This window comes from Carettochelys insculpta, chromosome 3 (genome assembly GCF_033958435.1).
Source record: "Carettochelys insculpta isolate YL-2023 chromosome 3, ASM3395843v1, whole genome shotgun sequence".
NCBI lineage: Eukaryota > Metazoa > Chordata > Testudines > Carettochelyidae > Carettochelys > Carettochelys insculpta.
The window spans coordinates 37,788,797-37,860,316 of record NC_134139.1 but is presented as its reverse complement, the minus strand read 5'-3'; the positions used below and the strand labels follow the sequence as shown (position 1 = coordinate 37,860,316).

Here is a 71,520-nt window from a genome sequence, read left to right as displayed (position 1 = left end):
TCACAAATAAGTTATTAATAGTTTATTATTGTAAGGTCAAATTCACATATGAAATAATGGAAAAATAAGTGAGTCTACATTTTTGATGGAGAAATGAAAGATCGGGAATGTAAAGGAATATCCCAAATAACCTAACTGTTGGATCTTTTGTGTCTTTTGTATAGAGCCATGATCATCCAATGGGTGATGTAGCCATCTTGTTTACAAATAAATATTTCAAGAGAAAGAGCACATTGTATGAACTAGATTGGGCAAATATGTTTACTGTTTCCCCTACTCCCACAGGAGGATAGAATGCCATCTGTTTTATATTCCCTATAGTACCTGTCACTGTAGTTTCTTAGTGCTGAAGGAATAATTACGTGAGAACAGCCATACTGGATCAAATCAAAGGTCCATCTAGCCCAGTATCCCGTCTTCCAGTAGTGGACAATGCCAAATGCCCCAGAGAATGAACAGAACAAGTAATCATTAGGTTATCAATCTCCTGTCACCCATTTCCAGCCTGACAGAGAGCCACAGTTTTCTTTTAGATCCACAAAGAGTTGCCCATAGGGTACTTTAAATTGCATTCTGCTCTTCATTTCTCCCATGCTCCAGGAGTTCTTCTAGGTTGATGTTCTCTCTCTCTCTCTAAGTTATGTGCACTGCCTTGCTTATATGCCCATAGTTGCCCTCTAACAGCTGAGCCAGCAGAATCATTTCATATGCACACTTATTATAAGAAGTGTGTGTATACATATACATATCTTTGAAATGATTTGTGCTCATTCTAGTTCTTAGTAGACATGTATTCATATCACAGTTAGCAACCTTCAGAAGGAAAGGATAAGGATGTCGAATCTTAAATACCTTCTGCTTCCAGAGGATCAAGTTAGAGAGGTGAGGTGAGGTGAGCAACATAACTCCACTGAAGCTCCCTAGGATGTACTTGCACTTTCGCTTGGCTAAATAAAGTGTATAGCTGTTGGTAATGTCAACAAATCCTACATGAAGTTTACAGCTTAATAAATGCAAAGACATAGGGTTCTAAATCTCAGTGAAACCCCATAGTCAAACCTCTGCCATCAACCTCTTTGGGACAAATTTGCCATTTGGTGTTTTTAAATATTGGATTACTATAAATACAGAACAATAGGCCTGTTCAGTTAATTTCTAATACTGATCATAAAAAAGAATTAAATGATATGGATAAAATAAAGAATATAAGCTGTTTCTTTTTGGCAGTTTAGAGCAATAGCTCTGGAGCCTTAAAATCCAGTCTAGCCTACTGGGAAAATTGCATTGAATGACATTGTATTGCTGTAAAAAATAAACATTCCCTTCCTGAAAGGACAACTGAAATTTTGTGATTCCAGGACAGTGATGGAAACAATGAAGTGGGGTCTTCCTGTTCATGGATAAGTTCTTGGATTGCAGGAATGTTCACTTTGCTGTTGTCCCTGATGTATTTATTTGTAATTTATTTATTATATAAATGAATTCAACAGTTTTGTTGGGAAAAGAAAATATTTATGGAACTCAGTGGATCTGGATGCAATTTGGACACACAATACATAGAAATGTAGGAAATACCTGATCAGACCTATAGTTCCAGCTAAGAAATCCCAGTGCTCCACTGAAGTATCATTCAGAGCAGCTTGCAGGATTGAGGCCCTAGTAAATTAATGATTGGTTTATGCAGGAAGGTTCATATTCTCATTTTTTTCATCTTGTCTGCCATAACTGTGAATGCTTTTATTATTCTCATGTAAATATCTAATCTTTTGTTAATTCTTCTAAGCTTTTGCTCATTCTTCTGCTCACCTAGAAAATTGATAAAATTGATAATTGTCATAGTTTGACTCTCTAATGAAACATTTCTCTCTAGTGAGACATTATTCCAATTATCACCGATATTTCAATTGTGTCATGGAAAATATGAATGTACCTGATACTAGACTACTCATTTATGAGTAAATTTGGCTAAGTGGAAATATTGTTATAAATAATAGCAATAATTAATAAGAAAATCAAGAACCATGGAAGTTAAGGTATACTGGGCAGCATATTACTAAAAGTTTAAAACAATTGCTTTAAAGATGTTGTGAATATCCTTACAATTCCTACATTATGGAACAAGAGCAAACTGAAAGAGTGCATTTTGTGTGTAGGCACTCCACGGGTCTTTTAGAAAAAGGTTCAGCTTTTCTGAAAACAACTTGCTCGAGTAGACACAGCTTAGCAGTCTAGCAATCTCCTCAGCCAGATCTTTTAAAACTCTTTGATAGTGAGTTATCTGGACCTGCTGGTTAAAAAGTGCCTAACTTTAGTAGCTGCTGTTTGACATCCTCTTAGGATACTAGTAGATTGGAAAGAGTGTCATTAGATGACATGACTACCTGGTCTGCTTTTTCCCAAATACAGAACAAAAATGTTAATGGAAGATTTCTGCCTTTTCAGCACCATTATTGATGATTCTGCCATTTCCAGTTAGTGATGGAACATTACCACTGTTAGGATTAATTTCTTTCTAATATACTTTAAAAAAAGTGTTATCCTGAACTCTTGTGATCATGAACTCTGCTAGTCACTGAGTTCTTTTTGGGTCTCTTTGCTTCCCTTATTGAGCTTCCGTATTTGATTTGTAGCATTTCATTTATATTAACTACGGCCAATTTCCCCTTTCCTCTACTTGATGTATATTAATTCTATGTTCTTTATACCGGCTTTCACTTCCCCTCTAAACCAGATAAATTTTAACCAATACGGCCTTTCACAAGTGTGGTGTTTGGGCATCTAGTAGTCTTAACATTTCCTCATAATTGTTCACATCTTTCTGATTAATATTTTCCTCACAGCTGATTTGTTTCAAAACGGTTCTCAGCTTTGTGAAAGTGGCCCTTTTAAAGCACCGATCTGGATTTTATTCTGTTTGCATATGACAAATGACCATGATCATCTGAACCCTACCATTATTGTTGAGTTCTGTGATCAGTTCCCCTTTATTTGTCCTGACAAGGTCTAATATAGAATTCCCCCTGGGCTGGGTGCAACACTTTGAGTTAGGAAATTGTCATCCATAATGTTTAGAAATTGCAATAATGTTCTAATATTTAGAAGTAGGAGACTTCCAGCATGTCACTCAAACAGATATCCCCTGATTTCTAGCTCTTTCCTGCTAAGCAGTATAAATAGGTGTACAAGTAGGTGGTCCTGTGTACTCTATTGTGATTTGGTAGTCTGTGGTGGATGCCAGCTAGTAACCTTTAGCTCTCAGCTCATCAGAGTAATCTGCAAGTGGGCTGAGACATTTTGCTGATATCGACTGTCCATACGCGGTTTCCTGACGCTCCCCGTGGCTGCAGCTCCCCATTCCTGGCAAATGAGAATTGTGGGAAGCGACAGCTAACACATCCCTGCAGGCTGCGCCGTGTCCCGCAGCTCCCATCGAACCCACACAGTGATTCAGAATGAAGGGAAATGTCTTTCAAAGCTGGTCTCCATGGAGTGAATGGTGGGACGATTTCAGGAGTATGATAAGTGAGTCCCTTCACTGCACAGGCTCACTGGGCCAACACCTTAATTGGGCTGGGAGCAGCAAGCCACATCTACTGCTGTCCATGTAGAATAGTGGCACCTGTTGTCTAGCTGTTAGTTGAGGTTGAAGATACCACACTGTGGTTTTCATGGAGCAATCCCAGTTTATCCAGGGTTTGCTCAGGTTCCCAGTGTTTGGTTCAGTGGGTCCTGTGTCTACTGAAGAGTGCAGAATTTGTACCAGTGGAAGTTTGATTTGAGTAAAGCATGCCAGCATGGCCCAGGAGGGTGCAATTTTTCAAAAGAGCTTGATATTTACTTTGGTCGGAACAGAGTTAAGCCACTGCTGAGTGCTTTTGACAATCTACCCTCTATGTGCTCCAGAGTAGTGGTGGAAGAATCTACAAGGCAGGCATTTTTATCAAGTATGGACATGACAGCTTAGCTTATAGACTACTTTGTCTAAACCAGGTTCAAGTCCATGCCTACAAAATTAGTAAGCACATTTTTGGCAAGTATTAAGTCATATTCTCTGCAGATTGCTCATCACTGTGTTAAGGCCTATGTGAAACATGTTCTTTGTTCTAGAGATCAGTTTTCACTTCTGTTTGGGCAGAGATTCAGTTTACATATTTGTCTGACAAATGTCACAGTATTTCTTCTGAATGAGTCTGTCCTTTCACCTAAGGGAGGAAACTCCCACAAAACTTAATCTGTGGACCCTAAAAGAGGAGTAAAATAACACCTCAGGCTGTTTTGGATAATAAGTGTGAGGAGTGCTTGTAAGATAACAAGTATTTATTATCACTCCTCTCAGCAGCCTCATTTGCTATTGTATTTTAAAGTGCCACTTATGCCTCATGATAAATATTGAAACGGCCCTTTCTGTTAATGTCTTTGAAGTCCAGCCAGTCTTTCATAAGCCCTCTACCGAGAGACAACAGACTAACTAAACCAGAGGATGGCAACCTTTGGCTTCGTCAGAGTAATCCATGGGTGGTCTGCAAGACGTTTTGCTGCTGTTGACCATCCACAGACACAGCTCCCAGTGGGTGAGCTTCAATGTTCGCGCCCAAAAGGAGCTGCAGGAAGTGATGCAGGCTGCAGGGATGTGGGCAGACTTTGCATTCCCTGGATTTGTGAGGAATCCGTTCCTCGGTTTGATGCCTGGCCAATGCTGAAGGCACTCAAGTGGGGCAACTGAAGGAGGAATGCTCCTTTCTCTCCTCCAGCTCCCTGGACTTCACACTTCCCACTGCAGCAGGCCAAGGGCCAGACACCATCTAGCATTCTATTATAGATCTTTTTTGTTACCATTGTCTGGATTACAATGAGTGATCAGTAACATCTTTGTTTTGCTTCTCAGAAAACACAGCCAGATATGTTAAACACCATGCCATGTTCTTAATAGTATTGTCTACTTGGTGCCACAGCTTAAATCAACAAGATAGGAACAGTATTTCTCTTGTCGTCACATTTAATTGTGTCATCACATTTGCTAATATTTTGTGGCTTAAAAATATATTGGCAGCTGTTGTGTAGCTCACATTGTAACTGAGCATGTTGAACTTGGAATCAGAGGCAGTTCCAAGGTTTAATTAAGCAAACAGAGCACTTCCTTATGGCTGCGTTTACACTAGGAACTAACTTCAAAGTTAACTCTGAAATCAATGAAGTTGCACCAGTGTAAAACCTTTATTCTGTCGCCTCCGCTCTCTCTGATCAGCAACATCTGCTTGGTGAAAATTGGGACTGCACACTGCAGACATCATTTAAAGTGGCAACAGATAGTAAAGAGGATAGTTGCTTTTTTAAATTAAACATCAGTACCTCAGTACTGAGGTAGATCAAGTTTACACTGTGCAGGTCACAGGAAGGAAAGGCAACAAATACATCCCCCAAACTTTGGCCTGATGGAGGAGGACGGGTGGCTGTGTGATTTGGTATGCTAAGTTGTGTTGGCCTGACTGGTTTCTTCAACTTCAGTATACAGGCCAAGGATCAGGAAGACCCTAATGCATTCTCTTCCCAACCCTTCTGCCCACACCCAGCATTCTCTCCCCTTGCCGGGTGTTCCATAAGCTGTGACTCTGAAGTAGCCTACAGAGTCTAGAGACGTTTTTCCTTACTTTGAAGTCCTTACTCCATTCCTGGGAACAGAGTAGTGCCCTACTTTGAAGTTTAAATTCCAAGTAGAGTGCGTAGACGCTCACCTTTGAAGTTATTTTTGCAGTGTAGACACGGCTGAAAAATAACATATTTATACCCTTTTTAAAAGATAGGTGTCCCTCTGGTTGGCAATGTTGCTGTCAGTGTACAGCAAATGTGATTAAAAGCAGGCAGATATGACTCTCTAAATATTATAGCTTATCATGGGAAAGCTAACTGATAGCAAAGCACAAGGATGACTTTGTAACAAAAGACAATGAAAAGGAATCTAAGATGTCACTATGATGATAGAAAAGGCACGTACATTTCTGTTCCCAAACATCTAGCCTGATGTATGGGAACCAGTTATCTTCAACTTGTGAGCAATATATAGGGAACATTTTAGACATTTATAAATTGGCTTAAGTAGACAATATAATAGAATACCTGTGTGAACAGAACTGAAAACAAGCTGACAGCCTGAGAGGTAGTGAAGTTGGTTTGCCTGAAGGCCTAATATCTCAGTCAGATGTAAATTGGGAGTAACTCTGAAATCCATGAAGTTGCATCAGTATAAAACCTTTATTCTGTAGCCTCCGCTGTCCCTGATAAGCAACATCTGCTTGGTGAAAATTGGGACTGCACACTGCAGACATTATTTAAAGTGGCAACAGATATTAAAGAGGATAGCTGCTTTTTTAAATTAAACATCAGTACCTCAGTACTGAGGCAGATCAAGTTTACACTCTGTGCAGGTCACAGGAAGGAAAGGCAACAAATACATCCCCCAGACTTTGGCCTGACAGAGGAGGAGGGGTGGCTGTGTGATTTGGTATGCTAAGTTGTGTTGGCCTGAGTTTTTTCTTAAACCTCAGTATACAGGCCAAAGATGAGGAAGACCCTAATGCATTCTCTTCCCGCCCCTCCTGCCCACACCCAGCATTCTCTCCCCTTGCAGGGTGTTCCATAAGCTGTGATTTTTAAAAAATAATGGATAGCGAGCTGAATATTTGACTATCCACTAGCAATTCCACATTGCTCCAGCATTTGTAACTGAAACCTCTATTGGACTGAGAATGTTTTGATTATAAAAGTCTCCCTTATATTTAAAATACTGTGATGCATTTTCATCTGTTTGCATTTTACTCTGCCCAGCATACATTTTGAAGGGTTGCAAGTGCAGGGTGAGTGAAACAGGGAGTGAAGAAGAACGTCAGCTTGATTTCATGAGATCGTGGTTGTGTGGCCACCATGTTTTCCTTCCTTTCCCTACAGGAAAGTGCACGGTATTGTGTCTCATTACCAAGGAAATTAAGTTCTTGTCTCCTCAGACATGCCCATTCTTCGGTCAAGCCCTTCTGTACTTTAAAATTGCACACTTGTGAGTAAAGTAACTGGATGAGACCTGCTACCATTCAGTAAAGGCCTCAGAGCATCCCCTTACTGGTTCTCATCTTCAGCCTCCACATGTGCTGAAAATCAACACCTTGTGCATTTTAGCACAAATCACATAAGCACTTGCAGATTCAGGGCCTACAAGTTCAGGATTTTTGCACCTTGTATTTCTTTCTTTATATAATAGCCTGTACTACAGAGATTTAGGAGACTTTCCCCATGCAAAGGAAAGATTTAGAACGAATACAGTATATGTTTATCTCCTTACAAAAGAAAGGCTGAAAAAATCCCTTCCTTGAAGAGATATGAGAGAACTGTTTACAGTAAGAAATGCACAATGGTTTTTCTGGATGATGTTCATCATCTTCACAGACATTAAAGCCTGTCTATGCACCTGCTGCAGCTAATATTGCAACTGAAAGGGCACAACAGATGGTATTAAATCCTCTGAATGTTATGATAACCCTGCTCCAACAATTCCGGAAGTTTAGACCACATTTCAGAGGCAATAGACCCCAGATTACCCTGAAAATGAGAATTTAAAGGACTCAGGGTACATGAAGGATTGCTGTCAGAGCCATGGTGTTCAGATAAGCTAGTAATTCAAAAACATCAGAGAAAAACAAACCAGAAGAGATTTGCTGTTACTGGCTTTTCAGTCACTAATGAGCTAATGTTGCAGTGTTTTGTGCAAGATATAACGTGCAACATTTAACTGATGCAACATTATGGCTGACATAAACACTATTTAAAACTGTGCCAACCATATTTCACTGCATGTACTTGTAAGAAATCATGAGAATTGATGGATAATGCCATTTACTTTTGCTCTGGTACTTTTCAATTCTCAACCTTGCTATGAAAAATTGGTTCCATAATTGAATGATGTTATACCAGAAGAAAAATGCATCTGGTAAACCACCTCTATTGTAATGATTTTCAAAAAAGACGCCATATTTGCATTCAAAAACCATTGCACCTGTTAAAAGTGCAGCTTGCTTCTTCATTTCAGTCAAATTTGCTGGCAAAGGATTCAAAGCTCTGGATTAGCAACTCTATTAGGCAGTGAATACAGTTTAAAGCTTCATTAGCTTTTGTTACTTAAAATATTTCAAAAGCTTTGGAGTGTAAGGTGCCACATACCAAGAGAGGTTCTTAATTTTGATCAGCATTTCGACAACCGTGTGGCTAGAGTTCTAAAATGTATTTACTTGTGTCTTCAATTGAATGTCTTCCCTCTACAGCGATGGGGGAAACGAGTGTTGCACGGGTAAGTGTAGTGGATTTTCACTGTCTGAGTGAGTGAGCATGATCATTTTGATCCCTTCTGGCCTGAACAGTTTATGAGTCTCTGAGCTCTAAAGGAGCTGATGAGAATTGTCCCAATGCGGGGAAATCCTCTTCAGCCTCTCTAGAGCTCAGAGACTCATGAACGTTAAACCCAGAAGGGACCATCATGTTCATATAGACTGAACTCCCGCACATTACAGGCCACAAAACCTCACGCGCCCTGCCCCTCCACCCCCAGCTCCTGTAATAGACCTGTAACTTCTGGCTGAGTGATTGAAGTCCTCAAATCATGATTGAAAGACTTCAAGTTACAAAGAATCCACCATTTACAGTTATTTTAACCTGCGAGTGATCTATGGCCATACTACAGAGAAAGCAAAAAATCTCTCTGGGTCTCTACCAGTCTGATCTGGTGAAAATTCCTTCTCAATTCCACATGAAGTGCTCAGTGAGGGCATGTCTACACAGCAGTCTTATTCTGGAATAAGCTATTCTGGAAAATCTATTTTGAAATAGGGTTGTTACATACAAAAATGCATTTTGAAATAGCACAACTATTCTGAAATACATTGTCTGCACACTTAAGCTATGTCTACACTAGAGGTCTCTTTCAACCTCTGTCAAAAGGGATCATCCACACACAAAAATGGTTTTCAAAAGAGAGCATCCACACATGCACAAACCACTCTTTTGAAAGAGCAGAGTGGGAAGTGGTACAGATGGGGTCACATGGCTGACAAGCCCATCTGGGGCTCAAAGCTAGCTGCTCCCTTAAAGGGCTTCTCTTAATTCCCACACCCTGCAGTCGCTCTGTCCCACAGACGTTTCACAAGCCCTGTAGAGGCTCTGCACAGACCTCACAGTGCTTTGCAGCCTGTCCCTGACAGATCCTCAGCAGCAGTTCCCTCTGTTGGGATTGGACATCCTCCACGCCTTGGTTGGCCACCTGTCCATGCTGGTGACTGCTGCCCTCCAAATCCTTCTGTGGTTGACCCCTAATGCCAGGGTCCTGGAGCTGCTCAACCTGGGACGGTGCTGATGTTCCCCCCAAATGCCCCAGTGACTCTGGAGCCACCGAAGCAGCAGTGACTGGTGGAAGCGGCTGGTGCTGAGGGACTGGGATGACACTCACTGGCTGCAGAATTTTCGAATAAGTGAACAGACTTTCCAGGAGCTCTGCCACTGGCTTGCCCCTGGCTTGACTCATGAGGACAGCAGTATGAGGCCCACCTTCCCCCTTGAAAAACGGGTAGCAATCACCATCTGGAAGCTGGCCACCCCAGACAGCTACCAGTCCGTGGGTCACCAGTTTGGAGTGGGCCAGGCCACCATCAAGGCTGTTGTCCTGGAGGCTAGTTATGCTCAGCTCAAGCAGTCACCACTGGGCGTGTGGAGTCATGACCCAGGAAAGGGTGAACCTTCGCAGAAGGGGGCAGGGGGGGCAGGGGCATGTGGGAGGGGTACGGTGAATGCCCCTGAAGCCCTCATCATACCATGCACCTTTCCGCCATGCAGGCTGTGCACACTACCAATGCAATGCTGCTACGCATGGCAGCTGGGACATTTGTCCCACGCAGGGAGATCAGGGTCGGGGACGCCAGCATGCCTGTCTGTATGGTAGCAGATGCTGCCTACCTGCCGCTGCTGTGCCTGATGCAGCCCTACACCAGCCACCCTGTAAAAGTGTGAGAGGGAGGCCAGGCAGGGCAGGGGTTAAACAGGGCCTGTTGGCCCAATCAGCCCCACCCCAGTTCACCTGTGGCTAGTGTCAGGCCTGGAGGGGTCTAAAGGGAGGGAAGCCAGCCCAGCTGGAGGCTGACCAGCCAAGAAGCAGGAGCTGACTCTGAAGCAGCAGGGCCCAGGCCAGAGCAGGGCCCAAGCCAGAGCTGCCACCTGGTCAGCGGCCAGAGGGCAGAGCCTCAGGACCCTCCCCCAGGCACAAAGGCAGGGAAGCCCCTCACAGGGAACCCCTCTCCTGCCAGAGGAGAAACTAGGTTCTTGGTGCCACGGCCCAAACTTATACAACAGATTCTCGGGTGGGGCTGAAGACCCACACCCCAGGTCCTGGCAAGGGGACTGAGCCACTAGGCCATCCTCTCACTGGTGGGAACCGCTCACACACCCCAAACCCTCCCAGGAAGCATTTAACACTTGTCTCGACTGGGCCCAAGATGTGGTGGAGCAGGCCTTTGGGAGCCTGAGGGGCCGATAGCAGTGCCTGCTAATGCACCTGGAGGTGGGGCTATGGAACATCCCCCAGGTGGTGGGTATCTGTTGCGTCCTCCACAACATTGTGGAGGGCAAGGGTGAGATGCTTCCCCCCTTGGGTGGGTGGGAGAGTACAGTCCTGCTCTCAAACAGCTGATCCCCACCCCAAGCCAACAGGGTCAATATAAGGGTGTCTGCATTTGGGCTGCTCTTTGGGAGATTTTTGCCCATGAACCCCAGTGACCCTCTCCTGTGGTCAACCTACAAGGCCTCCCCAAACATGCAACACTCTCCTTCCCCCCCCCACAATGACCACACCACACACCCACATCCACACACCCCCCACTGTCCCCCCAACAGCAATAAGGGACAATGCTTTGTTTGAAAAATAATGATTTATGTCTCAATCAAAACTGTTTGATTTACCAAAGTACCACCTTTTTTTAAGTTTGGAAAAAAAAACAGGGGAATAACTATATACAAGATTGACATGAGTAGGTGGGGTGGGTGGAAAGGTGGGAGAGGGAAATAAAGCCATACAGGAGAGTGGGGAACCAAACCTTGGAGGCAGGGCGCGATGCCAGTGGTAATGTTGAGGGGGGGAAACATCAACTGGGACACGGGCAAATTTGGGACCTTACCCAGGAGGGTGGAAGAGGGAACATTATGTGTGGGGTGGGGCAATTTAAGTGGGAGCAGAGAATGAGGGAATACGATGGGTGGGGAATGGGGGAATACAATGGGTTGGTAATGGGGACCTTAATCAGGGGGTGGAAAAGGGAACACTGGGTGTGGGTTGGGGTCAACTTAACTGGCGGGGGGGGAATGGGAGAATAAGATGGGTGGGAAACGGGGCCCTTAACCAAAGGTAGAGAGGGGTACGCTACTCCAGGGTGGGAGTGGATGGCCAAGAGCCATGTCGGCCCCATGTAACCCTGCCACCTCTGGTGCAGGGTCGATGGTGGGGCTCTGAAGGGGTGGGATGCACAGCGACGTAAGGCCTGGGAGGGGGTTGGGCAGCATCAGTGTGCACAGGGATTGTCAGGGCAGGGGGGGAGACGGGGGTCACTGCTTGGGTGGATGAGCAGTGCGGGGTCCCTGGGTGGGGGTGGTGTGGTTGGGAAGCCAGTATTTGTCTGAGGAGCCCAGTGTGCTCCCTCAGGACATTGGTGACACCCCTGAGGTGCCCCACGAGCTCTGCCAATGCCTCCCTCTGCAAGGTGTACTGGCCACAGTCCATTTGGAAGCTCTGCTGAACAATGTCCACAAGCTGGCGTGGTGCCTCTGTGGCATCTGCCTGTTGGCTTGCCCTCCAGCCACAAGCTCCTCTTCTGGGGGCAGCGGATGGTGACCGTTCGCCATCCTCCTCTTCCTGACTGTGGAGCAACACAGTGTTGGGGGTCTCCTGGCCCTCTTCCGCGCATCTGCAAGGATGGATAGGAAGATGCTCAGTCCATGGTTGGTGGCTGGGAGGGGTCCCCCTGCCCCTTGCAGGCACCAGCCACACCCCTCAGCAACAGGCATCATAGGTGTATGAAATATTCTGTAGGGGTTTCCAGACATCCTTTCATGGTCCAGCACCACACCCAACTCCATACACATGTGGCTTGTGGTGCTGTCCCGGGGGACCTATTCTGTATCTGGCACAGCACAGGTGCACTGGGTGTCGGGGTGGCCTCCTGGTAGCTGGCCTGCCACCGCACAATGCACTCGGGTGTGTGCCACATTGGGTACTTACCGGAGGGACCCTCTGCAGGTTCTGCTGATGCATGCCTGGCCATTGCCCTGCTGGAGGAGTGTGATGGGACGTCTATAATGAGGTCCCTCTAGTCACTGGAGACCTCTGTGTCTGGTTCTGTCCCAGTATCTGTTGGGCTGCTGTGTGCTCCAGACTCCTCCTCCTTCACAAGGTTCTTCAAATGCCATATCCAGGAAGGCTTCTGGTTGGGAACCTTTCCCTATAATAGGGACAGGTCACAGGACCTGCACCCGGTCACTCAGAGGTATCCCTGGCCTTGGTATACCCCAGCCATAGTTTAACTTTGCTTTGCACCTGGTCAGGGGTGTGATCAGGGTGGCCTTTGGTGGCCAGTTGTTTTGGCAGGTAGGCAAATGCACTCATGTTCCAAAACTTGCCCCCCATTTCTTTTGGTACCACCTCCTCCTTCCAGAGCCTGAGCAGATCCCATAGGTCCTGCTACACCCATGAGGGCACCCTTTTCTTTGACAGTTGGCCAGAGTCCTGGGAGCCTTCAGGTGGGCCAGAGGGTGGGCCCTTGGATTTCTCCAGAGGCTGGCTGCTGGCCACATTTTTTTTTAAATGTGCAGTGCACCTCAGGCTGCTGTCTGCAGCTCGTGCTTAAGCTGCTTCCAACCCACTCTCTGCTGCCTGCAAAGCGGTTTCTGGGAGAGTGGTGCTTTAAGTATGGCCAGATGCATACACCACAGACCCCCCACAGCAGCAGGGCAGGGTGTCTCTGCAGTCCTTCATGGCAGTAGCCATGGAGGACTCCTCTTTCAAAAGAAGAGAATGTGGAACATCCCCACACATTCTCTTTTGAAAAAAGTATTTTGAAAGGAGGCCTTCTTCCCATTTCAGGAATGGAGGACCAAACCAACGTTTGGCCCATGTTCCGTCAATTTAATTTCAAAAGTGCACATTATGTGTGTGGGCGATCCACACATTCTTTCGAAAATGTGCCAATAATTTCAATTTTCAATGCTAGTGTAGACATAGCTATACTTAGCTATAAATAGCTATTTCAAAATAGGCGCTATTCCTCATAGGCCATTTCTACACAGGCGACTTTCTTCGAAAGTGGCATGGTAATACATGGCCTGAAATATGCTAATGAGGCAGGGATCCAAATTCCCCACACCTCATTAGCATATGGTCACGTGATTTGGAGTCTGGAAGACCATTCTTCCAGACTCCAAAACGCCATTTAGAAGCGTGGCCCGTGGGGGGGGGAGGTGTCTTCTGGAAGGAAGTCCTTCTTCCGGAGGTCCCTTCTTCCCAAAAATTTTCAGGAAGAAGGGGCCTCCGGAAGAAGGCCTTCCTTCCGGAAGCTCCCCCAGGGCTGCACTTCTACATGGCATTTTGGAGTCCGGAAGAACGGTCTTCCAGACTCCAAATCACGTGACCGTATGCTAATGAGGTGCGGAGAATTTGCATCCATGCCTCATTAGCATATGTCAGGCCGTGTATTACCATGCCACTTTCGAAGAAAGTGGCCTGTATAGAAATGGCCATAGAATGAAGGTTACCAATATCCAAATAAGTCAACCACTATTTCAAAATTGTTTTGAAATAGCTGCTATGTTGTGTAGATGCAAGGATAGTTATTTCAAAATAACTATCCTGTGTAGACCTACCCTTAGATCTGAGCATGTTGGCAAAATCCAACAGTCAGTCATCTAGGAAAGTGTTCTCTGTTATAACTAGAGCCTTTACCATCTAGCGTCCCATCACTGGCCCCAGGAGATGTTTGCTACTAGTAGTTGCAGATCAATTTACATGCCAGGCAGCCTTGGGTACATTTCCTCTGTAATTTTATCAAGTTCAGTCTTGAAAAAAGTTAGGTTTTTTTGTCCCCACTGCTGTCCTTGGAAATTCCAGAACTTCACTCCCCTGTTAATTAGAACCCTTTGTGTAAGTACAAGCCTGAACTTGCTGATGGATAGTTTATATTCATTCATTCCTGTGTCCAGATTGGCATTAATTTATATAACTCCTCTCCCTCTTTCATATTTATCACTCCTATGTATTTACAGGCAGCAGTCATATTTCAAGTCAGCCTTGTTTTCATTAAATGAAACAAGCCAAAGTCTTTGAGTCTCCTCTTATGAGATAGGTTTTCCATTCTTCAGATCGTCCTGGTAGCCCTTCTGTGCAACTCTTCCAGTTTGAATTCATGTTGCTTAAACATAGGAGATCAGAATTGTACACATTATTCCAGATGGCTGTGTCTAGATTGCAGGGTTTTTCAGAAGATATCTTGCCACAAAACTTCTGATGACAGTGTGTGTCCAGACACCAAGGTGCACTGAAAGAGTGATCCACTCTCTTGACAGAGAGCAGCCAGGCAACCCGGCCACTGTCTCAGCAAAATGGCCACCCAGAAACACATCAGCCAGGGTTGCAGGTCATCAGCTCCTTCTGAGAGCTGGTGCCAGAGCCCTGTGGAGATGAGCGCTTAAAGGGACCCTTCCAGACAACTGCTCTCTGCCCCTGTTGTGGGCTTGCCTACCCCTGGGAGGGATAGTGAAGCTCTTGTAATGCCCACTGTGCTTTCCCTGCATTTGTGGACACCACAGCCGGTCCCAGGGTGCCATGCTGAAGTTGTGCTGAACTTTCTGGCAGCTGTCTTCCTGTTCCTCAGCAAGGTCAACCCCCAAGATCATCTTCAAGACCGTCATCCTGGCTGCAGAAGCTCCACACTTGCACCCACCTCCACGGTGCCCAGGCAGCTCTGGAGGCATCACAACAGTTTGAAGTGTTGGGACTGGCTGGTCGTGGAGCAGTGGGATAACCAGCAGTGTCTCCAAAACTTATGCATGTGGAAGGCCACCTTCGTGGAGCTCTATTCCTGGCTCACCCCTGCCCTGCAGAGATGCAACACCCAGCTGCAGCCCGCCATGCCCTGCAGATTTCCATGACCAGCATCTGATGAAGTGAGTCTGTGCTCACAAAAGCTCATGCTCAAAACTTTTCTGTTTGTCTATAAGGTGCCACAAGACCCTTCGTTGCTGTTACAGATCCAGACTAACACGGCTACCCCTCGGATACTCGACATCCTCATGAAGAAGTGGGTCACAATTGCTCTGTGGAAGTTCACCACACCCAACAGCTACCAGTTGGTGGGCAACAAGTTTGGCATGGGGAAGTCCACCATTGGGGGCCTCCTCACGGAGGTGACACATCCTTGGGTTGTAGTCCCCACCTGGGGCACTCATCAGAGGAATGCTTGTCCAGCTTGGACAAAGCCCAGGAGGCATTCTGGCTTTTGGGTACTGGGTCCAGCATGAAGACCAGGCTGCTGGCCTCAGAATCAGGCTACTGGTGTTGCCCCTCTGGTGGCTGGTCCTCCTCTTTGGGCTTCTGCTCCACAATGCAGGCCCTGGAGCCCTAAGTCCAGGGGGTTATGTGCTTCCCCCTCCTCCAGGATGCAGTGCAGCTCTTCATAGTAGGGTCAGGATGGGGGTTCTGACCCTGTGTATCCCAGGCCCGCACATACTCCTGACACAGCTCCTATACTTTGGTGTGTACCTGTTCAAGGGTGTGGCAGGGATGGCCCCATTCTGCCAGGGCCTCTGCCATCCAGTGGTAGATGTTAGCATTCCTGTGCCTGGCTCTGGGGTCCTGGAGGGTTTCCTCCTCTGCTCATAAATTCAGCAAGGTCTGGCTCTTGGACCCACTCTAAGAAGGGGCACGCATCTTGAATCCCTGGGGTGGATCCTGGGATCCTACAGGTTACTCCCTTGAGGGCATGGGGGAGGGTCTCAGGGTGCCCAGCATTCTGCCATGTCACAAGAAGATGTGGCCATGAGGGCGTGGGGGCATGCTGCATGGCTACTCCCACACTCAGCTGCCTGCTGTGGGCTTGGCTGGGCTCCCCGTGGCTTTAAGGAGGGCCAGAGGCGGGAACCATAGAATGATGATTGCTGTGGACAGGGTGTCCACCGGGGCACCTGTGTGGCATCCCAGAGGCCTTTTCTGTTGACAGAAAGCCCCTCTCCTACCCCTGAATGTCCAGACCCACCTTTTGTTGACAGATTTCTCCAGACAGAGCTGTTCTTCCTCTTGGCGAGCAGGGTATGGTTGAAAAAAAACACTCTTCTGATGGCTTACTGTCAACAGAACACGCTTTGCAGTCTGGCTGCTCCCTGGGTTTTGTTGACAAAATGGCCATTTTGTCGACAAAAGCCTGCAGTCTAGACGTAGCTGATGAGGTGTCACCAGTGCCTTACACAATGGTACTAACACAGCCCCTGTCTCTACTGGAAAAATCTTGCCTCAGGCATAGAATCAGAGAATCCTGTGGAAAGGCCCTCAGCTCAGAAGGTCATCTAGTCCAGCCCCCTTCCCAAAGCAGGATGCATCTTTGGACTGCATGAGCCTTTCTTCAGAGCCATATCACATTGCCATCTCATAGTCATCCTTTGATTCACAATACGCCCAGGTCTTTCTCTTCCTCTGTCACTTCCAGCTGATAAGTGACATCTTATAGGAAAAATTATTTTTCTTGGACTCTTAGGTGCATAACCTGGCACTTTGTACTATTAAATTTTATCCCATTTTTATTACACCAGGTTTCAAGGTTGTCCAAATACTCTTGCATGGTGTTCCAGTGTATTGACAAAACCCCCCAGCCTTGTCTCATCCACAATTTTATTAGTACATTCTCACTTTTTGTGCCAAGATCAGTAATAGAAATGTTAAATAAGATTTCTTCCAAAACTACTCCCTGAGGAATTTCACTAATAACCTCCTTCCAGCCTGACAGTTCATCTTTCAGTATGACCTGCTGTAGCTGCCTCTTATCCACCTCTCACTTGTCATAATAATCCCCCTCTTCTACAATTTAACTAATAATTTCCCATGTGCAACTGTATCAGATGCCTTATTGAAATCCAGGGCTCAAGGTATATTAGATCTACTGCATTTTCTTTGCCTAAAAAATGTAGCTGTCTTCTCAGAGAAGGAGTTCAAGTTGGTCTGGGACAATGTACCTTTTGTAAAAACATGTTGTATTTTATTACTGTTTACCTCTATGTCCTTAATTACTTTCTCTTTTGAAATTTGTTCCAAGACCTTACATACGATTGAGGTCAAACTAAGAGGCTTGTAGTTTCCCAGATCATTTTTCCTCTTCTTAAAAGTAGCAACTATATTAGCAATTCTCCAGTCGTAGAATATGACTCCCAAGTTTACAGATTCATTGAAAATCCTTGCTCTTGGGCTTGCAATTTCATGTGCCAGTTCCTTTAATATTCTTGGCTGGAGATTATTTGATGTTTATCTGATAAACCCATTAAACTGTTGGAGTTTGACATCCAACTCCGATGTACTAATTTCTACTTCGATATTCTCATTCCCATTAGCTACCCTGCCACTACCCCCTAAGCTTTTCTTTAGCTTTTTGTAAAAGGGAAGTATTTGTTCAGGTGTTAGGCCATTCTGACTTTATCTTCAATCTCCGCCCCATCCTCAGTGCTTCCACTTCTTTTCTCCTGGTTTTCTTTTTATTTATATATAACCTTTTACTATTTGTTATAATTGCCTTTGCAAGGACTAACTCTGCTTGGCTTCTGGCAATTGTTACTCACTCTCTGCCCAGTTTCTGATATCCAATGGGTGTTTTTCCTTGCTGATCCAGCCCATCTTCCATTCCTTGTAGGCTGTCTGCTGTCTCTTAATCACCTGTTTCAGATGCTTGTTCATCCAGCTTGGTCTGCCTCTCTCCCCTACAAACTTTTTCTTCTTGTTATGGGATGCAGGATTCAGATAGTTTCTGCAACTTTGACTTAAAGGAATCCCAACCATCCTCCTCATTCAGAGCCTTGCGTGCTTTGGTGCAGTCCACTTCCCTACCTAATTCCCCTTTTTTAAAAAAGTTTGCCCTTTTGAAGTCAAAGACTGTAGTTGCATGTCTATTTTTGTTTATCCTTCCATTTAGTTTAAACTGACTTAGCTTATGATCGCATGAACCAAGGTTGCCCCCTACAGCCAGTTCTTCTGTGAGGTCTGCCTTCTCACCGGCACCTTCTCTAAAATGGCATCATATTTTGTTGCTTCAGCAACTGTCTGGTGAAGAAATCACATTCAGGAAAATCTGGGTCCCACTGTTATATAAGTAGCACTTGTCCTCCAATCTGTATTTGGGACTTTAAAGTCTCCCATAAGCACACAATTTCCAAGAGTGTTTATTTCATTAAAGACATGAAAGAGGTCTCCATTCATATCCAAACTGGACCCTGGTGGGGGGGGGTCTGTAGCATACCCTACACACTTTCAAGAGTAATCTCTATTATGGGGTTTTCAAACTTTATTGCACCACGCCCCACTACTGACAACAAAAATACTACAGGACCACAGGAGGGGAAACCAAACCCTGACCCTGCCCAAGCCCAAAGCCCAAGGTCTTCAGCCACAGTGGGGGAGAGGGGCCTGTAACCTGAGTACGTCACTCAGAACTGAATTGCTTAGGCTTCAGTTTCATCCCAGACGGTAGAGCTTGGGCATGGATTTCAGGCGTGGGGCCTAACAAATCTAATACCCACATTGGTGACTGTGTTAAAATGGGGTCCTGACCCACAGTTTAAGAACCTCTGCTCTAGTGTTTTTCTTTTCCAACATGATTTTGGTCCAAACAGACTTGGTCTTATCCATTCCATCACTTCTAATGTCTTTACAACCTACCTCTTCATTAATATCCAATGATACCCCAATATCTTTGCCTTTATTTCTGTCTTTCCTTAATGTCTCATACCCTTCAATACCTGTACCCCAGTCATGACTACTATTCCACCATGCTGCTCTATTCCGTATAATATCTGGCTTCACTTCCTGCCCCAGTAGTTCTAGTTCCTTTATTTTGTTTCCCATACCTAGTTTTAAGTGCCTTAGTGTCACTTTGGCAATATGAAGGGAAAGTCCTTTTTGGGGTGAAAATCTGTTTCTGATGGGGTGGACTATGCCCAAAGTGCCCCTGCTGGAGTCCTCAGGGCTTTGTCACAACTATCCCAGGAAAGGACCAATGGAGAGTTTCTATAAGCAGGCTTGAGTGGCTTCAGGAGAGGTCTGCCAATCAGGGCCTAGGAGGGCCATATAAAAGGAGCTGCAGAATGGAGCAGCAGTTATTTGTTGCTTGGAGCTGGAGAAGAAAGGACTGCAGGGCTTAGCCACCTGGAAGGGTAGCAGGGCCATGAACAGCTCAGTGGGGACAGGGACTGAGTGATGAGACACTCCTGCCTCGCTGTTAGTACTGAAAGGGACTGAACCTGGGGAGGGCTGCAGATAGATAGTATCTCCAGGGAGGAAGCCTTGGGGATACAGCTTCATACCAGGCTGGACTACTTAAAGCCCAAAGCCCAAAGAAGACTAGAGAGAGACGTCACAAGAAGGATGCTGAAATAGGTCCAGGTGGGCTAAACATTCAAAAAGAGGTATATTCTGTTTAACATGCATATTTGGTGACTTGGCCAGAGAGCTTTGTCACTGAAATTATGGCCTGAGAATCACAGAAAGGGGTCACCAAAACTAAAGAATGCAGAAGCAAAATCAGAGGTGGGCTGTTGACCCTGTTACACTGTCTCATAGTATTTATGAAGTGCACATTGTATTTTATGCATGCTGTTAATGATAGTAAAAATATTATTTTTTAATTTTAAACTGCTGCTGTTATCTCCAGCTTAATTATTTCTAAAACCTTGCAAGTGGAGAGGTACCTGGGAAGGTGCAGAGATCTGGAACGTTTATTTTCATTTATGGTTTTTGGATTTTTTTAAATATACCTGTTGATTAATCTCACAGCTCTTGCAGCATCCGCTAAATAGCCACATGACTGCACTGTGTTTCAACAGTCTGGAAGTTCAATTTTTGGGCTTTCAGCAATTTGACAGCTTGAACAAACAACCTGGAACTGGTCTTTGAACACCCTTCTCCTTTAAATAAAGCTCAGCTAGTGTTTGGGGTATGGATTGTTTTGACTGTTAAACAATTCCAAATGCAAAAGCCACCCATCACAATTGTGTTGAAAGGATACGTTCCAGTAGTGCACCATGTACCCCTCTGAGTACACTAGAGCAGCAGTCTTCAATCAACTATGGTCTCTTCCAGAAACAGAAAATGAAAGCGTAAGTACCATATGCATTCCTGAATGATTTATCCACATACACAGAACCCAGTTTTTGTAACAGACTATAATCAAACATTTGTACAGCTACGGACAGCAGGGTTTTTTTTCATTTCAGTATGATATATAACAATGTTCCATGCTATGGCCTTCTATTTACACATCTGTTCAGCACTTGCCTACAATTACTTACTTAGTTTTTATTATTGCACTTGTCACCATATTAATGTAGCTGTACATTTAAATTGATGGTAATTGCAAATTTCCTGAAAAGCTTGGTTTCTGCAAGTATTTAATTAAACTAACTTCCTAAATTAAAAATAATTATGTAACTATATACCAGTAAAATAACACATGCATGTCTTTCTCTATGTAGAAATTGGGTGTTTTGCGTAATTCATACAACGTGTGGATTAATATTGCACAATTAAAGGTCAATTTCCACTAGAAAAGGAGGGATAATTAACTTCACTGTTTAGAAACCTGACATATTTCAATTAAGAAAGCAATTGGTCATAAACTACATAAATCAAGTTAGATCAAGAAACATCTTAATGCTTATACTATAGAGATAAAATGAAAGCTAAGTCTATTTTTTCATGTCATATGGTTCAGATTGTGTCTGTGGCTGCATTTCAGGTAGTAACAGTGGGTTTGGTAGGTCACCAGTTCAAATCTAGCCCAGATCAGTAGCAAGGCAAAGTTGCTGCCATCTGCAGCTATATCTACTCTAGAGAGTTTTGTTCACAAAACCCACAGAGCTTCCACAATTCTAAGGCATTCTGTCGACAGAACACGGCACTTTTGTTTACAGTGTTATCCTGCACCCTGCAAGGCAGATCAGCTCTGTCAGCAGAGATCTATCTGTTAACAGCAACCCAGTCTGGGCATTCCGGGGGGCCTCCTGTCAACAGAAAAGGCCTCCAGGGTGCCGTGTGGGTGCCCTGGGGGATGCCCCATGCACAGCAATCTGCTCTATGGTCCCTGTCTCCAGACATTTCTAAAGCCACAGGGAGCCTGGAAAACCCTGTGGCAGGAAGCTGAGAACTTGGAAGCAGCAAGGGCACCACTGCACTCCCCCATGCCCTCGCAGCTGCTCCATTCCTCAAAATCTGATCTGATGGCTGAAGGACAGGCACCCTGAGACTCTCCCAGGCCCTTGGGGGATCAGCCTTACTGGTCCCAGGACCCATCACAAGGCACCAAGAGGCAGGCCCCCTCCTGGACCAGGGCCAAGATCCAGGCCCTCCTGGACATGTGGGGTGAGGAAGAGACAAGGCAAAGTGTTGCCACCCTGCCCACACCATGGAGCAGGTACAGGCCAAAGTAAAAGATCATGGACAAGGCTACACCCGGGCCTCTGATGCTGGCCAAAGGTCTGGGGCAGGACCAGTGACCTGCCCCTACCATAGGGAGCTACACCAGCTCCTGCGGGGGTGGGGGGGAATGACAAAACATCCCCTTCACCCACCCCTTCAGCATGGCGCTGGAGTCCCCCCACCCCACAGCCGAAGCTGAAGCCTGAGGAGGAGCAGGAAGAATGATTCGCCGGAACCCAACCCCCTGCTAGAGACGGGGGGTGGAGGTGGGGTCCGAAGCCAGCAGCAGCGTGCTGATCTTCATGCTCAAGTCAGTCCCCATGAGCCAGGCCACCTCCAGGGCATCCTTGGAGCTGTTCAAGGGTCTCTCCAGTAAGTACCCTAAGTGTCACATACGCCAGGGCGTGGGAGGTGGGCGCAGACAGAGAGTGTTGCGAACGTCTCCCGACCGGCTCAGGCAGGACCTCATGCTGAGGTCCCAGCATGTGGATTCATGTGCAAGGTACCGCATCCCACCGCAACCCAGCAGACAGCCCCTGGGCACGGGTGCCAGATGGCTGCCAGCCTCGCGGGAAGCTGGATGAACCTCAGGCCACAGTGGGGGACCCTGCCAGCCCCTGTCACAGGTGGAAGTGGGCTAACCACATAGGCACTGGCCTGACCCCAGACGCACTGAGGAGTGTGGTTCCCTGCATGCAGGCATGCCCACAGGCGGGGGGCAGCACTCCCTGTCACAGACAGTGCTGCGAGCTGCACCTGTGTGTGGATGCCCTAAGGAGGGCCAGGGTGTACCCAGCTCACCTGCCACCCATGCGGGGACCCCTCTGTGGCTGCATACCCACCTCATTGGCTGTTAGCCTGTCGAGCAGGAAGAGGGGCCCACAATGGTCATCCCAGTCCCCAAGGCACTGCAGAGTCCCCATGTGTCAAGGCCTGCTGTGTGGGCCACACGTCTTTGCTCTCAGGACATCCCCATCCCTTGGCCTAGGGGGTGTTGGTTGCTGCTCACAGTGGGGGAACGAGGCAGGGCTCAGCAGGGTGAGCCAGCCCAACCCCAGCACTAGAGCAAAGCAGCCCCGAACCACTGGCAGGGTGAGCTGGCACACCCCCACCAAGAGGGCAGACCCATGGCTGGAGAGGTTGTTGCTGTGCTACCAAGGCCCTCCAAAGGGCTCACACTGCTGCCCTCTGTTGGCTAATGGAAAAACTGTGCCAGAAATTTATTAGAGCGCCTTTCCCTATCACTAACATCACTGTTTTTGCAGCTCAGAGAGGATATTATTATCTAGATTTTGAACCTATGTAGCAGGGGTCTCACACTCAGCCAGCAGGCCACCCTGGACAGAGCAATCCAGCCCAATAAGGGAACCAAAGAGACCAATGCTCTCTAGTTTCTAGCCACTTTAAGCCCTGTGTGTATGGCAGAGCAGCTCAGAATTTTTCATATTTCAACAAGAAGAAGCAGAAGAAGCCAATTTTTGAAAAGGAAAATGTTCACACATTTTGTGGGGTTTTTTTCAATTATTTTCTGGGTTTTTTCTTAATGGAAGACTGATAACTGAACATTTTTTCATGTTGTAGTAATCAAACTTTCCCTTTTCCTCCATTTTTTTCCAGTGGTTATAAAAAAGGAAGCAAGGGAAGAAAGAAAAAAAAGACAGCATTGGTTAAGGAAAAAAAGAGAGAAAAGGAAAAGACAAAAACCTGAAAAATCATAAACTGTAGGGTTTTTTTGGGGGAGGCTCAGTTTTCAATATTTTCAGCATAAAATAAACAAATTTCAACATTTTTCATGGCATATGTTTCCCATTTATCAAGCAGCACAGGAGTACGGCATGTTGCAGCTGAGGACACATGGTCTCAGCCCAGAAAAGTTCATAAGCTAAAGAGGAAAGACATATTGCAATTATATAATTAATTATTAATAATTATATAACTGGAATTGTTTGGGTAGGCACATATAACACACTGGCAAAGTTGCTGATGTTTCCATCCTAGTGGCTAGCCTTCTTTCTCCCTCATCTGTCTTTGGCATTTCTTCACATAACAGTGATGGCAAGGAGCAAACCAGTCGTCCTCTTAGCCTAACTTGAGTTTCCATTTAACGCTCTGATCGCCATTCACGTGTATTTTGCAAATCCATGTAGGGGTTCTAATCCTCTGACCACACAGCCAAAGCCCCCTAACTGTGCCCTGTCTTCCCTAAGGCTGCGTCTACGTTACAAGATAAATTTGAATTGCAGGCAGTTAGCTCGATATTACCAGCTGACTGTTGTCACTGAAAATACCATTAGCTTGATTTAGGGAGCACTAACCTTGAGATCACAAAATTGCAGTTACCTGATGGGCATAGCATCAAGCTCGAATTCAGAAGTTTGCTTAAAGGCCAGTGTGGCAGCACCATGTCCTAAAATCGAATTTATTAAACTCCAGAGGTGTCCCCTGTCCATCCCACAAGGCTGTGCATGCTGCACCTGGCTCCCAGCTCCCCACTACTCGTGGGAGCTGGGAAACTGACCTGGCTGCTGCACTCCTGTGGCAGGGGCCAGGCACCCTGCAGCCGGGCAGCTCCAGCTGCTGCGGGGCCAGGCCCCACATGGTCAGGCTGCTCTAGCCATGCATGGAGGAGCTAGGCCCCCCGTGGCCAGGCTGTTCCAGCCAGCGCAGAACCATGCACCCCACCGGCTGGGCTGCTGGAGCCGCACATGGAGCCAGCTGCCCATGGGCAGGCACTGACCCCACAGGTGCCGTTGGCCACCTGTGACCAGGCACCCCTCAGCCAGCAGGCTTCAGCAGTTTTTCCACCAGACCCAGTGAGTGTCAGGGGGCGTTTTTAGGGGGTTTTTTTTGGGTAGCAGGAATGTTTTTGGGCGTTTTGGGGGGTTGTTTTTGGAAGGTTGTTTTTTTGGAGGAAGTTGGGGTGAGACTGAGGTTAGGGGAGCCTGCTGGGGAGAGAGACTAAATCCTCACGTTTAAGGGACTAGGGGGAAGAACGGACAGCACTATTAGTCCAGTAAATAGAGGGTTTACTGTACTAGCAGAGCCAGGAAATTGACGAGGGCTGCTGCACTGTCAGTTTCTTGGAACCCCCAAGAGGCTGGACCCAGGAAACTGACAGCACTGCTGCTCTTGGCTCAGAACGCAGGGCTGAGGGAACTGCCGGATACGTTCCCACAATGCAACTGCTGCAACAGTCGATGTTGGGTGATTTCAGTGTGAAGCAATGTGTCGAATTTGTTCGGGGCCTGTGGGAAGTGAGGATACTCAAAATCGAATTCAGAAAAACCAGCACTGTAAAATCAATCTTAATAAATTCAGATTTGTTTTTGTAGTGTAGACATAGCCCGTGCGTACAGAAACATGCTGCAGTTACTTTTCTGAAAATCATTTAAGGGTACGTCTACTCAAAGAAAAACCCATAGAAATGAGTCTCAGAGTCCATGTTAATTAACTTGGGCTTACCAGGCTCAAGCTGCAGAGCTAAAAATAACAGTGTAGACTTTTGGGCTTGAGACCCTCCCTCCTCGCCAAGTTTCAGAGTTCAGGTTCCAACCAGTGTTCCCTGTAGGCTGTGCACTTGGGTGGCCACCCAGGAGAGATTCAGATGCCACCCAGTTGATTAGCAGAGTGTTCACAACTGCTCACAGCTGGCAACATATTTTTTTTACTGGTGATGCACCTCTGCACATGCCATGGTGCACACAATAAAATTTATTCTACCCATGGAGGCTAAAAATTAGAGGGAACACTGGTTTCTGCTTGAACCCAAAGATCCACACTATTTTTACTCCCTTGGCACAAGGCTCCTGAATCAAAGTCAGCTGATCTAGGCTTTGAGACTCAGTGCCACGGGTCTTCTATTGCAGTATAATTCTCCTTATGTGCCCCATCAGGCACATAACAGAGTGTTTACTCAACTGTCCAGATCTGAATAGCCAACGCCTAGTTGTTACAGTTGAAAAAAAAATCCTCACATTGCCTTTTATACAGCCAATAGCAAATATTTTTGATACACGTTGTTACCAAATAGTCAATTTAAGTCAGTTGACCAAATTTTCAGTTTGGCTGGGAATGCACTTCAAATATGCCTTGATATTAGGGGGGGATTTTCACATAGGCCTGATCATATTTTTTCTGGCATCCCAGAAAGTCCACATATTCAAACTGTGATAATTTTCCATATTTCTGTGCTGCCATATTCTTGGCAGATAACACAATGTAAACAGTGATGTCGTTAATCAATCCAATCCCACTGGCGAGAGAATGAAGGAAAACCTTTGTCATTGTAAAAAACTTGCAGTGATAAAGACCCCGTCTTTCACTTTCTGCTCTTGAGAACTGCTTGGAAACTGCGTGAATTCGGAAATTATTGTTATAGGTTGTCAAGCTGTCTGGAGCGGTTCATGAACTTGCCAACTTCATGAGCAGACTCTTACAAGTCAGGATGCAAATCCCAAACTGGTTGTGTAGTCCATAATTAGATTTCACCAATCAGGTATCAAGTATGGACACCTTAACGTGGAGTCACAGATAGTCCTCTGGGGCATTCTGGTCTATCTTGCTTATCCAGCAGGCCTGCCTTGATAATAGAGGTCCCTTGCACAAAAAAATCACAATATTTAGGTTACTCCTAGTCCCAAAGGACCAATTACTTACCCCCAGTCAACTGTATATTAGATTTCTCACCAAGGACAATGTTTGCAGACAATCCTGTTTTACTTTAGCTACAAGTTTATTAACTAGGAAAAAAAGAGATGAGAGTTATATGCAAGGTTAAAGCAGATTAGGTTTCATAAAATAATAGGAAATGCTGTCGTGTGCAAGTGCTACATGTTTTTAGAGCTAACCCAAGGTAAGAGGTTGGGGATCCCTGAATTATGTGTAGAAATACTGCCCTCTCCAAAATAGTGATACAAATCTACTTGTCGAAGGTTTTTGCTGCCTTCTCCCAGACTTCAAAATGTTATGGGTCCAAGGTCTATGCGCAGCCCCCTCTTCATGGCTATGGCCGGGAGAACCAATAAATTATTTTGTCCACCAACTTCCATAATGGTTTGTCTGTTGTCTATGGCCCTTCCTTTGTTGGGCTGGAGATTACACCTTTCGTAGTAAACTCGTATTGTGGCAATGCTTCTCTCCTGTCTGTGGGTGTCTCCCAGTTTCATAGCTAACACTTTTTTAGTTAATAAGCACACGCTATTATATTATATTATATTATATTATATTATATTATATTATATTATGAGGTGAAGATATTATAAGGAGCTTAATGCATGCAGCAATTTACAACCATTTTCGAAAGTCCAAACATCAAATACATTCTTATAAATTAACGTTCAGTTTAAAAATGCTAGCACACAGGTGAGCCAGACTGGTTTCCAGCTATGCATTTGTCAGTGTTCGGACAAGTGGAAGGGCCTGGGCATGAGCTGACAGTGATACAATCACACCTACAAACTGAAACCCGGATTCAGGAAAGCATTGTTATCCAGGACAGAACTTCCGCACCTATTTATTTGGATGCCTTTGTCCATTTCCGTGCCTTAACTTGTTTGGATTTCTTTTACATTTACCCTTTATCCTGAATTTCCTGGGTTTACAATGCTTGTTTTTGGAGATAACTGCAACTTCCCTGTAATGGTTTGACATTAAGCTGCTGATACACAAGGCCATCCTTACCCATATGCAGACTATGCAGCTGAGTAGGGAATATGAAAATGCCCAACACCAGCTTCCTGCTGTGGGAGGGGAAGAAGAGCAGTCACAGCCCAGCAGAACAGATCCATCTTGTGGGGTGGAAGAGGGGAAGAAGGGCAGCTCTGAGCACTGCTCTTCCCCCTCCCCCTCCTGGGGGAATGCAGCACTGGAAACCATTCATGGGAGGGTTTCCCCATTGCTCCTATTGGCCAGATTTCAGCCAATGGAAGCAGCAGAGGGTGATAACTGGAAGTCACGAGGACTCACGTAAATGCTCCCGCACTCTCCTCTTGGCCTTCCCCCTGATGCCCAGGCCCCGCCCATGCCCCCTCCCGCTCAGCTCTCCCATCCCCAGTCCATTCCTGCACCTTCCTCCAACCCAGTTCTCCCACCTAATCTGCTCCTGCACTCTCCCTTGCTCCTGCACCCTTCCTCCTGGCCAGAAACCCCACCCGCAACTCACACTTGTACCCTCCTACTCTTCCAGACATCCCACCCTTAGCCTGCCTGGCTTCCTGGCCAGACTGCTACTCCCAGTCTGTTCCAGTACCCTATCTCCCACTCTCACCACCATCCGACTCTCTGGCAGCCCCCTCCCAGTGAACCCTTCATTTTTGTCCTCCACCTCAGAGCCAGGGGGAGGCTCACAAATCTACAAACCACAGGACCCCAAAAGAGTTAATCTGGCCTTTGAGAAACCCTGAAGCTTGGTCCTCCCTGTCTCCTCCTCCCCCCACCATGGGGCTTGAGCATCAGGGGAGTGAGGTATCTCAGTTGCAGGTCCCATCAATGAGGGTTAAGAGGTTGTTTGTTTCAGGGAGGACTGCCTCTCACTTGTGTGGCCCCTGCCTTAATTTTCCGTAGATCAGTGGCTCCCAATCCCAAAAAGGCTCCTTACCCCTGCCATGGATAAACACAACATTGAAACCTCCTTTGGACATAAATTAATATTTTATTTTATTTTATTTTATTTTATTTAAAATGAATTTTGGTAAATGAACATGATAAAGCAAAGCAGCGGAAATGTAGCACTTTTTGTACTAACAAAATGATTTATTCAGTGATGAGCTTTCATGGGATAGACCCACTTCGTCAGATCAATCTCATTTCCAATACAGACTGATAAGTACAGAGGACCAAAAAAGAAAAAAAAGGGAATAAAAACTGACAAATCAAATAGGATTGAAGGAAGGGAGTGAGGAGTGGCGGGGTGTGGGGAAGTTAATTGACCTGTCTCGGATAATTACAAGCATCAAAGGAAGGGAAGCAGTCCTTGTAATGTGTCAGGTAACTGATGTCTCTGTTCATACCACGTGTTAATGTGCCCAATTTGAATATGTACTCTAACTCACAAATCTCGCTCTCTAATCTGTAGTTAAATTGTTTTTGTTCCAGGACACAAATTCTCTGGTCTTTAACGGAATGGCCCACTCCATTGAAGTGTTCACTGAACATGACAAAGTTGAAGAACTTAATCTATTTAATTATTTTGAATTTGATTATCATTACCTTTCTTACTGTTTATATACACCTCTTATGTTATAGCTCCAGTAGGCTAATATGAATAATTTAGTATTTAAGATATTTAGAGGTTAATGAAGGCATTTTGTTATCATGGAAGGTTGGCTAGTGGTCCACAGAAATGTTTGCATTGAGCAGGCTGGGCCACGTCCAAAAAGTTTAAGAACCACTGTTCTAGGGTATCCAGCTAGCAACCTGGCCACAAATAAGAGTAATCTACTGTTTTAGGGACACGCCCAGGTTCTCTCCAACAGCAGGCCCTGGAAAAGAGGCACATGCATCACTGGGGAGGAGCGGTGTGGGAGAAATGCATTGTGCTATGGCCTCCTGAGCCATGTCCTGGTAGGATAATTTCAATAGCCTCTCTCAGCATCTACTGCTCCACACCTCCCCACTCCCCGTATGGCTCAGTAAGGGCTGAATTTTGCCCTTGGTGGCAGCTTTTAGGCAAGGGCCCTACCTGTCTGTGGGTATTACATGCTGCCACAGTGTTTATTAATAGTATTATTAATGTTAATAATAATACTAAATCATAGCTTGCATGTTTGGATGAATACTGAGGTTATAGCTAATTATTTTCCTTACGCTGTGATTTTAGAGAAGTAATTGTCAAAACTCGCTTGCTACTGTATTTAACTTCAGGACATCCATTAACTACTTAGACACATTTCCAACTATACATGGAACAGTTTTAAATGAGTTACATTTGAATTCCTTCATGTTACCATATATGATCATTTATTATGGACATTCTCAAATTATTTTAACCTTCTTAGTCACTGCAACCATAATAAAAATCAGGATGCAGGGTTTGGGTTTGTTCTGGTGCATAATTGGAGATTTCAGAGCTCATTAAAGGTGCTAGGCTGACAGCTTTGTAACCTCAAGGCCTCTCTGTATACATAGACAGGTACATCGTCTGAGCCTGGACAGTGCAACCTTGCTTGCACACTTCAACTTGTGTGCCTCAGCCCTAAACTACAGGCAATACTTCTAATGGTGAGAAGATTACCTTTTTTCTATGCCCGTTTAGTGCCTGATTGTCTACCACTGAAGCCAATTGAAAATTGGGCATTTACTTCACAGGATCCAGTTCTTAGTCCTTGGCCTCCCTAGTGAGACTACCTTCAAAAACCAAAAGGTTTTTCCATGAGTTGTCTGAGGCCTCTTTTCCTATGGGTGAAATTCACTCTCTGCAGAGGTCCTGCATAAGAGCTATGCACCACTTAAATCCCACTTAAGCCCTCAAAATACATATGCCTAAACATTCTCTTTCAGGGTGACTTTTTATCCTAAAAACTGAAGCAATGCATGTAGGCTACTTCCCAGCCACCAATTATTAATAATTTCTGATCATTGTTAACGTCGTTTAATTCAAACCAGTAAGCTGATGTGAAAACTCCTGTTATCATTTGTTGTTCTTAGCGGGTATAACTACACGGCAAAGTTATTTCGAAATAACAGACGCTATTTCAAAATAACTTTGCGAGCATCTACACAATGCAACCTCTAGTTTGAAATAATTTCAAAATAGCAGGCACCTTATTTTGAATTTGGTAAACCTAATTGTACAAGGAATAGCATGTATTTCACAATCGGTATTTCGGAATAGGAACTGGATAGGGAACAGGAGCTATTTCAAAATAAGCTATCATGTATCCAAGGACTTTATTTCAAAATAGGCTTTATTGTGTTTGGACGCTCCATTCGAAATAGTTGAGCACTATTTCAAATGCATTGTGTGTGTAGATAAGCTATTTTGGAATAAGCTATTCCAGAATGCTGCTTCTGAAAGAGCTTATTCAGAAATAACGCTGCTGTGTAGATCTAGCCAGGGAGAGAGAACCCTTCCAGCAAAAGAAACCTTGTCACTCTTGAGGTTTTTTTTTGTGCAGGCAGTATACTTAACATAGTTTCTACTGCAATCCACAAGCCTTGTTAGTACTTAGAAACATTATTTGTATTATGAGCAATGCCAGACCTAGCAATGTGGTGATATAAAATACCAATAAAGCAGATTTTCTGAAATGTTCAATAGGAAAGAATTTTTATTTAATGTATTTTTCTTAAAGGCAAAGACACTGTATCACCCATAATAAATCATTCTTGACATTCATTAATGACTCTGTTATCCATTTCCACCATCTCTGTTTCTAAACTATGGAAACAAGCTTTGCAGATTAGTTTTAGGCAGCTGAACACTGCAGTTTTCAACCTGTGAGTCCAAAGGATTTTGTCCCATTTCCAAAATACTAAAAATTGTTTTCTAGCAACAAAATATGAGTCTGGATTTTTATAAGAAACATTAAACATACACACACACTTTCTTTCCTGGTTTTCTATGTGTGTCTCAAAGTTAATCATCAGTTTTGTAGCACTTAGTACTTTTTTGCTACAGAAATGACTGCCAAATGAATGGTTTATACTGGAATAGCTCGTTATTTATACAAGAATGCTACAATATGAACATTTAATTTAGTCCTCATTCCAAACTCATGACAAGTCATTTTGACACCTTTAAGAAATGTTTCTCATATGGTAAGATGCAGCATTTCTAAACTGTAAAAGAAAAATATGCAAGACAAATTAAAACAGATTTTAATTACTCGGAGAAAAGTTGAGTGTGTGATAAGTCATTAATGTGACCAGTTTCTTAAAAAGTGCAACAATTTAAATAATGGTTAACTGTTTTGGGAGAATAAGTGGTACAGAAGTTTTAGGTTTGGCTCTTTTTGGCTTTGGAAACCTGGGCTAAAATTTTGCATGCATTAGTAAAAATTACATTTTGAATCTACTAAGAGGAAGCTTTCATCCCAGCCCATAAGAGAGGTTAAAGTATGTCCCAAAGCTGTGGCAGAACTGGTCATGACTGAGTCCATGTGGAGAAGGGCTTTTGAACAGCAGCAGATGTTATATGGCAGGTGCCTGGGCACACCTGCTCTCCCTAAGCTCGGCTGTTGTTGTTTATAGCTTGCCATTTCATTAAGACAAACCTTTCCTTTTCTTCCAACATCCTGCAAAAAATTGAAGGTTTGGTTAATGTATATCAGTGTCAGAAGACATTTGATTTAAATGCTACTAGTTTTGAAACAGCTGCATGGTATGTAATGCCGCAGAGCTGATTTCGTAACTCCGCTAGGCATGTTTTAAGTATTTGGTTTTGAAGTAAACCAGATACTTTGAGCATTTTTATACTAAAGGCAGGTCTAAGCCATAAAGGGTGGACCTGGAAGAGTATCTGCACTTCCTGAAGTATTACATGGAGCTTGATTCTGCAGATCTTTATGCTGTGCACAGCAAGGAGTGTGAAGTAATGCTGATGGGCACAAAGAAGGTTAAGGTGAGGTGTGCCTAAGTCTAAAAACTTTTGCTTACCAACTTCTGTAATGCAAGAAGATGTGGAGTGTCAGTGAAGAACCAATGGGCTGAGAAATCCTCACCATGCAAAGGAAGCACTCAGTTACATGATCCTGTCTTTGGGCATATCTCTGCAACTAGCCCATCAATCATACAACGTAACTCTCATCAGTGCAGGATGGTGGTCCCCTGCACACCATATCCAGTGCATCACTTTTTACCTTTTGATTATGTAATGTGTGCAGCACTCTCCACTTGGACTGGGCAGGACTGGCCTACAGAGTGAGAGCTAAACCATGAAGTTTACATCCAAAGTTGGAGAGGTATTTCTCGAAAGGTGAGTATGGCAGCTGGAGTCCTGCTTCACATTCTTTTTTTCTATATGCAGGAAGGGGATTTAACTTACAAAGAACTGTATAGAAAAAGTACAGAGAAGAAAAATTGCAAACAAAATATGGATTTAAAAGCACCACTTTCATTCTATTATTAAAAATGTCTATTATTTTAATTATAAACAACCCTGGAAAATTTACTTGAAGACCATAGATCTAATTCAGTCAATGCATTAATATTATAAATTACAAGTTTAATTCATTTTTCATATGTGTGTTAAATATTGCTTCAATCTTAGAGCAACCATGAGGGCTTTATTGCACTAGATACTGTACATCTATCCAAAAGAGCTTGCAGTCCAAGTAAGTGGTGGCATAATCAGGTGCAACTCCACTAAGGTCAAGAGAGTTGCTTATACAAAGTCTGGTATTGTACGAACAGAAGAACGACCATAGTGGATCAGACCAATTGTCCATCTAACCCAGAATCTGGTCTTCCAACACTTGCCAATACCAGCTACCTCAAAGGAATGAGCAAACCAGTGCAATCGTTCAGTGAGCTCTATCATTCATTCCCAGCATGAGGAAGTCAGACAGTGGGGTTGCATTCCTGACCATTGATTAATAGCCATTGATGGACTTATCTTCCATTAATGTATCTAATTCTTTTTTTTTAAATCCTGTTATACTTTTTGCCTTCACAAAATCCTCTAGCAGTGAGTTCCACAGGTTGACTATATATTGTATAAAGAAATACTTCCTTTTGTTTGTTTTAAATCTTCTGCTTATTAATTTTATTAGGGCTACATCTACACTTAGTAAAAACTTCGAAATGACCATGCTAATGGCCAGATCAAAGAATACTAATGAGGCACTGAAATGCATATTCAAGGACTCATTAGCATGCCAGCGGACGCAGCACTTTGAAAGTGATGTGGTTCACTCCTGCATGGATCGTCTACATGGGGGTCATTTTGAAAGGACCTCACCAGCAACGAAATCCCTTTATTCCTATGAGCTCTTAAGTCCTATAAGCTCACAAATCCCCTTATTCCTATGAGCTCATAGGAATAAGGATATTTTGATGTTGGTGGGGTCCTTTCGAAAAGGACCCCTGTGTAGACGAGCCACGCGGGAGCGAACCATGGCACTTTTGAAGTGCTGCAGCCTCTGGCATGCTAATGAAGTGCTGAATATGCATTTCAGCACCTCATTAATATTCTTCGATTTGGCCATTAGCATGGCCATTGTGAAGTTTTTACTAAGTGCAGATACGGCCTAGGTGACCCTTAGTTCTTGTGTTATGTGAAGTAGTAAATAACACTTCCCTATTCGCTTTCTCCACACTATCCATGATTTTATAGATCTCTATCATCTCCCTACTTTGTGCCAATTTTTCCAAGCTGAATATTCCCAGTCTTTTTTCTGTCTCTTTATATGGAATCTGCTCCAAACCCTTAATCATTTTTGTTTCACTTCTTGGTATCTTTTCCATTTCTAATATGTCTCTTTTGAGATGGTGCAACCAAAACTGCATGGAGTATTGAAGGTGTGGGCATACCATGGATTCATACGTAGGCATTGTGATATTTATCTGTTTTATTATCTAGCCCTTTCCTAATGATTAACTTTTTGACTGTTGCTGTGCATTAAGGGGATATTTTCAGAGAATTATCCATAGGTGCACCAAGATCTCTTTCTTCAGTGATAGCAATTAACTAAAACCTTATTGTTTCATATCTATAGTTAGGATTTTATTTTCCAACAGGAATTACATTGCATGTGTCACATTGAATTTAATCTGCATTATGTTGCTCAGACATCTAATTCTGTGAGATAGCACTGTAACTCTTTGTGGTCTGCTTTGGATTTAACTATCTTGAGGAATTTTGTATCATCTGCAGACTTTGCCACTTCAGTCTTTACCTCTTTTTCAAGACCATTTATGAATATGTTGAAGAATACAGGTCCCAGTACAGAGCTCTGAAATCAGTGGCAAAACTCCCCATTGATTCCTAGCCTTTTTTCCTACCTTATAACTAATTATCGACCCATGTGAGAACCTGCTCTCCTATTCCATGGCAGCTTGCTTTGCTTTAGAACCTTTGGTGGAAGAGCTTGTCAAAGACTTTCTGAAAGTCTAACTACATGAACACTTTTGAAAGACACAAAAAACACTGTTCCTCCTGAGCCTCAAGAAAGAGATCCATGTATTGATTCACTAATGCCATTTCCACAGCATCTTGGTATTCTTTGGAGGTCATCCTGATATTGACCAAGCCTGATCTTGCTTAGCTCAAATACATGATGAAAACAATGTTTCCTGACTGTAACTGATTAACTGAAACTACTTAGATAACCATTAAATAATTGCTAGGAATGGCAAAGGAGCATAGTAAATTATACAAGAAATCACATTATGGCAAATTTATAAATACTAGGGATAATCTAAATATATTTTCCAAATAAACTTCTGTTTAAATATACCAATCATCTGATTTTATACTTTTATATGAATCACTGTAAATTTCACAGATTCTTTTCTGAGCATAACTTCAACAATTTTACAGATGAGAACAGGTGAAATGGAAGGCCATGCTGATTAAAAAGATAAAGTTTGGTAAGTGCTTTCAGGAATTCCACAAGAAAATTTCCACATGAAAATACTGTTGTGTGAAAAGTCAGTAAAACCTAACAAATAGTGTAGTTGTTATCTAAAAATACAGACTTTAGAAATGGATGGTGAAATATAGAAGCTTAACGTGGACCACAATTTTTCAATCTTTCAACAACAAAATACAGAAGAGATTTAGTATATTTTCATTTCAGAGTACTTTGTGTGCAAGCTTAAGATAAATGAAGCACTCTGATTGTGTTTGTACTTGTGCCAAATGTCATTCTTAGATATTACTGTCTTGTTTCATCAGCTAGATGAATTTACGCAGAGATATTAATCAGATACCTACATTTGAAAATAACATGTTGTCAGATTACTAGATAGAGAATTTTATGGAAGATAAATTATATGATGAAAGATTTAGATTGCCTTTTGTGTCACTGAATGTTGGATAGGGTCTTTTCATTTTCTATTTAAAATGAACAGTCACTGATTCCGAGACTATGGTAGCCTTATAATAAACTAGCTGGCTGTGGATATTAATAAGTTTTCTTGGAAAAACTCAAAAGAAGCAATTTTCATTTTTAACCTCTATTCCTTTCATCATGTAGCACTTTGCATCAACCTCCTACTTCACCTTCTATTCCCCACTCCCTACTACTGGGCTGGGAAAAAGAACTGCAGGTGACATTAATATTTGCTGGTCTTCCCTACAATAATTCAGGGAAGAAAAGAGTAAACTTGTGCTTGTGTTTGTTTTTACATTGACTTCAAGGGAACTCTATCCATTTAAGCAAGGTGAGGCTATGGCTCTGTGTGTCAAATATTGCTAAGTAATGTTTATCTCATTATAAAGAGCATTTTTCAAAAAAATTGAGGGAAACAATGTCCTACTACTTCATAAATATGTTAGCTTACCATGCAAATTAAAAGGGCTGAGCACTTTCTCAAGTAGCCACATGGCCTAGTCTTCACATGCTCAATCAGCCTTTCCAGGAACTTCTTTAGAGAACTGATATGGCAGTCCATAACTCGAGGAAAGTAACACATGGAGTACAAAAAGCTGTTGCTGGAATTCATCAAAAGCAGCTTCCATAATCTGTTTCATTGTACAAATGTTCATGTTTTAATATGCCAAGTGAGTTTTAGAATTGATACCTGCAACAAATGCAAAGCACATGGAGTATTAAATTTGTTTCCTCTAACATCCGTAATTTAGCTTTGGAGAATACATATAAATAGAAAATCCAGGCATCAGCTGCCCAGGTTAAAGAGGCAGGGCCTTTTCCTGCATGGCTGAAGGGAAAAATCATATAAAACAAATGGGCTTGGCAGCTTTCCCTGGCTCTTTTTGTTTGTAATGTTGGCCAGCAGTCAGAAAAGACCAGAAAATAACTTACTCAGTCAATGGTCATCTGTCCATGAAAAAATAAATTTCATCTGAATGAAATGAGTAGGAGGGTATTTAAGGTAGTTATATGACTGCGAGAGGTTCTACGGCTTGCATAATGCAGGTCAGACTAGATGGTCATAATGGTCCCACCTGGCTTTAAAAATCTCTGAGTATAGGAAAGTCAGGGAGAAGTACCAGCAGCCTACTGAAAATCCATTGTGTAAGAATTTGAAAGCTAAGTTTAGGTCTGAATTTGAATTTCTGGTCAGGCTCAGTTACAGGACTTAGATCCAAGTTTCAAAGTTCTAGCCCTCAGTGTCAATGTAAGCTTCACAAAAGTTCCAAGGAGTTTGAACCGGTGCCTCAGTTCAGACTGGTTTTTGGTACGATTGACTGGATGAGACTGAATCTTTTTCTGAAAAGTTATAACCGAAATTTTGATCTCCCATGAAGAAAGAAAAGTAATAGTGATATACATTCCTATACATAGTTCACATGCAGATTTTGTCTTGTTCCCACTGGCAGTTCACCTCACTGGGGCAGGGATACAGAGGAAGATGATATCCTTCAAACTGGGCCTGATGCTGTAGGGCCCTCTGTGTTCAAATTTCCTATTGAAATAACTCAACCTTTCGTGGTCAGAAGGCTGCCAGAGTCAGGTTCCTTTCAGAGGAGGTTTGAGACTAGAAAGAGGAGAAAGGCAACAGGCTCTTATTCCCTGGCAGAGAGCTTTTTGTCAGTGAATGTGGGCATAGTGTTCACAATGATCATGTGGAATGGAATTCTCTGTCATGACCAATGTATTGTTCCTAGAGAGAATGGGCCTCACCTTTTTCACATTTGGAAGTCAGTATTTGGTATTCTATATTCCGGAAGTGAGAGCCATTTATTTCAGTGTGGGAAATCCACTCATAGTGAGTAACATTTTCCATGCCTTGATATACTTAAACTTTCTACTGGGTAAATAAAGCTGGTTTATCTGCCAATACCAGTGCGATGTCAAATTAAAGTAAACTGGATAAGTCTGAGCCATAGAAAAGGAATTAGGAAAGAATTACCTTTTTTTTGTCAGGAACTAAAACCTGTGAAGACTTATGATGCCCCATTTGAATCCTACTGAGGCTCTGTTTCATGGTAGCTAGGCCTTGTGCTGGCCCCCTACATAAGAACAAATTTTACACTGAATTTATAAAACAAGCTGCTTCTTTGATGAAAGTCTTTCAAAAAGTCTAACCATTGATCTGACAACCCCCCACCCCCGAGATACCAATTGTGGGGGTTCACCTGTGTAAGAAATTAGGGTATTTTATTGGGAAGCCTTCCCTAGTCTCTGTTCTTGGGCTGAAAATGTTATATAACTTCCCAGCCAGATAATGTATTTTTCTTCTCCTCCATACTCTGTTTAATCATTTGGTAAATATGGCTCCAATTCTTCACTCCAGAATGAGTCCTGCTTACTTTGTGCCCAATAGAGGTGCAGCACCCGGCCATACGGTTAGGCTTGGCAAAGGATAATGTAATCTAGAAAGAGAAGTCCCAATTAACTGTCTGAGACGTTGACTTCAGGGGAAGTTTTGCAAAGAGTGAAGGCTTGTGCCCTTGTTACTGTGTACCTTAGTCATCAGCTTCAAGTCTCTCTATGATTTTGACCTCCTTCTTCCCACTGTATTCTAAAACAACTTGCTCAAAAATCACACAGGATGAATTATCTTCAACACATTCTTTACATCTTAAGTGCTATCAGCTTGACTGTTAACAACAGTATTCTGTTGTTTTTCTTAGTTGACACATATACTAATGCCAATGAAAGGAAACACCCATTTTTTATTTTATATTTGAGCTCTGCCATGTCTTTGTTACAACACTGTGAAAACTAAATTATCAGACCCACTAATTTTAGACTTCTGGCATATCAACTAATTTTGAATAGTATTATGCATAAAGCTCAATCCTTCTTAAAGAAGAAACCCTGTTACTCATTGAGATGGCTAATTTTTATTATTTTATGGATTGTTTGTCACTAAATTAGCACCATAATTATGGCTGGTACACTGAAGACAAATGAAAGACATAGGATGAAATCCTAGCCCCACTGATGTCAGTAAAAGTTTTGCCACTTCCCTGTTCCTAAGAGTTTATGGCCCCAATCCTGCAGTGTGATCTATGTGGTTGGACTTTTACATCTGTGCATAGTTATCCAAGGGCTTCTACGGGGATCCACCCACATAGATTGGACTGCAAAATGGGGCCTAAAATTAGATGTGATGCAGCAAATGTTAACCTGATATGGGGGTTTGGAGGAAGGGAAGACCATGGAAATCTACAGTAAGGTCACACAGATCCTCTGATTTCTTATGCATGCAACCGCCTGGTCCTGCTGGTAGTTATAGAAATCTACTCTGTCTCCCCTTTGTACACAAATGTAAACTTTGTAGAAGAAAATATTGAGAGGCCTGTACTTAATGCAGATTTCATATAACTGTAAATTCTTGGCACATACTTTTATATGTGCATAATCTATATTTTACAAGATTTCTCTATTGGAGAATTGTGCTAGCAACAGATCATTTCACAGACAAAAATCATGCATCTGTGTGTTAGCCTCTGGGTAAGATCCTACTGATGCAATTTGGCATGAATTTCAGATGTGGGCAAAAAAAGATCCCATTTGTTGGGGCTGTACAAGGCAGTAGAAGTAGATGGCAGTTTGGGCAGCAATGATGGTTGAATTCAGAACCCTGACAAAAGAAAGGAAGGAGAGTAGCGGAATAAGGACCCTGAATTTCAGAAAAGCAGACTCTGACTCCCTCAGAGAACTGAGGGGAAGGATCCCCTAGAAGGCTAATATGAAGAGGGAAAAGAATCCAGGAGAGCTGGCTGTATTTTCAAGAAGACTTATTGAGGGTGCAGGAACAAACCATTCCAAAGTGCAAAAAGAACACAAGATATGGCAGGCAACCAGCTGGCTTAATAGAGAAATCTTTAATGAGATTAAACACAAAAATGAATCTTACAAGAAGTGGGAAACTGGACAGATGACTAAGCAGGGGTATATAAATATTCCTTGTGCATGCAAAGAATAATCAGGAAAGCCAAGGTACATGTGGAGTTGCAGCTAGCAAAGGAGGTGAAGGATAACAGGAAAGGTTTCTATAGGTATGTTAGTAATAAGAAGGTCAAGGAAGGCACAGGACCCTTACTGAATGAGGGAGGCAATCCAGTGACAGATGATGTGTGAAAAGATGAAGAACTCAATGTTTGGGGGTTTATGTTTGTTTGTTTTTGTTTTTGGTGGTGGTGGTTGGTTTTTTTGCCTTGATCTCCATGAACAAGGTTGACCTCCAGACAGCTGCATTGGACAGAACAATATGGGGGAAGGTGAGTAGTGAAAGAGCAAATTATGGACTATTTAGAAAAGCGGGACATGTATAAGTCCATGGGTCCAGATCTAATGCATCCAAGCATGCCGAGAGTTGGCTGCTGTGACTGCAGGCCACCATTAGCCTTTATCTTTGAAAACTTGGGGCGATCGGGGAGGTCCTGGATGATGGGAAAAAGGCAAATGTAGTGCCCATCTTTAAAAAATGGAAAAGGGAGACTCTAGGTAATTACAGACCAGTGAGCCTCAGCTTAGTCCCTGGAAAAATCATGGAGCAGATCCTCAAGAAATCCATTTTCAAACACTTGGAGGAGAGGAAGACAACCAGGAACTGCCAACCCAGATTCACCAAGGGCAAGTCATGACCTAACTGGCTTCCAAGATAACTGGCACTGTGGATATAGGGAAAGTGGTGGACATGATATATTTTGTACTTTAGCAAAGTTCTCACAGTATCGCCTTACTCACACAGTTAGCTGGGTTAGTCTGTACTCCAACAAAACAAAACAGCAGAGATGTAGCACATTAAAGACTAACAAAATGATTTATTCAGTGATGAGCTTTGGTGGGACAGACCCACTTCTTCACTTCAATATCATTTCCAATACAGACTGACATTTATAAGTACAGAGGTCCAAAAAAATGCAATAAAAACTGACAAAGAAAGTACATAGGACTGAAGGTGGGGGATGTTAACTGTCCTGCCTGAGATAACTATGAGCATCAAAGGAAGGGAAGCAGTCCTTATAATCCATGAGGTAATTGGTGTCTCTGTTCATACCAAGTATTAATGTGTGGAACTTGAATATAAATTCCAATTCAGAACTTTCTCTATGTAATCTGTTTTTAAAGTCTCTTTGTACTAAGACACAAATTCTCAGATCTTTAACAGAATGGGCCACCCTAACTCACAAATTAAAGAACTATGGTTTGGAAGAATGGACTTTAAGGGGGAGAGAAAGTTGGCTACATCATTGCACTCAATAGATAAGTGATCAACAGCTCAATATCTAATTGACAGCTGGTATCAAGAGGAATGCCCTAGGGGTCGGTCCTGGGGCCAGTTTTGTTAAATATCTTCATTAATTATATGGATGATGAGATGAATTGCACCCTCAGCAAACTTGCAGATGATGCTAAGCTGGGAAGAGAGGTAGATATATTAGAGGGTTGGGGTAGGATCCAGAGTGACATAGACAAATTGGAGAATTGGGCTAAAAGAAATCTGATAAGGTTCAACAAATAAGTGTAGTGACTTACACTTAGGACAGAAGAATCCCAAGTACTTCTATAGAAGGGGACTGAGTGGCTAAGCAGCAATTCTGCAGAAAAGGACCTGGGGATTACAGTAGACGAGAAGCTGGATCTGAGTCAACAATGTGCCTTTGGTGCCAAGAAAGCTAATGGCATACTGGGTTGTGTTAGAAGGAGCATTGCCAGCAGACCGAAGGAAGTGATTATTCTCCTCTATTCAGCACTGATGAGGCCACATCTAAAGTATTGTGCCCTGTTTTGGGACTCTCACCCCAGAAAGAATATGGAAAAAATGGAGAGAGTCCAGGGGAGGACCACAAAAATGATTAGGGGGCTGGGGCACATGACTTATGAGGAGGGGCTGAAGAATTTGGACTTTTTACTCTACAGAAGAGTGGGGAGGGGGTGTTCCAAAGTGGATGGAGCCAAGCTGTTTTCCATGATGATAGATAACAGAACATGGAGCAATGATCTCAAGTTGCAGTGTGGGAGGTCTAGGTTGGATATTAGGAAAAACTACTTCACTGAGAGCATGAAAGTACTGGTGAAGCATTGGAATGGATTGCCTGGAGAGGTGGTGGAATCTCCATCCTTAGAGGTTTATGAAGCCTGGGTTGGCAGAGCCCTGGCCAGGATGATTTAGTTGGGGTTGGTCCTGCTGTGAGCCAGGGGGTTGAACTAGATGACTTCCTAAGCCATCCAGGAAGGCCTCTTTCAACCCTAATCTTCTATGGTTCTATAACAGATGAAACTTTACATGACAACAGTGGCAAATGGGCCATCGTCATCACACAGTGCAAAAGAACTGGTTGGTTTTTTTTAGCATATGGAATTGAAAATGTGTGTGTGAGCAAACCCTCCATATACTGACTTTTCTAATATTGCTACTTCTGTAATGGCCAGAATACTGTTCTTTCATGGCCAAAGTCTCCGATCAAGGGACATATTCAAGATCTTCATTTATCAAAATTGGGAAATTAAAAATAAGATGACTGCCAGGATGGAAGATTGCTTGATTCTGTCACTCGCTCAACACCATTCGACTCTTGAGGAAGGGTCCTACAGAACAGATATAAACATGCAGCAAAGTTTTGCAGTGCTTCAGCACTCAGGATACTGTAAGAAAATGATCACATAAACTGAGAAGGATATTGTTCATTTTACTCTCCTCATAAAATTGATTTATTTAATAAAATTCATATAATTAATTAAGATGACTTACCTGCCTTAAATGTCTGCTTGGTATTGAAAGCAAAACTGTTTGTGCAACTGTTCAAGAACAGTTCATCCCTGTGAAAATATTACCCCTGTAAAGCTGCCAAGATCAGTGTCTGTGTAGCTTTCTGCCACAAAATGTGCCAGGTGCTTCATTTAAAGATGCCTGAGGGAAGTTTTGACTTGAGTACTGTCAGAAGAATTCTAAGTTTTACTTCTGTAAGTCCCCCCTGCTTGTTCCTTCATGCTAAATCCTCTGTTTTCCCCACCTCTCTCTTTCCAGCTATCATGGAACTTGTGTATCCTTCTCAAGCTCCAACTTGCCCAAGTCTTGATCGAAAGGTCTAGATCAATGGGATTGATCCCCAGGTCTCGATCAACGGGATTCTCTCCCTCAACTTCAGTGGGCTTTGGATCAGGCCCAGTTTCAGAGCTAGGATTTCTGGCAGATGAAAATAGTTTTTGGAATTCCACCTCATCCCGTTTTCATTCCTGCACAATCACGCTTTCAGGCATGTTTTCAGGTGAAGACGACAGAAGAAATTCCATCTTGGGCCTATGATTGATGACTAACCCAAAGGGGTAGCAAGGAAAACAAGAATAATGCACACTGCCTTTGTGTAAGAATGAGGCTTTGCTCAACTTTCTTCATAATGTATTTTGCAGGGATTTTAATTTGTCCCTAAGCAGAGCCCATAAGAAGGTTCTGTCTATTTCCATTTCTAAAGTGCTTCTGTGGACTTCATTGCTGTTATCTGAATGCCTCATAAACTTTATTTATTCTCATGAGGTCAGGCTAGAGAAATACTATAATTCCCAATTTGTGGACGGGGAACTGAGGCCTACACTGAGTGACTTGCCCAGGGTCACACAGGCATTTTGCTGTCAAGGGTGGATGTGAACCCAGTCTCCCAAATTCCATTCGCTACACCGTTTTCTCTCTCCTCTCTTCTCAGTCCCCTTGAGTCAAATGCCAGCCCAGTGGTTCTCAGCTTGGGGTACTCAAGCCTTCCAGAGGTACATCAACTGGCCTAGCTATTTGCCTACTTTTACAACAGGCTTACATAAAAAGCATTATAGAAGTCATTACAAACAAATTCCATGCACTGATTTATTTGTACAGCTCTATGTTTTACACATCCAGATTTAAATACAATGCTTATATTCTAATTCATTTATTTTATAATTGTGTGGTAAACATGAGAATATAAGCAATTTGTCAGCAATGGTGTGTTGCAACTTGTTCGTATTTTAAGATCCAATTTTGGAAGCAAGTAGTTTTTAAAAGTGAGGTGAAACTTTGGGCTTGCATTCTACCATCAGACTCCTGAAAAGGCTACACTTGCCTCTAAAGGTTGAGAACCACTGCTCTGTAATATTTGAGCAATTATTCCGAAAATGTTTTCTGAAATTCTAGGACAATGTTTCTCAACTGGTGGTATACCCTTAAGGGGTACAGTAGGTAAGTCTGGGGGTATATCAACACAACTGAAATTTGAAGAAAACAGAATTTTTGTTTTAAGTTTTATAGTACTTTATTATTTTTGTATTTTTACACCCCAAAATTTCATTCCCTGCCCAGTGATTTGTATAGTAGCAGCGAACTTAATTAATCTTCGGCATACCTCATTACACGGTAGCATCAGTAACTGCGAGCATTCAAAGCAGACTGACATAATCAGTCAAATGTTACACTTGTTGCTATCTGAAGAAAAGGATAAAATTGCCATTGGTACAATTTTAGTTTAGTTTTTTACAATTACAACTAAAAGGGTTTAAAAATGGCTTAATTTCTTGTGAAAACAAAGAATAAAACTGGAGATTTGGAAGAAGGTAGTACACAGGAAACCATGTCAGAAGCATTTGAGGTGGGAAAACATTTAATGAAAAAAATATGCACCAGTGGTTGAAGTGGAAATTCTTCTGAGAAAAAAAACCCCATGCAGTTATAATTCCGAATATCTTAAATTTGGGTTTACTACAATGGAAGTGTATCCCTTTTTCCACTTTGCGTGATTTGCTGTGAGACTTTATCTAACCATGGTATGAAACAGTCTCTGTTGAAACAACACCTTAATACAAAACTTCCTACATTACAAGATCAATTGACTATTTTACAAGAAAATATGAAGATATCAACATATCTAGTGCTTCTAAGAAAGTGTACACAAAAAACTGTCAACAAACTTTACAAGCTTCTTATGAAATCACACAAATGATAGTAAAAACAAAGGAACCACATACCGTTACTGAACACATTTTGAAACATGGATTATTGTGGGAGCAGTGTACGTCTCTCTGTACAGAAGGAGCAGCCATAATGGTAGGGCAATGAAATGGTCTTATTGCTCAATTAAAAGCTATAAACTCTTCAATAAAATGGATTCATTGTATCATTCACAGAAAAGCATAGGCTTTAAATCAGCTAAATGAAGATTTAAACTCTGTGCTAGAGATTGAAGTGAAGACATTTAACCTCATAAAGTCACAGGCTCTAAATTCACGTCTTATTTTCGATCACTATGCCATGATATGGGATCTGAACATACTACTGTATTACTTCATTCCAATATTCGATGGTTATCATGTGGAAGATTGTTCAGATATCTATTTGAGCTAAAGGCTAACGTAGTTTTTTTTCACAGAAATCAAATGTGAGTTAGTGCAATATTTTCAAGATGAATTAAGAATTTGCAGATTAGCCAATCTTTGTGACATATTTGATAAAATCAATAACTTGAATCTCCAGTTACAAAGTTTTAATACAAATATCTTAATCTTGAACAATAAAGTAAAAGCATTCAAGAAAAAATAGCATTCTGGAAAAATAATGCTTTAGCTGGACATTTTGTGTTATTTCAATATCTTTCGGAATTATGTGTGGAAAATGCAATTATTTTGGATGAACATGTCAAAACATCAATAAAGGAACATTCGACAAATTTGGAATTAAATTTTGAACAAGATTTTCTGAGCTTTGATAAAGCTGAAAACAGAACAAAGCATTGGATTTGAATCCGTTTGATGACAATGCTATTGAGCAAGCTGGGATTTTGGAAGAAATGAAAAAGCAACTTTTTAAGCTTTCAAGTGATCATGTACTGAAGATGCAAAGCATGGGACTTGGATGACATTTCCGTGTTCTGGCAGAAAACGAAAGGTGAATGTAAACAACTGAGTAACACAGCTCTCATGTAACAACTACTCCCATTCACATCGGCCTATTTATTTGAGGCAAGCTTTTGGCTATGGTTATGACTGAATTAAAAACTAAATTATAAAATCATTTGTCTCCAGAAAAATGTGGCCAGCAGTTTGAAACCTAGGTTTGGAAATTTGGTTTCATGCAAATGAGCTCAAATTTTACATTAAATTAATTATAGTTTTCTTGTAATTTTATTGATCACTGTTCATTGATGTTTGTATACAAATATAAAAATGTATATATATGTATACATAAAAAGGGACTTATTTTATGTTCATCTGATTTTTTTATTTATCCTTTTTGCACAATCATAAGTATGAAGCAAGTTGATTTGCTTTAGGCATTTTCTTTCAACCCACCAGATATAATTAAATTGTTTAAACAAATGCATTACAATGGTAGAAAAAAAAGTGTGTGTCTGAAAATTGTAGGTGCTTTAAAAAGGGACAATTATAAAAAAAAGGTTGTGAAACACTCTTCTAGCCCATGATTTGACCTCTTTCAAGCATCCTGGGGTCTCTGGTGCACAGAGGTGTTTTATGAAGTGAACTCACCCTCCTTCCAACCTTGAAAAACTTTGGCATAGCTGAGAATTTCACAGATTTTTAAGGCCAGGGGGACCATTGTGATCCTCTTGGGCTGACCTCCTGCGTAACACAGGATTGCTGTCTATTTTCAATCTTGGATGCTGCTGTTAATCTTTTCAACAGTTTTAAAGACTCCTTCCTGTCCACTCTGTCTGTCTGTCTTGGCCATGTAAATTCAAGGCTTCATCTCATCCTCTGTTAGTTAATGTTATCAAAGAAGCACTGCTCTTGGGCAGGAGAACCATCTCTTTGACTCAGACTCACAATTCACATCTTCAGTCTAGAACTTTGGCATCTTTTTTGAACCTGAACTTTCTTCTTCTCCTACCTATCCTGTGCATGTTAACCCACCCATAATACCACAGCATCCACCCAGGCCACTTGCTCTGCTCAGCCTTTGCCTTCGCTTCCTTTCATCTTGAATATGGCAACACAACTTCCCTGTGATCTCTAAGCCCTTATTGCCATTACCTTTCAACACACAGCAAATGCTGCTGCCCGTCTGCCTCCACCCACTTGGAAGACCCGGGCCTGTAAACTTGGTACTGTGTTAGTCCAATTACTGGCAGAGACCCTGATGCTAATTCCCAGCCATGTGTTCCTCCAACAAGAATGCAGCCCTCCCCCCCCACGCCCGCCTCGGACAGCTGTGACTGCCTTACAGTGGAGAACTTTGAACACGCCTTGTAAATAAACAAGATTACATCAAAGAAAACCCATCAATTTCTACCCCCAGCTGAAACATCCACAAGGCCCTGAACTTTGACTATCAAGTGTGGGTCAAAACGAGACAACAATATGTTCCTCTGCACTTCCTCTCCGTTTCTAGGAGGGACCAGAAGGGGAAGTTCTACAGACCAGGAAACTTAATGCTACTTCCTGCCTCTAGAGGGCCTTGCAGCCAAAGACCTTAAAACATTTGGCAAATAATGAATCTCACAAACCTCCTTTGAGGTCAGTAAGTATAATCTTTATTTTACAGGTGGGAAAAGTGAGGACATGGCCATATGACCAGATTATGTGCAGCAAGCTAGGGTGTGAATCTACAGTGAGCCATGCACGACCAGTCTATGCAGAACCTGCTGTTTTCCTGAACAGTCCCTAAAATGCTTTGTCAAACTGCCCACTGGGAAATTTCTAGCACACTACAGTAGGATCCACTCAGAAAGTTAGTGTACTGCCCACCCCAGTTTTCTGCTCACTATCTCAGCCTTCAGTGGGACAATAATGACTGACAATGTCAGTCAGCTGTTAGCTCTTAGGAAAGCATGGGAGAAAATTTGAGATTGTAGCATGAGCAGGTTAGCTGCATTTTCAGCAAAAATAACATGCACTGAAAGAATAACCAGTGTTCACGTTAATATTTATATTTAATCTTTGTTTGTGTTAAGAAGCCGCTGCCGGGAATGGAGCGCTTTGTTTTTCCTCAGAGCTATTGGTACAGGCTATTTTCAGTCTCAGGAGGACAACAGAGCATCTTAGGACCAGTTCCTTCAAGGGAAAACCTGAGTAACTAATTTCAACCTTTTTACCTCAGACCTGACAGGGTCTGCTGAGAACAGGGCTACAACTAAGGAAAAATGGTGAAATGTGAAAATAGCCTTATTCCAACATGGTCTGATTCCACTGGAGTTGCATTTTCTTACAGCCTGCTGGGGTAATGTCAGGGTTCCTTATCAACTTCATCTTTTCATGTCTGGCTCTTACTAATTTGGTTTTATGAAATGACTCATCTGAAGAGGGTTCATCCTCCCCTTGTCAATAAAATGTGTTGTAGTTCTAATTTGGTTTTCTAGGAAAATCTAAACAGAAAACTGTATCTCTATGAATAAATGTGGGTTATTTGTAAAATAAATTTAAAATAACTGTGGGCAGTGAGCAAGGCACACAGAATTGGCCTGTAGTGTTAGAGGGCTCTGTGAATAACATGGAGGGACCAGCCATTTTTATGCATCTGGACAATGACCTTTTTTGTCCAGGACAGAGAGAGATTGCAGGCAGCTAGGTGCATCTGTGTCCTTTACGCTCACAGTATCACTCAAAGCCACAGTTTAGCTATGCTGCTGTTGGGAGAGGGGGAACTGGCCTCTCTGGGAAAGTCCACTGTTGAAAAGGTGATTCAGCCAGGGTATGCCCATTCCCAGAGAGTGTGCTGATTTCTGCCCCCATGGGCCCAGCTCTCCAGGTGGTCAGGCACCATCTGCCTGTTGGGGAACCCATGGTGCTGGATTCCTTGCTTTCAGGGCTCAGGGCATGGGTCGTTTTCATCTAGGAAAGAGGAAAGAGTTGTCCCCTCCCAGTCAGGGCAGCAGCTGAGCTCAAGGTCCCCAGTTTCCACCCGGAACAGGGAGCCCTGAGCTTGCCTAGGAAGCTTAGTTGGACGCAGCTACCCAGATCACTTGCAGGGCCGTTATAATATGCTCCCTCCCGCCAGCAACGCAGGGAGGTTGAAATATAACCAGCAAGTCTTGAAACACTGTGAACTGCCCGCGGGGTTCTGCTCCTGCAGTTAAATCCCCAAACTGCAGGAGCCAAGCTGCGGAGGTTAAGGGAAAAAATGCCCTGAGCCGGTAAGCGCAGGCAACCATCCGCCTGCTTTCCGCCTCAGCTTGGAATAATCAGTGGAATTAACCGAGGTCGAGGGACCAGACTTCGGGGTTAGTTGTGGGAGGCTGTGAAAATAGGGGGCAGCCATTAGAAGAAACCTGATCGCTCTTCATCAACTTGGGGGGAAAAGCCAAGCGTCCCTGCTCGGGCTCGGGCCAGCTGGAGAGCACTGGAAACAAGCTTACCAAGCTCGCCCATGGAGCCTGGTGGCTGCTTCAGGGTGACAGGCCAGGAGACGCCCAGGGGCCCCGAGAGTCCAGGCGTGGCTTGGCTGGCCGGCTGCTGCAGCCCCACCCCCGGCAGGACGCGTGCTCCCCCCACTTCAACCAGCTGGGCGCCTGCGGGGGGGCTCTTGCCCGTAACCTGCCGCAGGGAGGGGGAGCGCGTCCCCCTCTGGAGCCCGGCGAGCTGGGTCCCGTCTGAGTGCAGCTCCTTTCCCGGAGCCGAGCCTCTGCCCGGCCGCGCGGCTACAGGCTGCTCAGACCCGGGGAGTAGTGAGTGGGCTGGATGGGGGGGGGGGTCGGGACTTCCAACCAGAGGGGCCGCAGCGGTGGCGGGGGCCGGGCCTGGCCCAGCTCGGTGTTGCTCTCAGCCGAGCGGAGGTAACTCGGTGGTTTCCCTTTCCCCGGGGGCTCGGGTAACACCCCGGGAACTGCGCGCGCCCCGCTGCCTCCGGAGATCGCAAAGTTGGGGGACACAAAGCTCACCAAGCGCCCAAGTTAAGCTGGGGGTCTCGGGTTACACGGGGCGCGGAGCACAGCGCCCGCTCGGCAGGGGTCCCCCTCTCGGGCGGCGCCTCGGGCCTCCCTCGCCGCTGGGCCATTGCTGGAGACACTGCAGCTCCGGCCGCGCCGCGAGGGCTCCGCGTGGCAGACAGGCTTTGCATTAGCCCTGGGGACGGCAGCGCGCGGGGGTCGGGTTTGCCTGGTTGCTGGCGCTGCTCCGCTGCCAGCCGTGCAGTTTGCAGAGGGGGCAAGTTGTGAGCTGGCCTCTACCTGCAGAGCTGGAGGTCCCCTACCCCCGCCCCCGGGGTCTGCAGGGCCAGAGAAGGGCCTGCAAGGCCGGGGCCTGCGAGTCTGAGACGTGGTTTCGGCACCGAGGCAGATCTATTGGCCTAGGTTTTGAAGGAGGACAACATAAACCCCAAATCCTGGCCAAGAAAGACGGGCAACAGCTTCTGACCCATTTGAAGCACCTCCTCACCCTTTGAATTCTTGGGGGAATTATCCCTAACAAATGCTGGTGCGAGGTGGCCCTGGAAATGTAATTGTATTACATTATTTGGAACCAGGGTTTTGTTCTTCCCTCCTTGTAATTTAAAATTCCAAGGTGTGCTGTGTCTTTTTGCCTAATCCTTCATCTAGTCAGAACAGTGTCACTTTAAAAAAGTCCCAAGAGAAGGTTTTTTTTTCTTTTTCTTTCTATCCCTCCCTACAAAAGGAATGGTTATTGGGAATGATAACTAATGGAATATATTATTTCAGAGGGGCAGCCTTGTTAGTCTGCAGCTTCACAAGAAAAGAAAAGAACAAAAAAAAAACCCAAGAAAAACAAACAAGCAGTCCTGTAGCACCTTAAGGACTGACAAATTTATTTATTAGGTAAGACCCACTTCTTACCCAGGAAAGCTCATTATCTAATCAATAAATATGTTAGTCTTTAAGGTGCTACAGGACTGCTTGGTATATTTTATTTTCCTCACCTCTTTCTAAAAGTGTGTTACCACTGAGGCAGAGAATTCTACAGCGCTATCTCTAACTATATAAGGGCATCTATTTATGCCTAATTTTATCTGTCTGTAGCCAACGGCAGCTGTGCTATATATAGTAATATGGTATTTGGCTATATATGATTATATATCGTAGTAATGTAGTTACTATGCAATGGATGCATTATATTAACTTAGAGAAATATATACAGTATGTACACTTGCAGACATATGTATTAGTGTTGGCTACAGGATGTAAAGTGGGTAAGTTAATTTCTACAGAGAAACCATCAGAGGCCTGCAACTTCACAGACTTCCTAGCTTCGAAAGTGAAGTGATGCAGGCATGACCCAGAAGAAAAGCTGCCTTAAATAGCTGCAGTATTTGTGTCTCATTTTACTTCATTGCAATCGTTTTAATTAGCCCGGTTCCAGTCGTAAATAAGTGTACTCCATCAAGTGACATAATCGCGTGCTTAAGGGCAAACTAGATCGGGGACTGATTATAAAGGCAGCATATTGCTACAACGGATCATTTTACTTCGCCCAGCACATCCGCATTTCACAGTGATCTGTTACACGCTGGTTTTCTAACAGAACATTTTGTGTTCAGCAAACCCGCTGCGCAATTTTTTAGCCTTTCCGAAAAGCCCTTGTGCTAATTACACGCTCAAATGTCCGGTTGGTAGGAAAATGTGAGGCTCTCTGCGTCCTGAGAGTCAGCGATTCAAGGCGAGGGACTTGAAATAGACTCGTTAAAGCCTAAGGTTTGGTACAAGCACAGAACTTTTAACGGCCGTGTAATGTTTTCCCACTCTCGGGGTAAAAAATAAGAGGTGGCTGCAAACGGGTCTTTAAAGTGCCTTTTAATGAAAGAGCTCATGTGAGGATACAAAGAGGGTTATTCTGCTCATTTGAGTCTGGCAGACGGGTGGGTTTGGTAGTCTCTTTCTGCTGATTTCTTTCAACATACAAGCAATGGCTGAAGCCCAACCATAGGCTCGCTTTAAATGCACGTCTTTAATTTGCAATCGCTTTGAAATGCAAGTTGATACGTACCCCTTAACAACAGAGTCGCGGTACCTTTCTACAGCTGTTGGGGAAGGAAAGAGCATTAGGCGCCAACAGGCTGAAGGTGAAGTGAAAGTGCTTATGGAGGGACCCGCCTGTAATCTCTGTACTCCCATTTGCGGGGGCTAAAGACGAGAATTTCTTAGATCTCGGTCCATACAACGTTTTGACATCTCCCTTCCGGCTAGGGCGAACAGCTGCTCTCTGATCCCCGTTCAAATTCAGCTGCTGGGGTTGTCAGGCTCAAGCAGAGGAAAGCAAAATCAGGTACAGCCTCATAAATTTGCGACAGAAATGGAGTGGAAAGAGCTTTCTCCTTCTTTTATCTTTTCCCACAGTTTAATTGAGAAGGGACTAAGTAATACCGTGTCCTTTCATTTAAAGTGGTCTCGCCCTCCTCTCTCTGTCTGTGTCTGTGTGTGTGAGTGAGAGAGAGAGAGAGAGAGAGAAAATAGTTCCTGTTCTGTTTTCAATCACATTTTGAAACGGATCCGACTATCTCGCCTTGACGGCGCAGCATACATTGCGAGTTACAGGGCTGTTTAGACTGGGCACAAACCTTAACCTCTGAATTCTTTTGTTTGCCAACAAACACAGCGTGAATCCTGCAGCGTTTGTCTTCGGATGACCTCTCAGGCTAGGGAGTGCTCAAACTTTTCAAAAAGGCGAAGGTCGCACACCGCTTCTGGGAAAGCCCTCTGTGAAAGTCTTCTTCCAAACCGCCGGGATCTCCTTCACCCACCAGGAGAGCCCTGGATGTTGCATTCACGTGCTGTGATTTAGCAAAACCGGAGCCGCTTGCTGCGGGTTCCCTATTTCTCACCACCCTCCTGAAAATACCGCGCAGGTCCAAGCCGAGAGAGTTTCCAGCGCCTGTTCAGGCGCATAGTAGAAAGAACAGAGCAGGGCGCGCGGAAGAAAGTGCAAAGAGCTGGGCAGGGAGGCGAGCTGCAGGTTCCCTTTCTGGCAAGGGGCTGATGCCCAAAGGCGCTCGAAGATCGCATTGTTCTTTCTACCGCACCTCTTCTTGCCGCGGACGCGCTGCAAAAGCAGGCGACTGTGGCGGGCACCCACCTGCGCTGATCCACTCCGGGAGCGGAGCAGCTAAGGGGGACCCCGGGTGCACTGCGCTGGGGGACTTTGCCCTCTCCCTGCGCGGCTCAAGGGCCGGTTCAGAACCAGCCTCTGCTGCCTCCCGCATAGCGTCAGTTTCACTGCAGTCGAATACGGCTGTCCCGGCTGCTGGCCTCCAACTGGTCTGGCTCCGGCTTTGCGGCCGCCGCCCCGGCTCCGGATCGCTGGCTCAGCCCAACCTGCTGGCCCCGCACAACGCCGCGGGCTGGGGGGTCCCCGCTTCTCTCCTCGCTTCTCACCGCACCCACCCCGGCGCTGGCTGGGGAGGGGTTAACATGCGTTACCAATGTAGCCTTGCGGGACACCTTGCCGGGCTCGGGCTGGAGTGCTTAAAGAGGCAAACGCATTCAGGGCCGGGAGGCGGGGGTGTAATACCACCCCGGGAGGCTGCTCCGGCCCCAGCTGGCTCGGGCAGAACAGGAAACTTATTGCACCTTAAAAAGTGGTTGGGTTGTCAAGCGCTAAAGGGCTGTCGAAATGCCAGCGGGGACCCTAAATCCACATCCGCCACATCTGCTCGTGTATCTGATCGAGTTATTCTGCGGCTTCCAGTTGGTACCCATCCGGCTGTCTTCCTATCGGAGCCCCCCAGCCAGGCAGGTAGCAGAGCGGGGGCCCAGTTAGTCTGTGTCTTCAAAAACAACGAGCAGCCCTGTGGCACCTGAGAGACGAACACATTTTGGAGCATAAGCTTCCGTGGGCAAAGACCCGCTTAGACAGATGTACCAGACGTGCCGGAGAAGCCCCCGCGGCAGGGAGCCTGGAAGTGAAGGCCGCCCAGGGAAAGGGAGACCTGCTTCCCAAAGCGTCTTCCCTCCCTAACTTTACCGTTTCTTGTGACTTCAAACCACCGCCCCCGCTCTCCACCCGTTGCCCTCTCTGAGCGTGGGCAAAGCCACCCCGAGCGAGGGTCCTGCTGCTGTGAAGTTGCAGGAAGGTGGAACGTGGCTTCGAGCGTTTTTGACGGCCGACTTTGAAACCTACAGTAGTTCAGAGTCAGAGCGAAGGATTTCCTCGCTCCCAGCCGCTCCGGGCAGGGCGTACTTAGCGTGTAAACGGGGTCGTGGGTCCAAAAGCCTGGCTCCCCACTGGGGGGCGGGACCTCTCGTCTTTACACAGCTACGCGCTTAAAAAACAACCACCCGTCTACCCCCGAAAGCAAAGCACATAACCCGGATCTCTCTGCTTAAGAAACTCCTCGCGGCTCTCGCACCCCGAGTTCTCTCCGGCCGCCCAGCCCTGGCTTGCTTAGTGCCTCCAGGCTTTTACCTAACGTCAGCGATCCGGGAGCGCCGTTCAAACTTTCGCAAAGGACGGAGGTGGCTGGGGAACTTTTTGGTGCTGCAGCGCCCCCGCCGTGAGAGCCTGCGAGCAGGCCGCTGGCCCCGGCCGGCCCTGCCTCCCTCTAGGGGTGCCTGAAGCGTCAGTCCCGGCGGAAACGTCTCTCCCCGGCTCGCCGGCTAATAGCTCAGTTCGCAGGGCAGCCTCCGAGTGGCTCGGAGCAATCTGTCAGCCCAGCCGGGGAGCCACCTCAAAACAGATCAGGTTACCCCTGATTGACAGCGTCGCCATGGCGAATAATTGGCCTAAAACGATTGTGTTCTCCTGGCAGTCCCCGGGTCAGATAACCCGACCAATCAGAGCGCGGATAAGCACTTTTCATGCCCGCTTAGAATAATATTATGAAAACAGAAAAAACCCAGCGCGAGAGGAGGAGAGGGCCGGGGGAGCGGGGCTCGGCCGCTCTAGGATGCTGAAGCCTGCGGGGCCGGGGGGGCGATCCCGGCGGAGGAGGGTGGGGGGGCCGAGGAGAAACACGGCCGCCGCCGCCGCCGCCGCCAGACAATAGACGCGCGAAGTTCCGCTCCGGACTTGGACTTACAAAAAAAAGTTCCCGCGTTCGGGCTCCTCCCGGGCTCCCGATGGCCGGCGGCTCCGGAGCCGGCCGCTGAGCGGTCCCCGCCCGGCTGGGGGCACAGCCGCGCTCGGCGCTGCCTTTCCGCCCGGGTCTATGCGGGTCCTTTGTCCGCGCCCGGAGCGCTAGAGCGGGGCGGGGGAAGGGCCACCATGTCGATGCTGCCCACCTTTGGCTTCACCCAAGAGCAAGTGGCCTGCGTGTGCGAGGTGCTCCAGCAGGGGGGCAACATCGAGCGGCTGGGCCGGTTCCTCTGGTCCCTCCCCGCCTGCGAGCACCTCCACAAGAACGAGAGCGTCCTCAAGGCCAAGGCGGTGGTGGCCTTCCACCGGGGCAACTTCCGCGAGCTCTACAAGATCCTGGAGAGCCACCAGTTCTCGGCGCACAACCACCCCAAGCTGCAGCAGCTCTGGCTCAAGGCGCACTACATCGAGGCGGAGAAGCTGCGGGGGCGACCCCTAGGGGCGGTGGGCAAGTACCGGGTCCGCCGAAAGTTCCCCCTGCCCCGCTCCATCTGGGACGGCGAGGAGACCAGCTACTGCTTCAAGGAGAAGAGCCGGAGCGTGCTGCGGGAGTGGTACGCGCACAACCCCTACCCCTCCCCGCGGGAGAAGCGGGAGCTGGCCGAGGCCACCGGGCTCACCACCACCCAGGTCAGCAACTGGTTCAAAAACCGGAGGCAGCGGGACCGGGCTGCGGAGGCCAAGGAAAGGTACGAGTGGGCCCCCGCTCCCCGCCCGGCCTGCGGGGCCCAGCGCACCCCGCACTCGCCGCGCGGGTTGGCTCCGCGTCGGCCCCGGCTCTGACCCGCCTTTCCCCTGTGGTTGCCCACGTCCTGGCGAGGCGGCTCGGGTCTGAGCTGGGGGGGCGGGTCGGATGTGCTCCTTCCTTCGGCTCCGGCTTGTCGCCGCCAGCCCGAAAGTCTGGGCGCTTGGGGGGGGGCGTTAAACCCTTCCCCGCGTTTCCACTCCGGGTCCCTCGGCTGGAGCCCGGCCGGCGACGGGCTCTGCGCGGCGCGCCCTGGGGGATCTACGCGGGGAGGCGAGAAGGGAGAGAGAGACCCGGGCCCCACTGCCAGGGACGGGCACAGACGGGGACAAGAAGGGAGTCCCCCGGGGCGGGGCTGTACTTCCTGGGCCCCTTAACTCAGGCGCCTTCGGTCCGCGGGGCGCAGCTCGGGCTCGGAGCGGCCTTTGAACGCGCCCAGGTGAGACACCTTTACCTTCCCCGGCCGGCCCAGCTTTGCGTGCGGCTGAACCGGGCCGGAGACTGCGTGAGCCTCTCCCGAGCTGGCCGCCTTCGCAGCCGGGTGCTCCTTCCCGGCTAAGCGGTGCCCTGCTGCGCAGCGAGCCTGCGGCGCTGGGGCGGAGAAAGCACCGCGTTAGGTCCGGGCCGTTTCCAGCACAGCGCTGTCTCCAGGGCTCAACGAGGGGCTCTGCCCCAGGAAAGCCCATCGCCTCATCAATGGCGTCTGCAGCCTCGAAGCGCTGCGGGATGCTCCCGGGCTTTGCGGGGGTCCGAGCTCGGTTTAGGCCAAGACGCACTCCGTGTATTTGCCCGGCTCCAGGTTTTGGAGCGTTTAAATCCGTGTTCTGTTAGCAAAGGGCAAGTGCAGCTCTGAGGCCGGGCTCCTCTTTAGCCCTCCTGGCGGTTTGCTTTTGGAAGGAAGGACTTGGACAAGTTCTCTAGCGTCTGAACGCATCTCCGCAGGGTTCTCCCGCCGAGGAAACACCGAAGTTAGTGGCCGTTCCTATAAAAGGTGAAGTTTAGAGGCAGGGCCCAAAGGCGCAGAAAAAGCGTGTCCAGGGAATGTTATTTGTCAGAAACGCCTTTGTTGTCTTCCCGAGCTGCAGCACCGTCCCGCTCGGCATCTCTGTCGGGACAAGTCGGGTCGGAGCGACACAATCTTCTCTTCTTTGTCCAGCCCGACGCCGGGGTAAGGGAGAACGGAATTTGGCCTCCACACCGTGGATAGGGTTCGGTGAAATTATTCCTAGTATCAGCTCCAGGCTGAGAGCAGGACACCCGCGCGTGGTGTTTAACGGGGCGAGCCTTTACTTTGTTAATGAAAATGCAATTAACCTCTATCTCGACACAAAGCGATGCTCCGCCGGCGGAAGGCACGAGGCTCTATGGGGCTGTAAAGAAGGGACATCTTCTGTATTAGATGACAAGAGGACGTAGGAAGCGCCGGAGAGCGGTTAGTCAGCGCACTGTCGGGAAGCTTCTTAGGGCAGAGAAATGTAGGATTCCGAACGCACGTTTTATATTCCCGTGTGGATACAGGGGGCATTTGAAATCGCGAGTGCAAAGGGACGCGATCGATTAGAAGGATGGCGAGGCTATTGCAGCTCCTTCGCGGCAGGGCTCAAAAGTCCCTTCAGGTTTATGAATGTGCTTGGGAAATGCTCAGCGCCCCGCACAGCTGATTCGGTTTCCGTGCCGCGGTGCTAGTCAGTAAGGTTTGGATTCGGTACAGATTCGCCCCACACAAACCTCTCCCCGAGCGTGCTAGGGCTTTCATTTTCCTTCAAAGCCGCCTGAAGTGTGGCTTTTACGAGATGTCAGAAATCCTTTCGTTGCTGATAGGAGGGACTCACTTTCACATAGCCAGAGGAAATGAGTGTTGCAGTTCTGCCTTTCATTTTGGAGGAATCAAATTTTAAAGGTCTCCAGGGACAAATAAGTTTTTTGACAGAGAAAAATACACTCGACCTACCATTACACTCTAGGCGTCGGACAACAGCCCTTTCATGGGGCAGCCGGGCTGGCAAGTCACTTCTTCAACCAGAGCTCTCTTTTCCAACGCAATCGTTTCGGTCCGGGCTGTCTGCAGCCACGTCTTGGGGGCATTAACGCACGCTTTAGCGTCTCCCCAGTAAAGGCTGAAGGGTTTGGGCGCTTTTTCCGACATAAACTTTAGGTATAAATACAGGGCTGTCCCAGGCCGCTGTAGATAACCCAGAGCGGCCCTGGCCCTGAGTGTCACTATCGCATTTGGCCTCTAACTTGCAAAGTAAGAAACACGAGACTTTCACAGCCAGAGTTCCCAGCGTTCGCCGCGGGCACGGTCAGGGGGATCTAAGTCATTCTCTGCCTCTCACGTACAGAGGTGAATAGTCACAGCGAGGGAGCCGTGCTAGGCTATACACTAGCAAAACAAAAAGCAGTCAAGTAGCACTTGAAAGACTAGCCAAATAGTTTATTAGGTGATGAGCTTTCGTGGGACAGACCGTGGTCTGTCCCACGAAAGCTCATCACCTAATAAACTATTTGGCTAGTCTTTCAAGTGCTACTTGACTGCTTTTTGTTTTGGGCGGAGGTGAGATACGTTTCCTTGCGCCTGGCTGTCTCCCTCCGCGCGCGTGTGTTTGTATGAGCGAGATGGGACTGGGGCTCTTACACAGAGACTTTTCTTGCGGTTCCCTTCTCTGGCAGTGTGCTGGCGCTCGCCTGAGTCTAATTTCGACCCACGCAAGAAGGAGAGGAATGCAGTTCGAGGGTCGTTGCTGTGCAGGGCTCGGGAAATGCGCACGGCGAGCCTGCCTGTGCCTTGGGGTACCGCTTGGGTTTTAAACCCGGGGGGGAAAACGGAGTCGGGGCGCCGGGTTGTTTTATGAAGAACGAGTGGTGGCCAGCCGGGCTGAGCCGGTGGGGCTGCCCCGCGGGGAGGAAGGAGACCACAGCTGGAAGTGGGTTTCCCCTCTCCGGGAGGAGGCGGGGGGGGGGGGGCGATTCCGATTCTGTCTCCACAAGTGATTTGAAAGTGAAACGCGCTGGCTTTCCCCCCTCCCCGCCAGCCCAACGCTTCCCGGGCTAGGGAGGCAGGGGACGGCTTTTTCTCGGGGCCGCTTTCCGCCGCTGCCAGCCCCGAGCCCTCTGAGTGGGGGTTCGCGGAGTTTGTGACCGCCCTGTGTTTCAGAGACCCCCCACTGCCCTGCCCTGGGAGCGGGTCCCTGCCGGGCGCCTGGCTAGCTCCCGCCTTGCCCAGGCCAGGCTGGGTTCACGCCACGCTAAGGTCTCCCCCTCCCCTTCTGTTTCCTATAGGGAAAACAACGAGAACTCCAACAGCCACAACCCGCTCTCCGCCTCCATGAACGGCAGTAAGACAGTGCTGGGCAGCTCGGAGGACGAGAAGACGCCTTCGGGGACCCCTGATCACACTTCCTCCAGCCCGGCCTTGCTGCTCAATTCGAACCCGGGCCTCCAGCCGCTCCACGGCTTGGGCCACCCCCAAGGTCCTAGCGCCATCCCGGTACCCAGTGCGGACCCTCTGCACCATCACAGTTTGCAGGACTCCATCCTCAACCCCATGTCCTCCAACCTGGTGGATCTTGGCTCTTAAGACTCTTGCCGCGCTCCCCCGCCCCCCCGCCGCCGCAGCCCTGGGGCTTTTCTAGTCGCATGTGACACTTTTAAAGCGATGACACCCTCCCTAGCGGACCGGGCGCCCGGCTGGGGCTGGCTGGGGCGGACTCTGTGTATTAGACTGTCCGCAGGTCTGTTGTGACAAAGTCTTAAGGGCCCTGTAAAGCTGGTTCCAGCCACGTCTGCTCGTTGGGGCTGGCGAGTTAAGCATAATACTCTTCTGGTTCTATGTAGCACCTCTTTCCCCCGGCGTTAACCTCACCCATCTCTTGGCATTGTACTCGCGCTGGCTTGTCTGTGTATGCTGCCACCCGCTGCATCTCGGCGTCAGGAGCCGAAGCTGCGTGGTTACAGGTCTCCTTGGAAGACACCCGTCGCTCCCCTTTGCCTCTTGCGGCTCTGGGCCCGCGGCAGGGGTAAGGCGCCCGGGTCCAACCAAGTTCCAGCCGGGACGGGCGCTCCAGGTAGACGCTGTAACTGGCCCGTAGCTGAGCCTACACCGGGCTGCAGCCGTGTTGGGTGGGACAGGAGCTCTTGGCCCGATCCTCCCCCGAGGAGAAGCCAAAGGGCCCCCTCGGCCCGAGAGGGGGGCCGGGCCCTAACCAGAAAAAGCTGCTGCTCATTTTGAGAGCTAACCGGCAGGATCAAGGGCGAGTCACTCGACTTCCGTGTTGTTTATTGTTTATAGTCTGTGAATACGTTCTTTGGGAAATATTTCTGCTTTTATTTTATAATAAAAGTTCAAAATCTGACCCGGTGTGCGGGGCTTAATTTGCATCGAAGCCGCTTTCGGGTGGCTTCAGGCTGTGAAATGCCGAATGAAGCCACCCGCCTCATTTTAGTGCTGCGGTCTATGTCCCTGTGAGCCTCCCCCAGCAACGACCATTGGAGCCCCGGGTCCGAGTCCGAGCCTGTTCCCGTATGAGCAGATCGATCGGCCATTGGCTAAAGGGGTTTTGCCCTCCTAGTGCGGGGTTTTGGGGAGATTTAATAGGATCGCGGTTGCTTTGAGCCAGCAGAAAGGTGCCTCCCGGAGCAAGCAAAAGCGGGAAAGTTTAAGGGGCCTCTCCAGCCTGCTGCCCGCTGAACGGCAAGAGCAGGCCGCTGTGCAGGGCTGGAAGGCTGGAGCACCAAGTCTATGGGAAGGCTGCTCCGTCGCTTGCAGTCCTGCGGCTGGACCCGTCCAGAGCAATTGCTGGAAGATGAGCTCCAGGGTCCCTAGCCCGACTCTTGTGAACATATAGGGAGATGCACGTGTTGTAGAACTGGAAGGGAGGTCATGGGGTCCAGCCCCCCAGCATCCCCCTTTTTTAATCTACGTGCCCCACATCCCTAGGTGGCCCCCTCCAGGGCTGAGCTCACAGCCCCGGGTTTAGCAGGGCCGTGCTCGAACCACTGAGCTACCCCTCCCCCCGCAGGTGTAGCTTCAGTCCCCCACCCGCCCCCTTCTCTTCTTTTCCTCTCTCTCTGCCTGAGGAGAAGGGCCTGTGGATACGCCCCAGGGGCGCCAAAGCGATAGAGTTGATTTAAATCTGGGGTGAGACAACATCAGATCGCTTTAGGTTAACGGAGTCTTCCCTCCCTCGTTCTAATACCCCAAGAGGGAGACTTGGGGGCAGTATCTCCAACAGGGCGACAGCTGGGACCACCAGCATCCTCTGAGCAGCCGCCCCGTGGGCCGGACAGGCCCCGCTCCCAGCTGATCCCCGCAGGAGCTTTGCCGCCATACGACGTCCTGGGCCGACCCGGCCCTTAGCGGGACGCTTGCATCTGAAACTGGAGACCACCCTCCCCCAACCTCCCCGCCCGCCCGCCCTGGGTAGGGTACTGCATTGTCCAACCCTTTGCAAGCAGCGGGAGAGGAGGCGAGGAGAGGCCGGGGGAGCGGGTAAAGGCGGGTGTCAGGGGACTTGGGAATACAAGGCTCGTCTGAGGGGGAAGGGGGGGATGGCGGGGATCTGGGAAAGGCGGAAGAGACGGGAGCTGACCCGGGGGGCAGAGAACTACCGGGGTTTCCCCAGGCGCAGAAACCTGCAGCTGCAGCAGCCAGGCGGGAAGGACGGGACCGGCGCGCGCTTTCCCCGCGCATCCTCTCTGATCCCTCGGGCGCTCATTACCAGCGGGAGGGGAGAAGACCGGATCCTCTTTCTACCGGGGCTCAGGAGCCCCAAACCGCCCAGCCGGCTCTGTAGCCTTTGCCTGGAGGGGGCGGAGGGGGGGGCTCGCTGTGGAGTGGATCGGTGCTACGGTGCCTCTGATGCACACAGCAGCCCCCTAGATCCCAGTCCTTGGCGGCTCCCGCCAGGGCAGGACTCACCCTGCCCGCACCTTGCAGCTCCTGCCACCAACAGGCGGCGTTCGCCCTGCCCCGCTCCGCGGCAGGGGGCAGCACACGTGGGCGCTGAGGCCGGAGGCAGAGCCGGCGGGCGAGCAGCTGGGGGCAGCGTTCCAAGCGGAAGTCCAGGCCCTGGGGCTGGGGTCGGTTGCACCACAGTCCGCCCACCAGCCCCGTTTGGGAGATCTGGGTTCCCGCCTGATACCGCCCGCGATCCGCGTCAGCCTGGAGGCTGATCGTTAATTATAACAAGGGGGGCCGAGCGTGGGGACTGAACCACAGGACGAGACCCGGCGGGGTGTAGCTAGATGCCGGTAGATGTTACTGCCGGGAGGCATCACTGTGACAATCGGGCTGACCTCCTGGCACCGACTGCCACCCAGTGACTCCTGCGAGGGACCCTTCCACGCCTGCGCTACCGCCTCAGGGTCACAGGCGGTGTGGCTGAAAACGGGAAAGGTGACAACCTGGGCTTTCTTTTTGTATTGCTGGTGACGCGCATTTCTCTTGAGTTCTGCCAGATGACCCAGGGAACACTGTGCGGCGTGAAAGGGAGGAGAAATACGTATCAGCCAGCAAAGATCGCATCAGAGTTTGAAGAACTTACTGACATTTCAATCAACTAAATTCGGGGGGAGTTTTGTCTGTAGGGTGGCGGGATATAAACTCTTCTAGAGCAACACCCAGTCACCTCTGGGGTAGTAGCTATCCTACAAGTACTTTTACCTAAGGGCCCCCTCACCGGGCTGGTGGATGCAGTTATTTTAGAATGGTTTGGATTTGGCTGGTTAGCTAAACATTTTATGCCCTTCGCCCCGCCCCACGGAAAAATCGCGAGACCAGGGAATTCCTGCTCTTAGCGTTCAATGAAGATTTGTCTCGAGCACGTGTGGACTTGTGTGGGTGGATCTGCGGGCTCTACATTTTCATCTCACGTTCAATCACTCCCTTAGCTCGTGTTTTTAATCCTTTTAACAGGAACAGTTCGCAGGGACGCAGGTTGGTGTTGCCCACCACTACCGAAAATTCCCAGGTCTCTAATACAAGACAGTCCCGCGTGCCAACTACTCGTGTATTCATGCCGTTGTACTTCGTGGCATAAACTCGTTGGGTGTCAACGAAGGAGAACTATTTGGGCTCATAAAATGCAGAGTGGACGCAGACAAGAAGACCCCGTGCCTTTGCCCTTTATGGAGAAAATGGGCTGGGGGGAAAAGGGTTGAGCCATGAGATGACCTTCAAGAGCCGGGAGGAAAGCAGGGTGGTGGTGGAGGTGGATAAGGACAAAGCCATGTTGCAGAGAGGAGGCAAAAATCGACCCGGGGAGAGTACATGAGAGGAGACTAGGGAGCGAAAGGCGCCCCGAGAGCCGGGGCGCTGAACTCCTGGCTGGCTTGTGGTGTGGAGAAGAGAGGGGAGAGCGAGGGGCCGTGAGCGGAGCGGAGGAACCCCGCTGTAGAAGAAGCCGGAGGTCAGCTGAGAGCAGAACTGGCCCCGGTGGCTTCGGAGCGGGGCCAGCCTGAGTTAGCTCTGGGTCAGTGTGCCGGGATGTCGGTGATCAGAGAGTGAGCTCCAGCGTGGTCCCAGCCTCGGCGGGCCCCGATCGCGCAAGAGAGGGGCAGGGTGGCAAAGGGAGGGGGATAGGGAGCTGCGAAATACAGCTTCCCCTTTGACTTGGTGGCGTGATAGAGCCTGAAGCGCCTCCCTGCGGGTTCAGACTCACTCCCGCAGGGCGCGCTTGCCGGGAGCGATGATCTTTTCTAAAGCGGCTCAGCTCCCCAGGCGTCCCACGCGAGGACAGCAGTCTGGCAAGAGGTGAGGATGTAGAAAATTAGGTGACTCCTCCTCGGGTTTAAACAGATTCGGGAGCTCTGGGTGACGTGGGGTAAATCCCACCCGAAACGCCTGCTCACCGCGTAAGTGGCCGCTGGGAAAGAAACACCAGGGTCCCGATCCTGCGCGGTTTATCCAGGCCGGGCCCCGTCCCTCTTTCACCCGGTGATCCCAAAGGAAAATTCATCGGACTAAGGAATGCCATCCACCACCGGGCTGCGGGAAAGGGCAGGGGCTGAGCCCTGCCGCTGCGCCCGTGGGCCGGGAGCACCGTCTCCTCGTTGGGCAGCTAAAAGCAAAAGGTTTGTCCCGGGGGAGAGAGCAGAGCCGGCCTGGGTTAGCACTCCCCCAGCGTGCGGCGCTGTGGGGTAGCGGGCAGTGAATCCCAGGGTGGTCACAGCCTCTGCCCCTGCTGCCTGGCGAGCCGGGGGAACGGTAGGAGGATTTACGGATAATAGAACAAACTTTTACTTCAGCTGTGTCTTATGCTGCAGCTAAGCTCAGCTGAGCACAGGCTACGTACTCGCCACTGGAAACGAGCCACGTAACTAGGCACGCAGGGTGAAGCCAGCTCTTTCTACAGCGCTCGCCGTAAGTACGCGCCCACTAGGCATACCCGGGAAGATTGCTTATACGGTTTTGTCCTGGGAGTTAAAGGTTACCAAAAATTAGCCCAGTGTTCAGCGTCCTCACGTGAGTTCCTTGCACTGGAATGAGAGTGTCTTTACAATACCCCACACAGCGCAGAGATTCACATTGTTTTCGCTGCGGAGAACCCCCTTTTTACTACCACAAGCAGTGCCCTTGCACCTTAGAGACTAACAGGGCTTTTGGAGCATGAGCTTCCCTGGGCAAAGAGCCGCTCGGTCAGATGAGCTACCCCTGCTCTTTGCCCAGGAAAGTTTATGCTCCAAAAGATCTGTTAGCCTCTCAGGTGCCGCAGGACTGCTTGCTGGATTTGAAGATACAAACTAACACGGCTGCCCCGCTGACTCTTGTCCGCTTTTTGCTGTTTGCCTGCGAGCCTTGTTTCAGAGCTCCTCGCGAAAGGCGTTTCCGAAGCTTTACGCACCTAATCCCGAGCAGAACCTGAAGGGAGTCTGAGCCTGCCACGTTGTTCATGCCAGAAGCAGAGGGGCCGGGCTAATAGACCCCAGGATCGGCTACCGAGTAGCCTAGTGTGGCAGGAAGGAATGCACCAAGGATTGATGAACTTGCTGGTTCTTTACGGGAATTCACGAGGCTCATCTGTTTCCATGGCTTCAGCTGGCACCCTCCGCGTTCCAGGAGCACTGGGAGGCACGGCCAGCTTTGTGGGGAACCGAACCAAGTGTCATCTGCCAAAGAGTCTCTGGCGGAGATTACAGGCTGTACCTTAAGCTGTTTTACAGCCGTCCCATTTCATCTCGAAAATAATACCTCGGCAAAGTGCACCGGGTGGCTTGGGGAGAGGGCTAGCTCAGGTTCCAGCATGGGCCTGCTAAGCCTAGAGTTGTGAGTTCAGTCCTTGAGGGGGCCATGCAGGGATCTGCGGCAAATGGGTTTAATAATTTAAACAAACACACAAAAACAGGGACGGTGCTTGGTCCTGCCAAGAGGGCAGGGGCCTGGGCTCGAGGTCCCTTCCAGCTCCGAGATGTGCTGTGGCGGAGGGATGATGCAGGTGAAGCTTCAGATCTCGCCCACCTCGGGTTTGCCTGCGTAGGAGCCCGGCTAGCAGCGCAGCCGCAGTGAGGAATATTAAGAGCACAGTGAAAACGCTTTGGCCTTGCCCTGAAGGGAGAGAAATGCCTGGGCGAGGCACACGGGGTAAAGGGTTGCGAAAACTGGCTGGAAAGGTGTGTCCGCCCTTAGAGGAGCACAATAGTGCGGGGTAACCTCAGTCTCTGCCCGAGAGCTGCGTGTGGACAGACAGTCTCCGGCGAGGGGAAGGGGCAGTCCGGGACTTGTCAGCCGAAGGGGCGAGTCTGAAATCTCCGGCGCTGTTTACACACCGAAGCGCTTTCGGCAGGTAGTGCCCGTGCAGAGCGCCGGGGGTTTGTCTGTCACGCGTGGAGGGTTGGTGTCCGAGCGCGCTGGGAAGCGGCGCGGCGCGGCGCCAGGGTCCCTCTGCTTTCCATTGTAGTCCGCGGGAGCTGCGGCCTGACAGCTTCTGACCACAGGAGCGGGCCCTTATCCAGGCATTTAATGGACCAGCTGCCCTCAGGCCGGAATCACAGAGAAGTAGCGCCCCGACCCCCTCCCCTAGCGGGGGAGAAATACTCCTCTGATCCGCGTGGGGAGCGGCTTGATGTGGGGTTAGTGCCCCCGCACCCCATTCCGCTCCTTCGGCCTGAAGTCCTGCTCCAGTCCCTTGTCAGGCGAGGCTGGGACGCGTGTGCGCCTTGGAGAAATGGAGAGGTGGGTGTGCTTTTGAAACGGGCGCTGGGGGTATGGTCGGGGGATCCCAGGGGCTGTAGGCGCCTGTAAGTGGGTTGACGCTCCTGAGGAGAGCGGTGTGTCATTGGGAAGATGGAAATCACACGTGTGCTTCTGATAACCTCACCGCGCGGCGAAGTCCGACAGGAAAGGCGTATCGGCAGCAGCCAGTACAAACAAACCTGCTTTTTATAGACCTGCCGTGAAAAATCTCTCCCTCTCCCACTCTCTCTCTCTCTCTCACACACACCCCGCGTAGGAGATGCAGCGGAGTTTTCTCGGGCAGAAGAAAGCGATTGGGAGGCTGGCCTCGGCGCTGCACACCTGGCTGCCTAGGACAAGGCGGCGCGGTGGTGGGAACCCCAGAGTGTCGGGCACCCGGCTCAAGCTGGAGCAAGCCTCCCGTGGGCCGGCTGTCCTTCGCCCTGTACGCGCTGCCAGCGGCAACAGAAAGCACAACGCCGGGGGCTGGGGCGGCTAAGTCCCCGGAAAGCACATTGGGCAGCTGGTCTCGCCAGGTTGCCAGTCCGAGGGTCCCACGGGCGCAGTGTTTGCGCCCTGGTAGAGCGCACCGCGTGTGCCCCTCAGCAGCTCGCCCCATCAGCGTCAGGGCAGCTGTGCCCGGGGCAAAGGGCCGTTTGGCTGTGTGCCGATGCGCTTAGGAGCTCTGCTCGGCAGGATCCGGAGGCTCGGGCCCTGAGATCCCGCGGAGGGACTGCAGAAGCCATTTCTCGCTGTCGTTTGCCTCCCGTCACAGGCTGCCTCGGCCGGTCCCGGAATCAACAGTGAAAGTGCAGATCCCCCCACTTGTTGCAGTCGCTGTCCAGGGCGGGCTGTCAGAGGCGCCTACGTGATTTAGGAACAACCTGGGCCTTGTGTTCCTAAATCATTTGGACGGGTTTAAAACTGGCCCCCCCCACTCGCCCCCTGGGGGAGCGGGAGTTGTGAGAGATTTTTTGCTCTTTTGGCCTTTGCGGCACGTACAGCCGTGAGTTCATGGTGTCGGCGTTCCCTGGCGATAGTGGAATTAACTCGGCGTATCTCCACGGGCCGCTTCGCAGGGCAAATGCGAGCGCGCGTTAGAAACAATCCACCTGGGGACAGGGTCAGGGTTGTTCCCGTGCGCCGAAAAGCTCCGTTTCCATGGCACCCATTGTGCTCCTTAGGACTCCAGCCTTCCCCCCAAACACAGCCCCTGCGGAGTTCAGCGTCAGCAGGATCAGGCCCCTAGTGGGCAGGTTCAATGGGGAGAGATGCGACGGTTGATCAGAGACCTACTATCGTGTCCTTTCCAGGCTCTCAGGCTAGTGAGCTAATCAGCTACAACCCCCAGAGCTGGGTAGGGCTACAAAGAGGCAGAGCTGGTGCACAGCTGATAGAGGGTCCGTGATTCCAGTGACTTAAACCTAAATGTGAAGCTAAAACAGTCAACACAAAACGCGACCCAAACGCAGGGTCCCAAGCTCGATCCCCTTCCGCAACCAACACGGGGCGGTTTAGCACGATGCACGGTTTCTAAGCGCTCCCAGCGGCTACAAGGCACCAGCCAGCGATTTCCCCTGTTCATCCTGAGATCTTCGGGTTGCCTTTGCAGCAAACAGCTGTTAAATGCCCCACTATGTAAACAGCAGCACATACTAATGCAGACCACTCAGCTGGCTTGTGGCACTGGCCGGAAAGGAGCGTTGTGTCGAAGACTGGGGCCAGAGAGGAATGTGAATGTGTTTTCAAAACAAAACAGAACTGGAGACGACACAGGGATATCACTTCTGCTGGGACACACATCACGGTACTTGGTGTATAAGCTGTTCAGTGAATATTACGAGAAACATTTGGAGCAAACGGTTTTCACGTTCCAGCAGAAGGTTGTGACTGTGCGGAGAACCTCCCGGGTGTTTTAACCGACATGACCTTTGACTGGCGCGAAGTTTGAGAAAGTACAGCAAAGATTTGGGAGAGTTCGTAGAATTACTCCCCTCCCAAACTTACTTTTTAAGCCTTTTCAGTAATAAAGCCTGACGAGAACGGGTCCCCTCCCCCGCGACTTAATGCAAAATAACCCAGCGATAAGCTGAGTGACTCAACCAGACACAAATCGAGACTGCCGCCTCCCCACTTTGCTTAGAGATGGGATTTGGCTGCTGTAGCGGACCAGACCTGTTTGACCATGGCTGGAAACTTGCTGAGATCAGTTTAGTCAGGCCCCAGAGGTCTGTCAATGTAGTCTCCAGGGTAGCGATGTGCAGAAAAATGCAACCAGCGCTTACTCCGAATTTAGTAAAGGAAAGCAGCAAAAGTAGCCCCTTTTCCAAGGATTGTTCTGGGATGGGAACGCTATTTTTACCGGTCTCAAAGGATGCAGGCAATCCACTGAGTTCCTGTAGCTGGGGTTATTTCCATATACTCCTGTACCTGTTCTTGATCACTTCGTATTCTTATTTCCTCGATTATAGATACTCAATGGCAATAACCGCCCCCCACCCGGCAATGTTCATCTAGTGGATGCTTCCGTCTTAATTAACCCAGCCCCAACCTTTGCTACAGCATTGGTGTATTTCACTGCCCGGTTCTCTTGGCCTCTGCTACGTACTTCAGCGCCGCAGTCCCCGGGTAACTGGAGTTTAAATCCCGGCGCAGCTTCTGCCTCTGTTTTAGCTAATCCTGTCTCTTCTCTCCAAACGGTACCGGTACTCCGTGACGCAAATCGGAGGTCGCTGCGGTGCCCTGGCGGTCTGCTGAAATCCTGGCACCCGGGAGGCAAGGGGAGTTTCTCTTTGCGGACCGCTCCTACCTGGCTCATCAGACAACGCTCCCAGTAAGTAAGCCCCAGTAGGAAGACCTGGGGCGGGGTGTGGGACTTTTTATCGGAGTAAATGCTCCAGCAGGCCCCGGGGCTTGAGAGAGACAGCCGAGAACGGCTGAAATTTGCAAGATGCAAGTTACAGTCTCCTTCTAAGGCGTAATGTCCGTGCTGTTACCTTCGTGCCACTGTATCTTACTTGGAGTGGAAAAGCAGCCGGCCGCTAAGACCCGCAGGCAGACATACTCTGTAGTTTAAGCTAACCCAGTCCTGCCATATACCTTAGTACGCATGGCCTTTCTGCTTTGCTGCTGGAAATGAGTTGCCATTTAGACTAAGGGAGGCATTTCACTGCCGGAGGCGATCTAAAGCCGCGAGCAGAGAGCGGGGGAATACGCCTGGCGTGGGACGGCTGCAGTGCGGGAACCTTTTTCGGTCAATTCGCAGCTTTCTGTGCCCAAGCCAAGCGTTTTCGCTCCGGTCCGCTCGTCCGCGTAGGAAGGCGAAGGCACCATTTCAGGAATCCAGCTGCTCGCAAATCAGACATTTAATCTCTCAGCTGGAAAGATTTAATGGAGCAGTATCAAGGAGCCTCCTCCAAAACCCCAGAGAGAAATCCCCATTGAATAACAGGACGTGAGAAGCACGGGTTACAGTGCCCGCAGAAGGGGTTTTCTTCGCCGTGCTCTTAGGAAGCCTTAGGGTCCCCCTGAGTCGACAAAACACTCGTGCTAGGTTGAGACGCGCACGGAAGGAGTCCAGAAGCTTTGTCGGCAGATCTCAGACCCGCCGCCCCTCAGGCTGCCCTTCTGCAGCGCCGGAAGGAGGGAGAGGAGCGACCCGCAGCGTCGCTCTGGACAGGTGGCCGCGAATGAACCAAAACACTTGCCTCAGGCGAGCCTTGTTTGGGTGCGCGGCGCGCGCCTCTGCAAACGCCCAGGAGCAAGGCGGCCTCCTGTCAGCAATAAACAGACCCCTCTGGGCTGCCGGGTGGGGGTGGGGTTCTTTCCCCTCCAGCCCTAGCGCTGTATTTCAATCCGGGGAAAAAAAAACCCAGCAGCCAGCGCATTTGTCTGGGCCCGCTCTACTCCCCTTTGCGCAGGCTGGAAGCGCGTTTGGGCGGCGCAGAGATTTAATCTCTTGCACGCTGTTCTCCCCGTCAAATAAAAGCCTCGGGGTCTGCACAAGTCTCGCTTGTCCGTGGCAGTCCCTCCCCCCACCCCGCACCCCTCTGCACTCGGACACAGATGGGTGGTCTGAAGCTCGGGGCTCAGAGGAATCACTCCCGCAGGCTGCGCTGTGTTACCCTTTCCTAAGCCCCCTCAGCTCGCGCTGAAGCTCCAGTGGTTGCAACTTTCGGCTGGCTCCAGCCGTTTTGGAGAAGTACTGCGGACGCAGGAGCTGGCTTTAGGGGTGCGCAGGTGCTGCAGCATCCCCTGGTTTGAAGCGGTGTCCCTTATACAAGGGTTACTATATTTGACCTTTCAAAAAAGAGGACACCTCGCAGACGGAGAGTATCTGTCTCAGCATCTACCCACTCAGCTTGTGTTTATGTACTGTCTACACTATAACTCATTAACACAAGGTGAGTGGGCAGATGCTGAGACAGGTACATTGTGGCTCGGGGGCGGGGGTCCTTTTTATGTGCAACCCTAATTTCTACACAGGGTTTACAGATTGGTTCTATAGCACCCAGCACCCCCACGGTGAAAGGTATTCCAGCATCCCTGGCCATCGGGAACGAAAAGGGGACCTCATGCCCATCTGTGGAAAAGCACTTGGACTGGCTTGCCCTGGTCCAGGGCGAAGTCATGCCTGCAGCTGATTCCAACCAGTGCCCCAGCGGGACAGGTGCTTTAATCTGAGGGGGGCAAATGGGGGATGGGAGATTCCCTCTCTAAAGCAGTGGGAAAGGTTGGCTGTCTCGGGGGAAGGCTGGCTGGACTAGACCTGAGGCTTTGCTCCAGGCAGGACTCCTCTGTGGTCCTGCCAGATGAGAGGGCTTGGCTGCAGCTCAACTCCTGGGTGCTCTTTGTCTCTCGTTGCGTTTGGCCTAGCACTGGCTGCCAGCGGCACATGGAAAGCTTCTTTCCCAGAAGGATCAGGTCACGTTAGATCAGGGTTGGAGAACTAGCTGCCTTCTCCGGTAACAGGACTTCAGGAAGAACAAAGAGGCTCTGCTGCCGTCTTACCAACAACAGGATAAGGGGGAGGGTGGGGGACTTTCATTTGTTTCTATTCAGAGTAAAACAGGTATGACCGGGCAAGGAGGTTCCTTCTTCAAGGAGTTTGCAGCTAATATCCATTACACACAGCCTGGTGTAACTCAACCCCACTGCAGCTCCCAGAGCTAGGACTTGAAAAACGACCTCATTTATTTGCAGCATTGCTTTAACACCTCCACCCCCACCAAGCATTTCCTAATAAATCAAAGTCCCACCGCCCCAGGGGCATGAGCTCAGAGGGTAACTGCACCCTGCCCAGTCCATTTCCCACCTGTGAGTTAGGTGAGACATTCTCCTCAGCAGTAGCTGACGAACTCAGATCATCAGGGCGAAAGGCTCACATTTCCCTTCCTTGGGCACCGGCTGCCACAGCCTTTGCCAGCTACAGTACAGAGCTTCCCTGGCAGAGTCTCCTGGCAGATGGAACCAAATGCACCTGCAAGGAAGGGAACCTTAGGTGGATTTTGCAGGAGACAGCTAGTTCACTTGATAGCCCAACGTGACCTGTCTTCTAAGAGATAGGAAAATAAACATTGGAATCAGCACCTCTACAACCAGCAGCTGCCAATGTACTATAATATCCAGGGATTTATTCAAAAAATGCTGTGGAAACTGAGCTCCGGAGTGATGTATCGATCCATAAGAAAATGCACACCCCAGAATTCCCACCATATACTTCTATTCCCCACTTCAGTGGGGGAGTAAACTCATGAACTGTCTATAGAGTTAGGGCCTATTTATTTCACACCTGATTCACCTTTCACTCTCCCTTACACTGCACAGATCTGTGGGTGGCAAATCCCAGTTCTGGCTA

At 47.7% G+C, this 71,520-nt stretch overlaps 1 protein-coding gene and 1 long non-coding RNA gene across 2 annotated transcripts; one reads left to right on the top strand and one right to left on the bottom strand.

Annotated features, from left to right (window-relative positions):
* Positions 1–29,712: 29,712 nt before the first annotated feature.
* On the bottom strand, positions 29,713–54,419 carry LOC142010953 (uncharacterized). Its single transcript, XR_012644923.1, has 4 exons — positions 54,082–54,419; positions 36,179–36,418; positions 32,533–32,723; positions 29,713–31,968 (listed from the first exon to the last, which is right to left on the bottom strand). It is a non-coding gene; the product is annotated as an uncharacterized LOC142010953 (long non-coding RNA).
* A 196-nt stretch (positions 54,420–54,615) lies between these two features.
* SIX2 (SIX homeobox 2) lies at positions 54,616–59,847 on the top strand. Its single transcript, XM_074989636.1, has 2 exons — positions 54,616–55,439; positions 58,775–59,847. The coding sequence occupies exons 1-2, from the start codon at positions 54,880–54,882 to the stop codon at positions 59,070–59,072; spliced, it is 858 nt and encodes a 285-aa protein (XP_074845737.1). The 5' UTR covers positions 54,616–54,879; the 3' UTR covers positions 59,073–59,847.
* The last annotated feature ends 11,673 nt before the right edge of the window (positions 59,848–71,520 follow it).

What these genes read in the sequence shown, in the direction of transcription:
- SIX2 (XM_074989636.1), top strand. Translation starts at nt 54,880, where the DNA reads ATGTCGATGCTGCCCACCTTTGGCTTCACCCAAGAGCAAGTGGCCTGC. An exon ending in GCTGCGGAGGCCAAGGAAAG is followed by an intron (nt 55,440 to 58,774) that starts GTACGAGTGGGC and finishes TGTTTCCTATAG; the next exon opens with GGAAAACAACGAGAACTCCA.